Below are 60948 nucleotides of genomic sequence, written 5' to 3'. Positions count from 1 at the left end.
GAAGGGAGAGAGAGGCCGTGGGGGAGAGCATCATGGATGGCACATTCTCCATCACTGGCACGTCCCCTGTGGGGGAAGGGGGAGGCACGGTGCCCTCTCCCCTTGTGTTTGACAAATGTCTGCTTCTCCATCTAGCGATTCCTGAAGTCAGGAGGTGGCTGAAGTGCCAGGGTACCAGGAATCACTCACTGTGTGTCCTGGTCTGGGAAAAGAGCACGGAGGCCTGTGATCCAGCAAGAGGGGGGTCATAGAGCCCCCATTTGTACACCTGAAGATGGTGCAGGCAGATTGCCGGGGGCTGAGGGAGCCAGGTGGGGGCTGACTGCCATATCACAGAGACAGGGGACTGAAAGAACATGTTTACTGAATGTTTCTGCATGCTGGGCACGAGTACTAATTTATTAGCCTATTTGATCCTTGCAGCAGTGCTCTGAGGAGTAATAGTTACATCCCCATTTTACAGATGTGATGACTGGGGTTGTGGGAACTTTCTCTGCTTCAGAGCACGTGGCTGTGGGAAGCCCAGCTCAAGAGCCCATCCTCTGGGGGTGACAGTGTGAGCCCAACTTGGCCAAGGCAGAAACCAGCCCCTGCAGCATTGGACCAGACTGGAAACGGACTCCAGCAGCGAAGCCACCATAGCAGTGACATGGTCAGCAGGACATGGCCGTTTCCCTGGGCTCCCCCAGCTCCCTGCAGCTCTCTCCAAAGCCTCACACGACATCAGAGGGGGACAGAGGATGCTGAACCTGGACAGTACCTGAGACTTTATTTCCTGAGCTGAATGAATACTGTGCTGGGCTGGATTGAGATGGCTAACAGGGACAGAAATAAATGGTCCTGGTTATGGGGACCCGGGACCAGGAATGGACTTTTATTTCAGGGGACAAAGGGAGACTCTCTCTACCCTTCTGTGCCTGGCTAAGTGGTGGATCTGGTTGCAGCTGCCATTGTTCCCAAGTACAGCATGGAGAGGGGTGGAGGCTGGGCTGGGGGAGGTGGCCACGTGCCCTGATGGCCGCGGTGGTGGGAACCCCCAGAACAAGGCCGGGAGCGGCTCTGATTTGAAGGCTGTGGCTGACAGTCCACAGAGCCCCAGCTTGTGCCAAAGTAACCAGAGCTCAGGCTGTCCTCTGCTCCAGCCTCCCTCAGCTCTCCGGTCCCAGGGAGGCCAGAGCTGATAGGAGCTGGGTCCTGCCATGAAGTCATCTGTTTTGGTGCCAGGGAAGGGCTGGGGGGAGCAGGCAGAGGGGCCACAGGGCCCCTGCTCTGTCTGCCTTCCCCAGGCTGGCGCCGCAGGTTGGAAAGCCTGAGTCTTATCTAGGGAGTGCCCGCTGAGGGGAGGCAGTAGTGGGTGGGAATGGGGGCCCTAGGAGGGCAGGGGGCTGCTGCGGAGGGCCTGTGCATTGTCAGCAAATCTGGAAGAGAAAACGAGAATTTAGTGGAAATGTCAGGGATTGGGGCATTTGTAAGTCTCTGCAAAGTTTGTCTAGCTGATATTGGGAATGATTCAATCATGATCTGATGTAAACACTCCTTTGACCACATGCCATTCATTCTACAGAAGAAGGAAAGGACCTGAAGGACATTTCAAACTGCTGAGGTGGGGGAGGGGGTAGGCCAATCCAGCTTTCTAGAGGGGGAGGGGCATCCTGGAGGGATTGTGCTGGAAGTTACCTTCTCCCGCCCAAATTAAGCAACAAAGAATGTTGCAGGGCAAAGTAACAGGGATGACAGAAGCATGAGCTCACTCAGGGTGAGGGCACCCATAGGCGTAAGACTCAACCAACCAAGCATCAAAAAGTCAAGAGCAGGAGAAGGACCATCTGAGCACCAGGGTCCAGGGCCTGGGCCTGGTGAAGGGTGAGCCTCTTAGGGGACAGAAAGGCTGGAGACAAGAGAAGGTGGAGCCTTGGAAAGTGGAAGCAAAGAGGCGCAGAGGAAGACTCACCATGTCAGCCACTGTACCTGATTAGCGGAGCATGAGTGAAACTGAGTCCAGTGTTGGGTAGGGTCTTGGACTGGACTGAAGGCCCATCTTGGCATTCTTGGCCAGACAGAGAAAAATGTCATGCTCTTCCTCAGGCATGGGATATGACGCAAAAGTACTCAGTGAAAGAGTCAGAAACAGAGGGTAGCTGAAAGACAGTAAAAAAGCAGGCCCAGAACACAGAGCCTCACACCCTCTGGTGTGGGCTGAATTCTGTGTCCCCCCAAAATCACATGTTGAAATCCCAACCCCCAAAGGTGATGGTGTTAGAAGGAGTGGCCTTTGGAAGGTGCTTAGTCATGAGGGTGGAACCCCCATGGGGGGCTGGTTAGTGACCTTATAAAAGAGACCCCAGAGAGCTCCTCAGTCCCCTACCATGTGAGGATACAGCAAGAAAGCTGTGAGTTAGAAAGTGGGCTCTCACCAGTCACCCAATCTGCCAGCACCTTGATCTTGAACTTGGCAGCCTCTAGAACTTTGAGCAGTGAATTTCCGCTGTTTTTAAGCCACCCAGTCTGTGGTATCTTGTTAGAGCAGCCTATATGGGCTAAGACATCAAGCTGATACCCTTAACCCTGGGCTGGGCCTGGGACAGCACAGTATCACTAGGATACCAGGCAGGGTGGGGCCCCAGGAGCCAGTTGTGTGCTCTCTGTGGACCGCCCAGATCCCGAGCTGGCTGCTCTGTGTTAGTACGTAGATTGCAGCAGGAGAGGGAGCCCATCTCTGGTATGCACCTGAGCCCACTGCAGAGCCTGGCTTGTTACAGACCAGGAGCATCTGGGGCCGCTGGAGGAGGTGGTGCTACCAGTGCCCAAGTGCCAGATGTCCTGCTAAGGTGTGGGAGGGCAAGGCTTTATGTGAGGCACATGGCAGGGTGGTGCTCTAAGACGTGGCCCTGAAGCTGTCTTCACCTTTGTCAGCTGCTCTTGAGTAGTTGCAGCTGACGTGCTCTTTAAGCACTACCCAGCCAGCTGACGGTGACTATTCTCAAATTAGAGCTTCATCGTTATTTTGAAACACATCTTCAAAAGTCAGAACATCATTCTTTTGGAATGTTTCCTATGGATTCAAAAATCCATTCTCACTGCTACAAACTAGTTGAACAATATATTTGTCAGTGAAAGAAAAGGAAGTATACTGAAGTATAAAGACGGATATGAAAAATATATATTCAGAGGACTTTAAAGATCTTATTAAAATTAGAACTATTATATAAGAAAACACTTATGTACCTTGGAACATGCCTCTTCTCACCTCTTGTCAAACAGAATCTGGGTACAGACCTGGCCTGTGCCATTGATTCTTATTATCAATGAGTAGATTCCACATCTACTGACACACTATGTGCCAGACATGGTGCCAACCACAACTTACGTATGGTCTTTTAAGTGATTATTATTTTCCATATTTTACAGATGAATAACTGAAGTTGGGTGCTTTTTCTGATATCACTCAGCTAGCAGGTGACACTTAGGCCTGAATGGCAAGGAGGCTGCATCTGACTCTGTAATATTTCAGTTCTGTTCTTATAACTGACTCTCCATTACCTTTGCTCCGTTTTCCTGTTTTTCCCCCTAAATTACTTTCTTCCCCTTTCAATACATTTTAATGTACAATTAAAATAAAATCCCTTCACCTCCAATTGATACATCTTAATTTATATTTGCTAATGATTTCCATGTCTTAAATAGAAACTGACTTCCGTTACAAAACTGGAACAAATACTCTCCCCTTCCAGTCCCCCCTTAACTCCCCCCCCCCCGCCAAAAAAAAACAACCCCACAAAAACCCCAAAACCAAACAATGTACAATTTAATTTCTCTGGTTCCTACTGTGTGATGTGAGGTTTATATTGAAGGTAACACTCTTCCAGTTTTTTGTCCCACTCTTCCAAAAGTTGTTGAAAGTTGCCTCCTACAAGTGGAAAAGTGGCGAAAGTGGTCGTCCGGGCTCCGCAAAGACTCTCAGGATGGGAGAAGCGCGGACACCTCTGCCACCCGTCCGAGCTGGAAAAGCAGGTGGGCTGCGTCCCCTGGTGGTGAGAACAGGCTCTACCCGCTTGCCCGGACCTTGGCGGTGGGAGGGGCGGGGGGGGGGGAAGGAGGGGAGAGGAGTGGGAGGGGCGGGGGTGGGTCGTCCTGCCCGTTGTCACTCTCACCTCGGCGGAATAAAGGCTCTTAGGGACTTTTTAGTGATTCGAATCCCTTTTGGACCATCATCAGACTGCATTTAATTTCGATCCTTTTTCTTTCTTGTCCTACACAAGTTAGTATGTATCCATTTTCCCAAACAAGGTTAAAAAGATTAGAAATGTTAAGTGGTGGCCCATCATTTTGACCAGCTCCTTCCCTAAATACACTTGGTGTAGAGCACGAAGCACTGGGGCCGCTTCTCAGACGACCTGGGCCTTTTCTGGGTTCTGGCCTCACTAGGGGCTGTGGTCTTCGGCAAGTCCCTTCCCCTCTCCGGGCCTCCGTGATGATGATTTCTAAGGGCCTTTCCAGAGCCAGGCATCGTTGTGTGCATGTTTTCAGACAAGAGGGGGCTGCCTCGCTGGCCCGTGCGTGGGTTAGACCCGTCAGTGCAAGAGCCTCAACCTGCTCTGCTTCCTCCTCCAACCCACGGTTAGGACACTAATTGCTGTGGTCCCTGGCTCGAATTTTCATGTGAGATATGATTCCCACTTGCCGTGTGGCTGGCTGGAACCACAGCTTTAAGCTGTCTGTGCCCTTGTTTCTGTGAACTGTCATGTTCTGGAAACAGAGCCCTCTGGAAATTGGACAGTATTGCGGAGAAATCACAGCACAGAGGGGGCTCTGCTTTTATTCGACTTCGCTTTTGACCTAATGCTGACTCTATGCCCAGCATCGCGCTGACCATGACGACCTCAAAGGAAAGGAAGTAGCTGGTTGTGAAGTAGGACGCTGAAGAAGACTCTGGGCGGTGGTCAGCGGGTGCTCGAGGTGGACTATTTGAATCGTTGTAAGGCTGCAGAAGGAGCAAGACAGAGTCTGCCACCTGATGGCAGGAAAGAGTACTGCTCCATAAGGGATGCTCTGTGCATCTTCCCCCAAAGAAGCAGGGCAGGAAGGGAAGAGCTGGCTGGCCAGCTGGCTGGCCACCTTACTGGTACAGAGAGCAGGAGGAACTGTTTCATAGTTGTTTTTCCTTTGGTATAGACTGATTTCCTTCAGTCTCCTGATCTAAACTTGGCCTATACGACAGGTCACGATTATTTATTTATTTAATCATAATGAGATGTGATAAACGAATAAGATATGTCCTCCAGGACCCAGTTCAGGGTAATAATTCAGCTGTTCATTGTTTTATTTTTTTATAAAAAATTTTTTTATGTGGGTCATCTTTTAAAGTATTTATTGAATTTTTTACAATATTGCTTCTGTTTTTATGTTTTGCTTTTTGGCCATGAGGCAGGTGGGATTTTAGATCCCTGACCCCCTGCATTGCACTCACCCTCTGCACTGGAAGGTGACATCTTAACCACTGGACCTCCAGGAAAGTCCCTGTTCATTGTTTTAAAAATGAACAATTTAATAGCATTTTGTGGCACTCGTTTTTTTCCCCACACCTCCTCTCATCTTCCCCATATCAAGTTTGCGTGTGTACACATTACAATACACTGAGAAACACAGTGGAAGTTAGGAGACCCAAGCTCTTGTCTGGGCTCCATCATTAACTTAGTGATCATGACTTAGCTATGGTACCAGGGCCATGGAGCTCGATTTTAAAGCAGATAAAGATCATTTCATTACCATCAATGTATTTGTCAACTCAAATGTATTAGAAGTCCTACAAATCAATAAAGAAATGACAAACACCCCAATAAAAGATTGGCCAAAGGTTTGAACAGGCGCTTCATAACTGAGGCTCTACAGGTGGCCAATAATAATGTGAAAGATGCTCAGCATTATGCTTATTAGAGAAATGCAAATTAAATTAGCAATGAAACAGTAGACATCCACCAGAATTGTGAGAATATAAAAGACTGACAATGCTAAGTGTTTGTGAAGATGCCATTGCTGATGGGAGTTAAATTGGCACAGCCGATTTGGAAACTGTCAGTATTCACTAAGAAATTGGTATATAAATACACTGTGGTATCTGCCCAGTAATAAAAAAGCATGAACTACTGTTACATGTAACATAATGGGTGAATTTTATAAACATTGTGTTGAATGAAAGAAGTCAGGCACATAAGACTGCATATGGTATGAGTCCATTTACATGCAATTCAACTGTAGGCAAAATTAATTGATGATCATAGAATTTAGAATAGTGGTTCCCTCTGGTGGGGTTATTGGCTGAGAAGAGGCAAGAGAGAATCTTGTAGGGGTGGTGGAACTATCCTATATCTTGATCTTGGTGTGGTTACATAGGTTGTGTAGTATGTATGCACACATATATATATACATACACGTGTATGTATCTATGTACACACACAGACGTATATATTAATGTGTTCATACGCCCTTCCGTCAAAGCAATTACCATTTTTGTGATTTTTAAAATAACTCAGTAGATAATTTCACCAAAATATATTTTATTAACACAAGGCAATAGTAATTTTTCACTTCACTTTTATGAGAATTGAAGTCATATAAGCTCCATTAAAATGTTTATGGGAATAAGTTTTTATAAAGACAATTTTACTATGATTTTCCTTTAGAATCTAATGATTAATGCAGCATTTTATTTTATTTTTTATTTTTTTAAATATATTTTTAAAATTAAATTAATTTGTTTATTTGCTGCATTGGGTTTCATTGCTGTGCAGGCTTTCTTTAGTTGTGGCAAGTAAGGGCTACTCTTCGTTGCGGTGCATGGGCTTCTCATTGTGGTGGCTTCTCTTGCTGTGGAGCACAGGTTCTAGGCTCGCAGGCTTCAGTAGTTGTGGCACATGGGCTCAGTAATTGTGGCTTGTGGGCTCTAGAGCACAGGCTCAGTAGTTGTGGCGCACGGGCTTAGCTGCTCCTCGGCATGTGGGATCTTCCCGGCCCAGGGATCGAACCCCTGTCCCCTGCATTGGCAGGTGGATTCTTAACCACTGCACCACCTGGGAAACCCTAATGCAGCATTTTAAAATGATAACACAATAAACATTTAGAAAGATGTGGAGAAGTAATCATTTTGTGATTATTGATTTGTTTGCTTTTTTATTTACTTTTGGTTTATCACGTCTAGTATGCTATAAATTCAAAGAGAAGGGCAATCATAGCTTTATTTTGTTTTTTTTGTTTTTTGTTTTTTTCTGCACTGCAGGGCATGTAGGATTAGCCCTCTGCAGTGGAAGTGCAGATTTTGGCATCAGTGTCCAGCAACAGACATTAACTCTGAACATTTTTAAGCTCATGTGGAATGTACTAGAAAGATACTTGGGCCTCATAGAATAGGTTTGGAATATGGCTATAAACAAAGGAGCCCTGAAGGGCTGTGCTGCTGGGTCACAGTCTTGAAATAATCTGCTGTGTGAGGACAAACCAGCTCTCCAAGGGCACCGAAGTAGTGATATTGTTTACTCGAGTCCAGTTCCTGGGGACAGATGTCCGATTTTTGCTAAGCCTAAATCATGGATCTTCTCCATGGCTGCCCTGGGGAGCCAAGACTGGCCGCTTTGGCTTCCCTGAGGGGGTGGCCACTACCTCTAAGTTACAACCATGGAGCCCCAGGTGAATCCATAATGGCCTTTGTGTATGACAGTTCCGTACTCATTCATTTCACATGCAGCCTCCAGCAAGAATGACTCTGAACATTCTAGTCTTATCTAAGCTGCATGGGAGAATATCAAAGAGAGGGTCATGTGTCCCTTCTTTCACTCTTTTCAAGAGAGAGCTGTCCCTTACCCAGGCTGGTGGAATGATGGCCTTAGGAGCCATAAGAAGGGGTAGGGAATTTTAGATTTTTTTTTTTTTGGGGGGGGATGTTGTGGGTCCTTTTGAAATCCGGTGAAAGAAGGTTTGCTTTTCCCCTTCACCTAGTTTTCTCTTTTCATTTTCTGTTTTCATGTTAATTTTATTGTGTGTATAGGACTTTGTGAGCTTTGTACCACTTCTCCCTTTGGTAAGTGGGTGGGCTTAAATGGGCAAATACAGGCAGCCCAACACCGTGGAGCCTCTCTTGTCATAACAGAAAGGGCAAGCTAAAATGCAGATACCCTATGCACCAGTGATGATTTCTGGTTTTTCTGTTTTGTTGAAATGTTGAGGATTAGAGGTGTGAAGAGTCTGAGCAGGTATGTTTCCTTCAGGCCTGTCCTTGGAGAAGGGAAACCCTAAAACTCAGCTTATATACATATATGTGTATATATATACATATATACATATGTATATAATTATAATAATTAGTTTTTCTAAGCAGATGATGACAAGGGTCTTGATGAAGATCTGTGATGCCTGCCCTTGGGCAGGGATGCTGGAGTGGAGGTGAGGAAGGACTGCTGGAACAGCACTGCCCACAGGCAGCTGGAAGTTTTGTGTGGGTATGGATGGCCTATTTCTTCCACCACAGTGGTGGAAGAGCAGCAATGTTTGGTGTGTGGAATCTTAAGGCCATACTGGTCCTGAATCACGAGAGTCACTGAACAGTGTCAAAGATGCAATTTAACAGCCAGGAACCTTATAGCTTGAAGTCATAGGAAGAGTTTTGAGGGACTTGTTATTGGATCTAGCTGGATTCTTGATTCCTCATTGGACTACAATATACAATCAATACAAACTACAATCAAGACACCCAGCTAGAAATTATTAGAGAAATGCAAATTAAAACTAAATGAGGTATCACCTCACACCAGTCAGAATGGCCATCATCAAAATGTCTACAAATAACACACGCTGGAGAGGGTGTGGAGAAAAAAGAACCTGTCTACAAAGTTAGTGGGAATGTAAACTGGTGCAGCCACTATGGAGAACAGTTTGGAGGTTCCTTAAAAAACTAGAAATAGAGCTACCATATGATCCAGCAATCCCACTCCTTGGCATATATCTGGAAAAGATGAAAACTCTAATTAGAAAAGATATACATACCCCAATGTTCATTGCAGCACTATTTACAATAGGCAAGACATGGAAGCAAGCTAAGCGCCCATCAACAGATGAATAAAGGAGATGTGGTGTATATATATATATTACTGAGCCATAAAAAAGAATGAAATAATGCCATTTGCAATAACATGGATGGACCTAGAGATTATCATACTAAGTGAAGTAAATCAGAGAAAGACAAATATCATATGATATCACTTATATGTGGAATCTAAAAAAATGAGACAAACTAATTTATTTACAAAATAGAAACAGACTCAAAGACATAGAAAACAAACTTATGGTTGCCAAAGGGGAAGGGGGGGGGGATAAATCAGGAGTTTTGAATTAACAGATATACACTACTATATATAAAATAGATAACCAACGAGGACCTACTGTATAGCACAGGGAATTATATTCAAGATTTTATAATAATCTATAATGGTAAAGAATCTGAAAAATTTGTGTATACACACACACATACAACTGAATCATACTGCTGTACACCTGAAGCTAACACAACACTGTAAATCAACTATACTTCAATAAAAAAATACATCCAGTTAGATTCCTCTACTTGGTAATTGAGAGGTGGTACACCTTAACAGTGTAGACACTGGATTAAGACTCTTTGGGTTCAAATCCAGTGCTTACTAAAAACTAACTTTTTTTCTTTTTTCTTTTTTTTTTTTTTACAGTTCAAAATTTGCTTTTTATTAGACCTGCTACTTTGCAGACTTTGTACACAGATAATGCAAAAAACAGATAAGTGCAAGTTGCAAAGAACCTTCTGTGCTGACTGACTCTTGGGAATCTTAACATTTGAATATACTTCCTAAGGCCGAAGCGTACAGTAGCAGTGGACTCCAGAGGATACAGGAGCCTACCTAGTTGTAAAACCCCATTATTATCAACAGAGTTACAGCAAAATTATAGCAAAATTATGGCAAAATTTTAGGCTGTTAAATAACTCTTACTAGTTGTGTAACCGTGGAAAAGTTTCTTCATCTGCAAAGTGGGAGAAATAATAGATTTTTTTGGTGAGGATTAAGTGATTGAATACATGTAAACCACTTAAAAGTGGGACTGGCATGTGGTAACCTATTGTTCTTAGGCTCTGTGGCTGTCATATCCTTGGGCCTGTGGTCATGTATTGATCAAATGATTTTTGAATTGGATATAAGAATTAGTGACTGGAGACTGGAGGGTAGAAAATAGAATAGGAATACCTTTTGCCACAATGTCCCTTTAAAGAAACACATCTGGAGTTTTGCCAGTAAATTGGCCAGAATCTGGCGCCCATTTGCTACCCATAGCTCATTAACCATCCTTACACACACATTGGCGGTCCTGTGTTTTAACCATTTGCGTATCCTTTTAATTGGACTCATGAGGTGAGGATCATGGCTCCTGGGCCTGAGGGGGAAGATGTTTCCTCATTTTTCTGCAACAAGACAATACATTGTGACAGAATGCGACCCATTCCCATCCTGCTTTACAGCCGAAGAAACATTTGCCACCGAGCGCAGTGCAAGTACGAACTTCCACGCCGTCATTTCCAAACAAGCCATTCCCTGAAGGAAAACAACGATAAGAACAACAACACACAAACACACACACAAGAGAAAAATCAGTCTTCAAGAGGCTGGGTGAAATCTTAGGGCTGTCCTCTCTTTCCTGGTGAAGGGCTGTACCCTTTCACCTGCTGTTCCATTTCAGTGAGGGCCGCAGAGTGCAACGCTAATCAGAGGGTGTTGAGGCAAACAGGAATTGGGACAGCTGGAAAGTGATCTATGCATGCGCATGTGGTGAAATGGGCTCCCCTCTCTTCAGCTTTGGCAGACTTTTGGGATGTAGCAACAGATGAGCAGGGTAGGGGCTGAACACCACTGACCCAACTCTTGCCCCTAGTTGGCTGATTTATCTGATGCTGGGGTCTCCCTGCTTGGGCTTACACCAATAGGGATTTTCAAGTGCCTCAGACCTTGGAAGATCCTCATTTTCATGATCAGACCTGTACCCACCATCTTACCTGAGGGCAACGAGATCACCAGGAGGAAGAGTAACCCAGAGAGATGGAGCCTCATTGTTGAGGAGGAAACAGAGCTGCAACTTCCTGGGGGTGGCTGTCTGGGAAGCTCCTTTATAGCAGTGGGCAAGGCTGGGTGGGGCTGGGCACTGGCCGCATTCTATCTGGAAGGACGCCCAGGGGAGATAGGCTTCTTCAGGGTTAGAGGAAAAAGAATCCCTGGGCCGTTCTGTGCTCCTTCCTCTTCTACAAATCGTGGGGGAGGAAGGGACTCAGTCAAGGAAGAACAGGACCAGAGACCAGGCACCCCCCCCTGCTCAGGCCTGGCCACTTTCCCTGTAACTTCAAATGCACACTGATGGAAAAATGGCAGGAAAATGTCTACTTGTTTATCCTGTCCCACTGAGAACACAGGGGCTCAGAGAGGTGATGTGATAAAACATAGTCTTAAATTAAGGCCAGAAAGGATGTCAGCAAGAATTTACAGTGTTCCAAGAAACAAAGGGTCTCAAGGTGTCAACTGTTGGCCTGACCAAGAGTTAGGTAGGTGTTTAGACATAGTGGAGAAAGGAAAGCCTTCGCTTCAGGTACAGATTTATTCACCTGTTGGAGTCTCACGCTGTAGAGAATATTTTCCCCAGAAAAGTTCTCTGAGGGGCTTTGTTATCCAAACGGCTGATATAATATGTCGGCTGGAATTTGGGAAACTTGAGGGTTCTGGGAAAGGTTCTCTTTTAGGAGTGGGTGGGTTAGAACCCTCTTCTGGCCCCTGACACGAAGAGCCAGTTCAGTACGACCTTCAGGGTTGGCTACTCTCTGTCAGGAGTGGAGTAGAACGACGCTTCCCCACAGCTACTGGGATGCAGATCTGAGGAAGGGTCATTAGGTCTGCCTCCTTAGGGAGATGGTGGGGAACCGAGAGCTGAGAAGACACAAACTTAGGCTTTATTCTTGCCCCCGAGGCAGGTTTGTACCCGAGTGCCCCACGACTGTCGGATTCTGAGTCTGTAAAGTGGCAACAGAGCATAGTTTTATTGGTTACACTCTGTTTTGCAGTCACAGGCCCTTGGATGAATTGTTTAGCATCTTTGAGCTTCAGCTTCCTCTTTTCTTTCTTTTTTCTTCCTTCCTTTCTTGCTTTCTTTCTTCCTCCCTTTCTCTCTCTCTCCCTTTCTTTCTTCCTTCCTTCCCTCCTTCCTTTCTTTTTCTTTCTCTCTCTCTCCCTCCCTTCCTATTTTACTATTTTAAAAATTGAAGTATAGTTGCTGTACAATATTATGGAAGTTACAAGTGTATGATATAGTGATTCACAAAATTTAAAGGTTATACTCCATTTATAGTTATTATAAAATATTGGCCAGATTCCCTATGTTGTACAATATCCTTGTAGCTTATTTTATACCTAATAGTTTGTACCTCTTAATTACCTACCCTTATATTGCTCCTCCTCTCTCCCTTCTCCCCACTGGTAACCACTAGTTTGTTCTGAATATCTGCTTTTTTTTTTGTTATATTCACTAGTTTGTTGTATTTTTTTAGATTCCACATACAAGTAATATCATATGGTATTTGTCTTCCTCTGTCTGACTTATTTCACTTAGCATAATACCCTCCAAGTTCATGTTACTGCAAATGGCAAAATTTCATTCTTTTTTATGGCTGAGTAGTATTTCATTGTATGTACATATAATCATATCTTCTTTATCCATTCATCTGTTGATGGATACTAACGTTGCTTCTTGGCTATTGTGAATAGTGCTGCTATGAACACTGGGGTGCATGTATCTTTTCTAATTAGTGTTTCTGCTTTTTTTTCAGATAAATCTTTTTCTCTAAAAGTACATTGTAAGAGGGTTTTTTGAGGATGAAATGAGACAAAGCTCACAAAATGTGTTGTGCTCATTCTGGTGTAGATTACCTTCTCCTCTCCTTCTCTTTCTGTTCCTCCTCTTCCTTACTTTTCATTAAATTCCATCACTATAGCTGTGTTTCTTTCTCTTCTATGGACCCTCTCCAAGAGACTTCTTAGCAAAACATCATTGGGAAAATTTTATTCTGGGTTCCAAACAATGCGTATGGTTGAGAGTACGGCTGTAGGATGGGAGTGGGAGAGAGATGGTGGGCTAGTGGACTAGAAGTACGGAGGTCAGTGCTAGATCAGGGCTGAGGATTCCTTTGCAAGTTCCCAGGAAAGGCTCCAGGGAGACCCTGCACTGGGCATGATTCCCGCCCATGGATCCTAAGCCATATCCTGACCATCTGCTACCACAGACGTAGCACAGGCCAGTAGTGACACATTCTTTTAGAGACGGAGAAAACAATGCTCACATTGGTGAATGGGCTTGCATAAAGGAAAGAATCAAGCTGTGGGCTGTGCTGGCATCAAATATTCAGCTGTCTTAATACTCAGAACTCTGTCCTCCATATATTTTAAATTGTTCAATTGTGTATCAGGGAATATGGGAAGTATGAACCTAACATTTTCTAAATTCTTCTGAGTCCCTCCTACATATAATTCTGGAAAAGAAGATCTAATATGTGTCTGGGGACCAGTATGTGTTCAGGACATACCCTTTCCTTTCCACCCACGGATGTCCTGATTAAATCACCGTCCTAACCTTCAAAGGGCAGGATTTTCTCCTAAGTGAGCTAAATGTTCCAGTCTTCTGCTCGAGGTCTTGTTGGGCAAAGCTGCCAGGGAAACACAAATGGCTTCATTCCTTCCCTTTAGTGTTGCTGTGTTGGTGCTTTCCTCCTTTGTCTTAGTTTTCTAGAATTCTCATGCCCTCCTTACTATCATCTCAACCTTCGAGAAGATAACATCCACTACACATCTTACATAACCCTAATGAACTACCCTGTTGAAGGAGAACGCCTCCTTTTCAGCTGCCTCATTCACTAGTCAGACAGCTCCTGAGTGCAATGACTTAAACTCACTTAAACTCCACTTTAAAATTATTTTTTTCTTTCCCATTATGGTTTATTACAGGATATTGAATACAGTTCCCTGTGCTATACAGTAGGACCTTGTTGTTTATCCATTCTATATACAATAGTTTGCATCTGTTAATCCCAAATTCCCAATCTGTCTGTTCTCTATGTCTGTGAATTTGTCTATGAATCTATAAACTCCATTTTTTAGAGCACTTTTAGGTTCACAGCAAAATTGAGTGGAAAGTACAGACAGCTCCCTCCTATTCCCACACACGTACAATCACCCCCATTATTGACAGCCCCCACCAGAGTGGTACATTTGTTACAAACGATGAACCTACATTGACATATATTATCACTCAAAATCTGTAGTTTACACTAAGGTTCACTTGTGTATTCTGTGAGCTTTGACAAATGTATAACATCTGTCCACCAGCGTAGTATCACACAGAATGGTTACACTACCCTAAAAATCCTCTGTGCTCTGCCGTGGTTCTTATTTTTAAACTTTTAACATAAATTACTGATAAGAGATGAAATTTAATACACATAAATAAAAATAAACAAATCACAGCTGTAACTTAGTGACTGAACGTACAGCAAACACTGAGTAACCATCACTCAGATCAAGGAAACAGACATTCTCCAGCACCACAGACGGTCCTGTGCACCACTAACTGACCACAGCCCACTCCCTCCCCCATAAGGGACCCAGTGCTCTGACCTGGACCTTCATTACTTCCTTGTGATTTTGAGTGCACGGTCTGGATGAATATGAAAAAACATTCACCCAGCATCTGCTTCTGCTCCTGGGGGGATGCTGCGGCCAGCATGGAGGCAGTCCGTGTTTCCTGCCCCTGTGCATGGCCTGCAGGCTGGGGTGTCTACAGCAGGGTGAGGGCTGCAGCACCAGCCTGCCAAAGCCCATCGCCAAGCAGTCCGTGCACTCAGACCCAGTTGGAGCCAGATGGTGAGGAGCTGGTTGAGGTCCAGACTGGCATATAGCACTCAGCATTGCTTGCTGCCAGCGTGGATTAGGCCTCACCTGCACTAACTGATTAGATGTGTAATACAGAGGCCTTTCCTGAGCCTGTGGAACTGCTGGCACAAAGCAGCCCCCAGCTGCAGGCTGGGACTGATTTAAGATGACACTGGCGGGGAGTGCTCTCATGCTGGCCACCTGCTGCTTATACTGGTTGGTCAGGTGAGCCTTTCTCTCTTCCTTTCTCTGGGCCACGGTGACACACAGCGGCTTGGAGCCCATGATGCATCTGCTCAGCGACTGTCTGGTTACCTCTTCAGGGGATGAGAAGCAGACAAAGCCAGACCCTTTGCTTCTCCCATCCTCCACCATTCCCTTAGCACTGGTGATTGATCTAAAAGGACTCTTTCCTTAACTTCTTATCATCACTGGTGTCCTCCAAGTTCTGAATGTAGAGGTTCACCCCCTGACAGCGACTAACACGCTCCTGTTTCAGCTGTCAAATTTCTGCTTTAACTGGGTCTGCCGTTCCACTTTCTTCTGTACATGGCTGATGAAAATTACTTTCCCACTGATTTCTTTTGCATTCATCTCTCCAAGGCCTTATTGGCATCTTCATGTTTCTCGTAACTCAAAGCCTTTGGATTTCCCACTGGGATCGCTCATTACCTTGACACTTAGGGTCTCACCCAGCTGGCTGAATAGCTCTTTCAGACTCTCATCATCCCCAAAGTTTTTGATGTAAACATTGGTGAATTCCTTGGCTTTGGCTCCAAGCTTGACTTCCCGCTCTTTTTGAGACTTGAATCTGCCCACAGACACTTGTGGTCACTGAGGGTCATTCTGTTCATCTTCTCGACGGCGTTGTCAGCAGCCTCTTGGGTCGAAGGAATAACCCTTAGAGCCGTTATTATCACACACTACCTTGCAGGACAGAATGTTTCCAAAAGCAGAAAAAGTATCATGAAGTGCCTTGGTATCTATAGATCTGTCCAGGTTCTTGATGAAGACCTTCCCACACCAGATTTTTTCAAAGAGGGATCCCTCTGAGACCCCAGGATACCAATCAGCTTTCCCTTAATCACATCGAAGTTCATGGTCTCCAAGGTTTGCTCAGCCGGCTGCTGCAAGTTGATGCAGGCAGAACCCAGGGAGCTGCAGACACGCACGGACAGTACAGGCCCCGAAGGACTGAACTTTGTTTACAGCATGACCTCAGTGACGTCCGAGTGCAGGTCACCCGCATACAGGAGGGCCATGGGGTGGCCGCTGGCTGCAGCATTCATCTCTCCAGCCCCCCCCCACCCCCAGCCCCGCCAGGAGGATTTCTCAGCCGGACCACACAGGACAAAAGGGGCTCTGCTTGGAGCCCTGGCCTTAAGCTCAGTGAAGCTGGACGTGGCTCTGAGGACCAGACAGAGGAGTCCAGCGCCGGCTCCCACGAGACTGCCGAACCGCAGGCCCTCCCTGGGAGTTTGTAATTTGCAGCTGTCCTGGTCTGAGTCTCCCAATTTCAAACAAAGAAAAAAATTAAAATGGGAACTTCCCTCCAAATGACACAAATTCTTCAAGAGGGAACCTAAGGGTGCCCGTGGCAGCCTCGAGGAACGCATTTCTCTATGAGCACAGGCCTCGGGATGCCGCGGGGTTTAACAGTACAGTAACTGGGGGAAGAGGGAAACCAGATATTTGTCGGTGCCAACTTGGCAAGGGCAATCCGCGGGGCCCAGCCGCCTCGCACGCCAGGACTGTGCAGGGCGACGTGCACGCGTGGGGCGCGGACACGCGGCGGGTGGAGGCGTGGGGCGCGGACACGCGGCGGGTGGAGGCGTGGGGCGCGAACACGCGGTGGGCGGCGCGTGGCGCGGGGACACGTGCTGGGCGGCGCCCGGCGCGCGGACACGCGGTGGGCGTGGGTAAGGGCGGCGGGGGCGTATGAATGGCAGCGCGTGGGTGGCTCACCAGTAGACCTACTGAGAAGGACCAACGGTCGTCCAGGTGCCAGAAGCGTGGAAAAGTGACTTCCCTGTGGGTTCTCCCGGGAAGATTCGTTTCCCACCCTCCCCCTCCCCCACGCCCTTTAAGATTTTAAACCGTTTTTAGGTTTTAAAAAAATCTCCTCTTTTATTTCTTCAGGCTGTTGGGCCCGAAAGCAGCGGAGGCTGAGGCGACGGGGGACGGAGAGAGCGAAGTGTAAGTTATTATCAGTTATTTGGTATTATTGTCGTTTATGGGAGGTTGACCTTCTGTTAGAAATATGTATCGTAGGGTGTTCAACCTACCCAGGACCAAGAGAAGATTTTCAAGACAGGTAAGCATTAAAAACAAACAAAAGGCACAAAACGTAAAGAAGCCATAGAAGTTGCACGAGGTTTGTGCCACTCCAGAGCTTGAGGTCTTTGATGGAAATCGAACCTCATTGGATGGGAAAGCATAAAGAAGACTCACTCTGTACACGGGGTCCATGCTCAGATACTTAAACTTGGCACTCCAAACGGGAATAAATGAGAGAGAATGGTTTCTTTTATGATTCCCACCCAAACATCTCTACCAGTGTAAGTGCAGGCCATGTGGTATAGAGGAAAGAACACAAACCTTGGCTTCTGATAGATTTGGGTTGGCCTCTGGGCTCTACTGCTGATGAATTATGTGATATTGGATGTTACCTACTATGTCTGAATTTTGGGTTCTCTGTAAAATGAAAGTAAATGTACTTCTTTATAAGGCTATTGTGGGAATAACTGGAGATGACAAATATAAAATACAGGGACTGTGGGTTCTTGGTGATCATTAGTTATTTTCTTCCTATTTTTTTATCAGGAAAAGAAAAAAAATGAGTGGAAAGTGACTTGGCCTTACCTGTGTAATATTATAAGTCAAAAGAATTGTGAGGAGAGAGGGATGGGAAAAGAACAGGAGAGACCTTGGCAGGCTGGCACTTCCCTAATGTAGTGTAATTTTTCAATAAGACTTGCAGAACTGGGTTTCTCTGCCAATTTCCTCCCTTCTCCAACACCTCCTTGGCCTCCACTTCCCCAACCCTGATGGAATAACTGAAAATCTGGTTGTTCTCTCAGGCACATAGCTTTTTCATTGGAAAAAATTTAGATGAGAGTCAGGGATGGATGCTCAGAAAATATCTTCCCAGGTGTGTCTTCTGAGGATACTGCTTTGCCAGGGCTCACCAAGGGATTCTGTCCTTTTTTTTTTTTTTTTTTTGATCCTGTCCCTTTTTTAACAACAGAATCATTGTTTCTACAGCCTTGCTTGTTTGATTGTTCTCTTTTGCGATGTACAATCTGCTGTACACCTGCCTTCATGGACTGCATAATGCTTAGTATGTTCATGTTATAATGAATACTTTACCCAGAATCAACTTGGAAGAGATTCTGTTTCCTATAGTGAAAACCCCTGGGACTAAAAAGAAGTCCTCCCGTCTCACTAATCCTGGAAGATACCAGTGGGCACACAGAGCTCCTGTCCCCTGACTTCTGTGGTTAATCTCTGGGGCTTAGGAACCTGGGAGTAGAGAGGGATAGTGCTTGAGGTTCTGACCAGGAGCCCAAGGTTTTACAACAGAGCACAGGATTACAAGGTTTAAAGATGCATTTGCCTAGACCAGCCTCCTCCTGTGGGATCTTTGTCCCCATATCCGGCTCATCTCTAGAGAATCCGAGGAGATGTCAGTCCTGGGGAAGGCCTGAGACCTATTTCCATGGCTCACCTTAACTTACACCCGTCCCCTTAGCTGGAAATACATGTGTCCAAAGGAAGATCAAGTTCAGTGCAAGGAGGTAGCCTCTCATGTTTGATGAAGAGACCTGTTTCAGATCCTAGAACTTCCCAGTAGAAGATGGGGAGATCCTTGTTTCAAGCTGGGGTGGGTAGCTGGGGCTACGGTATGGCCCATCCTGCCATATAGAGCTGATAGGAGAACCCATGGAAGTCAGAGGGTAGGAGTACATTGCTCCCCTCTCCTTGGCAGCTGGGTGACTTCAGATCAGAGGAGCAAAGGGTCTGAGCACAGCAGCTCCTCTGATTATTGGCAAAACTTGACCTAAATCTTGGCTCTTGTGGGGCATGGTCCAGAACCCTCCACGCTTTAACCATGTTCCTCTAATTATGTGCTAGGGCTAGACTTAGAGTGAGGATTAAGATCGTAGTTTCAGTGTTTCTAACACCGTGCAAGCTCTGAGAGAGAACTTCAAACCAAAACCTAAGTCCAAACCCAAGTAGGGAAATCCAGCTGGTTACATATAACAGCTTCTTTGACATGAGGATAATAAAGAAGTCACTCTCTGGAGCTAGAGAAGTTCAGAGAGAAAAGTGGGGTCTGGTTGTCCCAAGTGATGAAGAGACACATCTGCCTGGAAGGGGCTGTGTAATCATGTGAATCATGTGAATCTTGCCTTTAGCAAGATTTGATTATGCTTGGAGTTATAGGACATTCTGTGAGGAGATACTGGCTTGGAACTGGTCCCTGGCCACATGCAGGGAAGAATGTTCTCAGTGCCTTCTTTCAAGATCAGATGCCCTTACGCCACTGGGACTGATGCCCAGAAGTCTCCAGGGCTAGTTTGCCTTCTTTCTTAGCTTCTGCCAGATTGTCTACAGACCATGATTTTTTCCTTTGGGCATTTAAGTCTCTTCCCTGTCCTCAAATTTCTTAGCACAGCAGTAGCAAACTGAGCTGTCCTATCTCCATAGATTTCTAAGAGGGGCTGTGGAGAAAGGCAGTTCTGCAACACTGGTCAGGAACCTGGTGTGTGACAAATATTCAGCCTTACTTGTATCTATGAGCAGATCACCAGCCCACCTTTCCCTCACTCAGACTCATATCTGTAAGAAGTGAGGCACAGACCCAATGTGGGAAAACACTGAAGGGGCAGGATCACTATGGGTGTAGAGGAGAAATCTAGCATGGGGCGTGCAAGTAGAGAGCTCTAGAAAGTAGGAAAAGGGGGAGGTTCAGTTCAGTTCCATTCACTGTGGCTAAAACATTCATAAACTAAACATTAGTTTATGCAGGGTCCTGGGCTGGATTCCAGGGACATAAAGAATAGAGAAGATTCTTGCCCTCACAGTTGCATGGGCCATAGGTTATAATTTTAATATAATGAGGTGAAAGCTGTTACACAGGATTTATATACAGGATGCTGTGGAAATTTGGGGCATGAAACTGAGCTTTGAGGGAAGCAGGGAAGGATTCCCAGAGGAGATGATACTCTGGAGTAGAATCTTTAAGGGTAAGTAGGAATTATCCAGGAAATACAAGAAAGAGGGCTCTAGGAAAAATCAATAGATCCACAGGATCCAGGTCCAGAGGTATAGAAAAGTCTGGTGTGTGCAAGTATGAACACATTTATGTATCACTAGAACATGTGGTTAGGATACAGGTGAGGCTGGAGAGGGAGGCAGAGCCATGTTACAAAGGGCCGTGAGTGAAATTTTATTAATTTATTTAATTTTTTATTGAAATACAGTTGATTTACAGTGTTTCAGGTGTACAGCAAAGTGGTTCAGTTATACATATCTATATATCTATCTATATATCTATTCTTCTTAGATTTTTTTTCTTTATAGGTTATTAGAAGATATTGAATATAGTTCCCTGTGCTGTGCATTAGGTCCTTGTTGTTTATATATAGTAGTGTGTATATGTTAATCCCAAGTTCCCAATCGATCCCTCCCCCCATGAGTGAAATGTTAACAGATGTAGGCTATGTTGTAGAAGCATTACTGAAGGGGGTGTGAGGAAGTCGTAAGGTCTGACTCGTCTTTTGGGTGGACCCATTGTGTGTGGGATGGATGTCAGGGCAACATTAGAGTTGAGGAAGTTAGAAGGTTTTTTATGACTGTTGAGTCAGCTCTTTAGGCAACACCTCTGTTGCCTTATCTGTTATATTGAAACATTGCTCAAGCTGGTAGTGTCCACTGTAGAACTATTAGTAAGAAAGTGATATTGTAAAAGCGAAGCCTATGCAGATGTTGAGGGGAAAGGTAATGTCAGTATGTGAAGAAGAGTGGTCTGACTCAGGGGTACTCATTACACTTGTGTATTTGCCATAATCCAGGGTCTGTCTCTTGATTTTCCACTCTCCCAAAGCATATCCATCTCCCAGGGTCCAGATTCACATAAACCAGGCTCACTAGATTTATTTACGAAACATGTATCATAATATATTGATTTATGATGAGAAACAGTCATCATGAGGTTGAAGTATTCTATGTCAGCTGGAAGCTGGATTGCAGCAAGGGTACTTTGAGGCCTTCATGCACTGCTGGAGGATGGACACGGTTGCAGTATTTTATGATCACGATTACACTGGTGAGGGGTTGGCCAGAGAATAATGCTTTTTATCGATATGGGTTTGAAGTCCCCATGCCTTACATTGGTTTTCCTTGGTTTGTGTCCTAATGCATGCTTCCTAAAGTTGAAATAATGTTAATGTGGAGGATTATCTGGTAGATGGAGTACATGTCCATACCTTATGTCTTATCAAGACAGAAAGGCTCTTCACTGTGTTCAGCAGTTTGGTGCTGTAGGATGCAGGTGGTCTCCTCCTAGGCTAAGCTGGAGAGAATTTGTTAGTGGTGTCAGAGATATCAGGGCATGTAGTGTTCTTAGCCTACTCAATGTGGTAGCCATTTCAGCTTCCTTCTAGGTCTCCTTTATATGAGAGAGAAATACAGTTCTATCTTATTTAAGTCACTTTTATTTCGGGATTTCCCATTATTTACATCATACCAGATCCTAACTGCCACCACAGGCAAATTACATGTTAATAGAAAGCTGGTAAAACTACATGAACATTAGCAAAAAGAGGAGTTGAGGCAAAAAATATAATAGTGTTTATGGGCAAAAAGGCAAAGAATATCACTACATAATGACAAGAAACAGGAAGATATAATAATTCTAAACTTACTGTAGGTACCCACTTTTATGGTATTAAAATACAAAGCTGAAGGAAACAGCCAAGCACAGATCAGAGCCCTGATCTTTGTAAACCAGGAGGGTCTTAGGTATTTCTGCCCAGCAGTGCACATCTAATTTGCGGGCCTCGGTATTTTTGGCTGCTAAGAGATATGAAATTATAAAGCTCATAGTGAATGGACTGCTGAGCTGTATCTAAAGCATGAACATCCCAAGTGGCCCTGTGCTCTGGCTGATTACTAACGAAAAATAGGAGAAAGTACACTGGGGTATACAACCAGCAGCCTTTGCTAGAATTGACGTATTTTTTCAATCTTTTCTAACCCACCTTTCTGTCTTTTTTTTAAAAATAAATTTATTTATTTATTTATTTATTGGCTGCATTGGGTCTTCCTTCGTTGCTGCATGCAGACTTTCTCTAGTTGCGGCAAGCAGGGGCCACTCTTTGTTGTGGTGCATGGGCTTCTCCTTGCAGTGGCTTCTCTTGTTGTGGGCATGGGCTCTAGGTGTTTGGGCTTCAGTAGTTGCAGCACACAGGCTCAGTAGTTGTGGCTCAAGGGCTCCAGAGTGCAGGCTCAGTAGTTGTGACGCACGAGCTTAGTCTCAGCATGTGGGATCTTCCCAGACCAGGGATTGAACCCCTGTCCCCTGCATTGGCAGGCAGATTCTTAACCACTGTGGCACCAGGGAAGTCCCCCTTTCTTTGTCTTTAGGTGTTGTTTTCACTCTTACAAATGGATTATTGCCAGATTAAAAAAAATTCAGTCTTAAAACCTGTATCTTTTAACTGGTAATTATAGTTCATTTATATTTGCTTTAATAACTGACAATTTATTTCTATATTTTTTGTGCTTTTTATTTACCATCTTATTAATTGGCTGATTTATTGATTGATATTTACCTGTATTGATTGTGCTTCCTTTGTTTTGAAAGTTACACATTCTATTTTTATTCTTATAGAGAAGCTCTTTTTTTAAACAATAAACTTGACTAGAAAATGTCTAAAGTTAATCATTATCTTCACCTTCTTCCAATAATACAAAGACTTTGGAATATTTTACTGCAGTAGTTTTCTTCTCACTTTCATGTTGTGTTTGGAATGTTGTAGTGCAGTAGTTTTTGTCACCTTTCATGTTGTATTTAATTTTTTAACTTAACCTTATTTTTATACCTCTAAATTACTTGCTTATATATTTTATTATTTTAATAGTTGTTGCTGATATATATTCTCTGATGTAAATAATTAATTTCCTTATTAATGCTTTTTTATGTTAATTCTTCTCTCTGGGCCTAATTTACTGCTTTATGAAGTGCATCTTTTAGTAATAATTTTAGTGATGATTTTTATTAGTTGCAATATAGTTGATGTGTACACTGTTATGAGTTTCATATGTACAACATAGTGATTCACAATTTTTAAAGGTTATACTCCAATTATAGTTATCATAAAATATTGGCTATATTTCCTGTGTTGTGCAATGTATCCTTGTAGCTTACTTATTTTCCACATGGTAGTTTGTACCTCTTAATCCCCTAAACCTGACTTGCCCCTTTCCCCTTCCTTCTTCCCATGGGTAAATACTTCTTTGTTCTCCATATCTGTGAGTCTGTTTCTTTTTTGTTATGTTCATTAGTTTGTTTTATTTTTTAGATTACACAATATAAGTGATATCATACAGTATTTGTCTTTCACTGCCTAACTTATTTCACTTAGCATAATACGCTCCAGGTCCATCCATGTTGTTGCAAATGGCAAAATCTCATTCTTTTTTATGACTGAGATTGTGTGTGTGTGTGTGTGTGTGTATGTGTGTGTGTTGTGTGTATCTCATATCTTCTTTCTCTGTTTTTAATCTTTGAGGAAACTTCATACTATTTTTGTAGTGGCTGTACCAATTTACATTCCGTCAGTTGTGTATAAGGCTTCCCATTTCTACACATTCTCAACTGCATTTGTTATCTCTTGTCTTTTTGATGATAGCCATCCTGACAGATGTAAAATGGTATTTTGTTGTGCTTTTTATTTGCATTTCCCTATCTTTTCTCCATTCTCCAAGGGTCCATTCTTGGCTGTTTTGTAAAATATTAGTTGATCATATATATGCATGGGTTTATTTCTGGGCTCTTATTTCTGTTCCATTGGTCTTTGTGCCTGTTTTTATGCCAGGACCATACTGTTTTGATTATTATAGGTTTATAATATAGTTTGTAATTAAGACATGTGATGCCTCCAGCTTTGTTCTTCTTTCTCAGCATTGTTTTGGCTATTTGGAATCTTTTTGTGGCTCCATATGAATTTTAGAATTGTTACTTCTATTCTGTAAAAACTGTCATTGGCAATTAGAATATCACCCCTTTTCAACCCTTGATCAATTAATGGATCTGGGCATTAAGTATCAATGATTACTGAAAGCACAAAAAAAGACACAACCAGATATTGTGAGATTTTGATGAAAAGACACAAGAAAACTTGTAATTCTACTAAAGGTATTGAACCTGAGTCTGACCAAGCCTCTGGATCGAGCTGCCAATCTTCAGGAAATATGAGGACAGAGGTACAAGTTAAACCTCACCATGAGTGAGTACGCAGTCAACAAAATCCAGGTAGTGGGTAACTCTGGAGGTCAGGTGTCCTAGGTTATTCAACAGGTAAATTGTAAGAGAGCAGGAGGGAGAACACATAGATAAAAAGAGGCCAAAAGATATACAAAATAAAAAATGATCAAAATGAAATTTTAGTTTTGTAAGAATGCTCAGTTGGTCTGTAGAAATAGAAAGAAATTCAGGGACATGATTACAGTAAAAGTCAAGGGTTGTGGTAACTTGTGGGGGTTATGATTTGGATGGGGGTGTAGAGAGATGTTTCTTGGGTGGCTGCAGAGTTGTGTTTTATCATCTGGGTGGTGTTTACTATAGGGTTAACATTATAATAATTTGTGTAGCTCTGCATTTGTCTTGTGGGTTTTTTGTATATGTGTTATATATTTTACAACAAAAAGTTTTATTTTTTTAAAGAGGGCATTAATGACAAAGCAGTGTAACTTAAGAGATGGGTGGGAATGTGCTAGGAGCCTGTCTGGAAGGATAAGACTTGGCAGGAGAATTGACACTTATTCCTCTGAAGAAGAAAGAAAAGAGGAAAAGTAATATATATTTATAAGTATATGCTTGCTTCTTGAGTGAGTAGGGTAGGAATAAGGTGCAAAGGTAAATGATTTAAAATCCTCTGATGTCTGTTTTTTTCTGAACTGGAAACCAAATCACCTGCTGAGAGTAGGATGGGCTGTGGTGGGCAGTGAAGTCAAATAGCATCTGAAGTGAAAGGAATGACCTAATTTCTAAACTCAGCTTGCTTTCAGGATTGTGTGATGTTCTTTAGTGGCTACCAGAAGCCCGGGAGTAGAAGCAACTCTGTGGCTGGCTTTTCTTCTGTGTAGTGTGATAGAAGGAAAAAAAAACAATTAGTGTCCTAGAAAAAGAATTGTTTGATTCGATGTCATTTGGGTCATAGATATTACCCAGGAGGATGAAAGGATAATGTTTGTCATGGGTTAAATTGTGTTCCTTCAAAGATGTTGAAGTCCTAACCTCTAGTACCTGTGAATGTGATATTCGGAAATAGGGTCTCTGCAGGTGATCGAATTGCAATGAAGTCATTAGGGTGGGCCCTAACCCAATATGACTGTGCCCTTATAAGAGGGCAAAAGTAGACACAGGCACAAACACATATGGAGGGAAGACAATGTGAAGACACAGGGAAAACACCATCTATAAGCAACGAAATGCCAGGGGCTACCAGAAGCTAGGAGAAAGGCTGGGCACAGATCCTTCCTTCACAGGCCTCAGGAGGAAACAACCCTGAAGACAGCTTGATTTCAGACTCCTAGCCTCCAGAACCGTGAGACAATACATTTTTGTCGTTTAAGTCCCCCAGGTTGTAATGCTTTATTTTGGCAGCCCTAGGGAATTAATGCAGTGCCCTAGAAAAAAATTTGGGTTTGGTCCATGTGTTGTTATGTACCTGTGATGTACACGGCCCATGCTCTCATTGAGCTTGTAATCCAGTAGAGGAAGCAAATATTAAATCAAGAAAAACATAGACACACAAATAAAGAATTCTAATATTTTGTATGGTAACAATGAAAAAGGATCCTATGATAAAAATTATCAAGGGAGAATATAATTTGGGTGGGGAGCATTCAGGAAAGTTTATTCTGTGGAAGAGACTGAGAATATCTCTTTAAGTGGATAAATGTTAGGTGAAGATTAGGTGAGGGTGATGCAGATTTCCAGGCTGTGTGAGCAGCATGGGTATAAGCTGTGAGGGGGTCATGTTTGAGAACAATAAAGTCCAGTAGGTAGAATACAGTGAGGGAGGAGGGCTGGGGGAGGCAGGCAGTCGGGTGGGGGGAGGTTCATGTTGTCCATGTAAGCAGTTTCTACTTTAGAGCAGTAGGAAGACAGTGAAAGCCGTTTACATATGGCAAATACATGATCCAGTTTCAGTTTTATAAAGGTCACTTTGATGACTATATGGAGGAGGAATGATAAATACGTAAAAATGACACGGGAGACCAGTTAAGAGGCCATTTACTTAGTGGAACGACAGATGGTGATACTTTGAGCTGCATGGTGGTCATGGAGATGGAGGGGAGTGAGCTATGTGTTGGAGGCGGAATTGGTGAGGCTTGTTGAGCAATTCAGTGTGGGTGGGGTGAGGGAGAGGAGTGTCAGATCATGTCTGGGATTGTTCTGGAAACTGCATGGGGCTGTTAGGAAATGCTCCTTGCCTGTTCCATGTTGTGTGGATTCTCAGCAGATGAATAGCCTTCAGTCACCAAAGACTACTGGGAAACAGCATCCTCCAGAGGAGAACCCAGCGCTTCACTGGAATGGAGAGGTGGAAGGGTGTGCTGGGGAGAAGGTATAAAGTAGAAGGAATTGGGGTTCTGGGGGGCACAGTGGCAAGAGTAGAGTTGGAGGTCAAGGAGGTTGGCTGGAGAAGAGGAGATCAGAGCCAGATGAGGTGAAAGAATGCATTTCTGGCTGTACTTGTTGCTCCAGGCTGGAAAGTGGTTCTCATGTCCCACGCTCTCTTGATCATTTCCCCAAACTCATGTCTTTCACCTTTTCTATACTTATTGATCTTTTTGCTCTGCAGTTCTTTTAGGAGTCTTGCACAGCTCTGTAATCGCAGTCACATCACAGGCTTCCTGAAGCTGGAAAGCATGAGGCCACCAAAGTGATACACATATGTACATTTTCATGAGGTGATACGCACATGGGACAGAGCGATGGAAGAAGTGGTTTCTGTCCTAGCTCTTTCACTCTCTAGTTGGAGGAGCTCTATCTCTACCATCTCTATTTTAAATGTCTTCTTCTGTTGTATGGATCTAACAGTCCCTTAAGTGTACATTTTACAAAGGACGTTTCACAAGACTTGCTTTGTTTGGCCCCACAGCAAGCCTTTGTGATAGGAAGCGCTGATGGTGTACAACCTGTTTTAGAGGGGAGAGAGCTGACATTTGGAGAGGCAAAGCAAGGGCCATATTGAAAGTTCATCAAGCTGAGTCCAGATCTGAACTCGGGTTGTCTGATTCTGGGTTCTGTATTCTTAGATCTGAACTCAGGTTGTCTGATTCTGGGTTCTGTATTCTTTGTATAAGGTCAGACAGAGGTAAAGCTTAAAACACGTTGTAAACTATCAAGCACTCTTGACCTTCAGTCCCTCAAAGCAAGAGCTCTAACATGAATTCTTTGTAGATCCCACATTGTCCAACATGGAAAACTCATGTTGATGGTATTCTAGGGCTTTGCCCTGCTCTTTGGGAAGCTCTGATTTCCCTAAGTAGATTGTGGCCACATTAGAACTGGGATGGATCATATGTTAATTCTTCTCTATGCAGGAGTCATGTAAGTTGTGTTGCTGCCATTTATGATTTGTATTAACTTGAGAAAGTCATTTTTTCCACCTGAGGTTCATGTCCTTTGCTTTTAAAATAGGAGAGTAATATCTACCTGGGGTTTCTTTCTTTCTTTTTTTTTTTTCAGGGTGAGAGCTTGAAAACAACTGTTGAAAACACTGTCTCAGCTAAATAAAGTAGCCTTACAGTTCTCTGCACACTATAGACATTTGTTAAATGGATGTACAGTGAAGATACAAAGAAGCCTACACAGCATCCTACCAGGCCATTAGGGCTGTTCTCACAGTGGGTATGCAGTTTGCAAATGGCACTCAGGAAGTGTATTTTAATGGTGACACATCATGTTCAAAGTCAGACCTTTAGTTTATTTAACTGCTCAATGGAGCAAGCAGATGTTCTCGTTCCTAAAAGGTTCACTAGTCATGCAGCTCCCTATGTCTCGAGAGCTACATATAGAGTGACCCTCCCCTGCTCTCAGCTGTCTCTTTGCTGATTGATTCAGCTATGAGGAGCTTACTCTTGGTCCTTGTGGTCCTTGTCTTACTCTCCTATGTTCCACCAGGTAAAACGGAATCCCCTCTCTGTGGAATTATGAACAGTTAAGGGAAAGAGGGTATGAGGTCCTGCAAGAGTAAGGAGGAAGTTGGACTTGGACGAAGGAAGTTGAAATAGGGAGGGATGTGAGCAGAGATGGATGCTCCAGGCTGTTCCAAGAAATGGAGGTAAATGCTAAGGATACATAGTAGTTTCAAAGAAGAATTTGGTTCTGGATTTTGGTCTGGGGAATCTATGAAGCTTGTGGGGAAAGTTGGACTGATGGTACTGGCGGAGCAAAAGCATGAGACCTTTAGAGGGCAGGTAGGCTTTGGGGGTGGGAGGGGGGGCTGTTCCTTTAGGATTCTTAGAACTTGCACTCCCAAGTCAGTTACCTGGATTATTTTTTCATACCCATTTAGAAACCAAGGCAGATTTGATGCTGAGCAGAATCAATAAACAGAGCAAGTTGTTCACATATATTACCTTAAAGCTTGATGGAATCCTATAGAACATCAGTTTGAGGGGCCAAGATTTATGTCCTCTGGACAGAAACCAGCAACTTGACACTATGGAAAAGAGTCCACTTAAGTCACTGAAGTGGAGATTCTCAGACTTTGCCTGTGATTTGCTAAAGTCTGCAGAATGCTTTTTACGCTTTGCCCCAAAGCTTCATAATCTAAAGGCATCACTTAAGAGCCAGAGGTGAAGTATTCAAAAGGCAGGTGAGGATGGTGTTGAGATTTCTGCTACTGTCCTGGATGGCAGGACCTCTGGACACATGGTGTCTCCACTGGACTCCTTTGTCCCCAGAGAGATGTCCCCGGGCTAATGGGCATGTGAAGGGCAAATTTGCTTGCTGGTGGCCTTTGGTCACACCACACTGATTATTCTCACACCACAAAGGCCCATGGGCCAGCCAGGTGAAGAGACTGATAAGAGTAGGTCATTCAGTAGGGTAACTCAGAGCCACCCTCAACCTCTTAAGCTGCCTGCCTTACCACTCCTCCCTGACCCTTATGCTTCCAGAGGCACCTAGGTCTTAAGGTTAGGAAGAATACCAGCAATTGATTTAGATACATGTTTCAGGTATTTCAAAGCATTTCACACTTGTTATGCCATGGGATGCTTTCAACTACCCTGTGAGTAAGCCCAGGCAGATAGTTAGGCATGGGACCAAAAGTCAATAGAATGTTGTTGGGAGGACAGGCCTAGAACCATGGGCTTCTGTGATTCTGTGTCAGTGATCTTTCCTTCTTCAAGCCAACGCTTGATAATCTCAGACTACCTTGCTGCTATCCTGGACCCTGCAAGTCTTCTGGCATGGGGCCTCAACAGGTTCCTGGGTCTACTTTAAGGTCTAAATGTTTCTTCCATAGCAAATAGTCCCAGGCAAATCTGCTGGGCCTGGTTACCTGTACATAGTTGTTTAGTGATTAATGTGAGTCAGGACCATGGGAACTAATGAGTCGTAATAGCATCTCTGGAAAGTAACTGAAGAGCAACTTAAAAAGGGGCACCCAGCCATAATATGATTGGGGTCTTTGGATCCTGTCCAGTTTACCATTAGAAAGTTATAAAGTGTAGCCTTCAATCTAATTTATCCATAGCTTTGTGACCCTGCAAGCACTGTGCATTTACTTTTGTTTTTGTTGGCAGTTAGAAGTGGACCGAATGCATACATAAGACATTTCTTTAATACATGCTGGCGAATGAAAGGTATTTGCAAGAGATCATGTGGAAGTGGTGAAATATTTCATATTTTCTGTGAAATGTCACTTCTGTGCTGCATTGACAAAAAGTATTTGCCTGTAATTGTTGGGAAATAGTTGTATCTGAGGCTCTTACTGTCTTCCTCTGGGGACCTTCTCAGATGTACCATCCCATTAAAACGATGGCTTTAGCCTCTCAGTGTTTCTGTGTTGGCTGTGTTTCTCCTTATTTAGAGGTGTTCATTGTCTCTCTCATGGAAATAATCTTGTACAATCAGAAAAGTGTAAAAATCATAAGTGAACCTTTTAATGAATTTCACAAATTTAGCACATCTATGAACCTGAACCTGGATAAAGAAAAGAATGTTATAGTATCCCACTCACTACTCCACAAAAGACAATCTGTAGCTCGACTTCTAATAGCATGAGTCCTGCCGCCTGTTTTTGAGCTTTGTATAAATGGAATCATACAGTAGGTACTCTTTTGTATCTGACTTCTTCTGATCTACATTATTTTGATGACATTTATTCTTATTGTTTGATGTAACTAAGTTATTCTCCATATAATATAATATTACATTGAAGAATAGGCCAGAATGTATTAGAAAATTCTAACGTAGCTGGTCATTTGTGTAGTTTTCAGGTTTTGGCTCTTTTAAGTAGTGCTGTGGTGAACATTCTTGTATGTGTTTTTTAAAGGCTTCTATGCAAGCATTTCTGTGGGTATATACTCAAGAATGAAATTCCCCATCATAGGCTATGTACATATTCAGTTTTAGTAGATATTGCCAAATTGTTTTCCCGATTGGTTGTACCAATTTACACTCCCCACAGTGTCTTGTTGCTTTACATCATTTTATACAACTACTATTTTGTGCCCTTTTCCCCCCCAATCTGGGAGGTATATAGTAACAGTATATGCATTTCACTGATGGCTAATGAAGCTGAACCCCTTTTTACTTATTGGCCATTTAGATATCCTTTTTTTGTGATGTACTGTTCAAGACTTTTACCTGTTTTTCTATTGAATTGTCTAACTTTTTCTACTTGGGAACCTCCTAAAGAATACTCATTATTTGACATTTGCAATAATAAAGTAAACTTCGTATTGAAAATATTGTCATTTAACTAGGGAGTATATTATAGTTTACAGGGCACGGTTACAGAAATTTTGTACTGTGTAGTATGGCTAGGCCATCAAAATGTTTTAGTTCTTAAGTATTTTTAAATTTCATTAACCTAAGCAAGATAAATCACTCAAGTTGATGTTGCTTCAACTCCCTTCTTTTTTGAATAGGTTTTAGGAAGAATTAAGTCAGTGAGAGAGAAGCAGTGCTTCCAACGTGACGGGGAGAGGAAGAATAGATTTGCCCCTGATGGACAGGCTCCTGGGAGGGAACACTATCAAAGTTCGAAGCTGTAAACAAACACTGCTGTGGTGGGTGAAGTACCCATCCTGTGCAGATTACATCCTAAGACTGAGGTAGAACTAGATTCCTTTGGCTTGTCTAAGAAAAGGACAAAGGTGATTATATGCACAGCCAAGTCATCTTTCAGTGTTGTTAACATTCCTTCTGTCAGCTATTCATCTTGAGAGTGTCCTGCTCAGATGGGGAGAATAAGTAGCACAGGCGCTTCCTTGCTTATCTACTACAACCAATAAACGGGGCCCTTTCCTCTGCTCCTCCTTCTCCTCCCTCTCCTTCCCCTTGCCCTTCTCCTCCTCCTCCTTTTAGTGTTCTCTGTTGTTTGCTAATTTTATCCATGTGTATTTGTGGAATAGGCTAGACTTCGTTTTTCTAACTTAACAGCCATCTGTGATACATGAGTTTCCTCAGGCCTCTGAATAGTGATGGAGTTAAAATTGTACTGGGTTGTGCTTCCTCATCTTGTCTACCGCACGTCACTCCTTTACTGCTGAGAGACCTTGAATGTGTCCATAAAAATTCTTTCATGCTTTTCTTGTTGGGGTGTCTGCTGCTGGAAATTTGACCGGAAGGTGGGATCTTCCCTTTGTAGCTGCCACTGTGCTGTTGCTGTCCTATTCATACTGGTGTCTCTCAGTATTTTGGGGGCAAAAGAAAGGGCTGCCACATTCCCTGTAGGCTTCACTGAGCCCACCGTGTGCTATGATCCGTATTGAGTTGGGGTAAATACTCCTGTATTTTTCATCACCTAAGCATAAAATCAATGCTGCTCATGGTCTCAGGTCTCACAGAGTCCCTTTTTTATAGCATAATTAAAAAAAATTTATTTTTACTAAAAACCCCCCAGTTCACTCATTTCTCCCACCTTCCCTACCCCCAACCTCTTGCAACCCGCAATCTGTTCTCTGTATCCATGAGCTTCTTTTTTTTTTTAAGATTGCACGTATAAGAGAGATTATATGTCTTTCTCTGTCTGAGTTATTTCACTTAGCATAATGCCCTTGAGGTCCATCCATGTTGTCAAATGACAAAGTTTTGTTCTTTCTTATGCCCGACTAATATTTCACTGTATGTATGTAATACATTTTCTTTATCCATTCTTCCATTGATGGATACTTAGGTTGTTTCCATAGCTTGGCTGTTGTAAAGAATGCTGCAGTAAACATGGGGGTGTATATATATTTTTGCATTAGTGCTTTTGTTTTCTTCTGGTAAGTACTCAAAAGTGGAATTGCTAGATCATGTGGTAGTTTTATTTGTATTTTTTTGAGGAATCTCTATACCGTTTTCTATAGTGGTTGTGCCAAGTTACATTCCCACCAACACTGCACAAAGGCTCCCTTTTCTCCACATCCTTGCCAGCACTTGTTATTTCTTGTCTTTTTGATAAGTCATTCTAATAGGTGTGAAGTGATATCTCATTGTGGTTTTGATTTGCATTTACCTGATGATTAATGATGTTGAGGATCTTTTTATGTAGCTGTAGGCCATCTGTATGTCTTCCTTGCAGAAATGTCAGATATTCTGCTCATTTTAAAATTGGATTGTTTCCTTTTTACTTTTAAATTGTATGAGTTCTTTATATATTTTGGATATTAGCCCCTATCAGGTATAATTTGCAATTATTTTCTCCTTTTCTGTATGTAACCTTTTTATTTTGTTGATGGTTTCCTTTGCTGTGTAAAAGGTTTTTAGTTTGATTGGTCCCACTTGTTTATTTTTGCTTTTGCTTTTGGTGTCAGATTAAGAAACTCATGGCCAAGGGCTTATTGCCTATGTTTATTTCGAAGAGTTTTATGGTTTCAAGTCTTACATTAAAGTCTTTAATCTGTTTTGAGTTAATTTTTATGTATGGGGTAAGATAATGGTCAAGTTTCATTCTTTTTTATGTGGCTGTCCATTTTTCCCAACACCATTTACTGAAGAGATGGGTCCTTTCCCCATTGTATATTCTTGGCTCCGTTGTTGTAAGTTAACTGGCCTTATATGCATGAGTTTGTTTTTGGGCTATTCTGTTCCATTGATCTGTGTATCTGTTTATATGCCAATAAAATAACATAATCTTTTCGTTACTATAGCTTTGTAATATAGTTTAAAATCAAGGAACTCAATGCTTCCAGCTTTGTTCTTTTTTTCTCAAGATTGCTATTTAGGGTCTTTTGTGGTTCCATACATATTTTATAATTGCTTATTCTATTTCATTGAAAAATGCCATTGGAATTTTGATAGGGATTGTATTGATTATGAATGTTGCTTTGGGTAGTATGGACATTTCAACAATATTAATTCTTGTAATCCATGAGCACAGAATATATATCCATTTATTTAAGTGTCTTCTTAAGTTTCTTTCATCAGTGTCTTGTAGTTTTCATTATGTAGGTCTTTTACCTCCTTGGTGAAATTTATTCCTAGGTATTTTATTTTATTTTTTGATGCAGTTGTAAATGGGATTTTAAAAATTAATTAATTAATTAGGCTTCATCAGGTCTTCGTTGCTGTGCGTGGGCTTTCTCTAGTTGTGGGGACTGTTTTTTAAATTTCTCTTATAATTCATTATCAGTGTAAAGAAACACAACAGATTTTTGTGTATTGATTTTGTACCTTGCAGCTTTACTGAATTTATTTATTAGTTTTAATAGGTTTTTAAATTTTAAATTTTAATTTTATTTGTTTAACTTTTTATTTTGTATTGGAGTATAGCTGATTAACAATGTTGTGTTAGTTTCAGATGTATAGCAAAGTGATTCAGTTATACATATACATGTATCTATCCTTCAAATTCTTTTCCCATTTCGGTTGTTACATAATATTGAGCAGAGTTCCCTGTGCTGTACATTAGGTCCTTGTTGGTTATCCATTTTGAACATAGCAGTGTGTATGTGTCAATCTCTAACTCCTTTGATGGACTCTTTGGAGTTTTCTGTATGTAATATTTATATTATACTGTCTGCAAATAGTGGCAGTTTTACTTCTTCCTTTCCAATTTGGATGCCTTTTGTTTCTTTTTCTTGCATAATTACTCTGGCTAGTATTTCCAATATTATGTTGAATAAAAGTGGCAAGGGTGGACATCTTTGTCTTTTTTCTGATCTTAGAGGAACAGCTTTCAGCTTTTTACCGTTGACTGTGTTAGTTGTGGACTTGTCATAATGACCTTTAGTATGTTGAGGTATGTTCCCTCTGTACCCAGTTTACTGAGAGTTTTTTATCATAATTGGATGTTGAATTTTGTCAAATTCTTTTTCTGCATGTACTGAAATGATCATATGATTCCCTTTTGAAAACATCATTTACTGCTATTTCCTGAAATTTCTTTCCACACAAACCTCAGGCAGATATTAATGTTGCCTGAAAGGAAAAGAGATACCATTCTGTTGAGTCTACATTGCTCTCTCCTTCCAAGAATCTTTGGAAAATTTTTTTCCCTTTTTGTCCCTTTCCCCACATACAACTGAACTTTTGCTGGTAGATTAAGGCCAATATCAGCCCTCCAGCTCTGCACAAAGAACTTATTTCTATCGATGTAAAAAATATATCTACCAACCCATCTAACTTTTTGGTGCATTTCAAATAAGTTACAAACATCAGTACACTTATCTTTAAGAATTCAGAATATCATTAATTAGAGTTCAATCATTTCTTTTTACATTAAAAATTTTATATACCATGTAATGCACATATCTTAAGTGTACCATTCAAAGAGCTTTGACAAATGCATACACCTGTAATCTGAACCTTATCAAGGTGACATGTACATCACTCCAGAAAGTTCCTTCATGCCCTTTTCCAGTTGATATCTGCCACTAAGTTTCTATTTTCTGAGCAGCAACTGTTGTTATGTTTTATATTAACCATAGGTTAGGTTAGCTTATTCTAGAACTTCATATGTATGGTGTCATTTCTGTGTGTACTGTATTGTGTATGGATTTTCCCTCCCTGAGGTTATCTTTTTAGATTCTTCCATGATGCTGCTTGTATCTATAGTCCATTCCTTTTTATTGCTGAGTGGTATTTTGTTGTGTGACTTTACTGTGTTTTTCAATGCATTGTCTTCCTGATGCACATCTGGGCTGTTTCCAATTTTGGCTATTGTGATTAAGCTACAATGAACATTCATGTACAAATCTTTTTGTTAAGATAAACTTTTATTTTTCTTGGGTAAATTCTTATGAGTGGAATTTCTCAGTCATAGTTTAGTCAGGTTTAGTTTTCTTTCTAAACAAACTTTATTAATGTATAATTCACATTACAAAATGCTATAAAATTCACCTATTTATTTATTTATTTATTTATTTATTTATTTTCAAGCTCTTTATTGGAAAATAATTGCTTTACACGTTGTGCCAGTTTTTGCTGTACAACAAAGTATATCGGCTGTATTTATACATATATCCTCATATCCTCACCTTCCCACAAGTCCCTCCCACCCTCCCTATCCCAACCCTCTAAATCATCACCCATCATCGAGTTGATCTCCCTGTGTTATGCAGCAGCTTCCCACTAGCTATCTATTTTACATTTGGTAGTGTATATGTGTCAGTGTTACTCTCTCACTTCATCCCGGCTTCCCCTTCAGCCCCCACCCCCCGGGTCCTCAAGTCCGTTCTCTACATCTGCATCTTTATTCTTGCCCTGTCACTGGGTTCATTTGTAGCATTTTTTTTTGATTCCGTATATATGAGTTAGTATATGATATTTGTTTTTCTCTTTCTGGCTTACTTCGCTCTGTGTGACAGACTCTAGGTCCATCCACCTCATTACAAATAACTTAGTTTCATTCCTTTTTACGGTTAATATTCCATTGTATATATGTGCCACATCTTCTTTATCCATTCATCTCTTGATGAATGGATAAAGCATTTAGGTTGCTTCCATGTCCTGGCTATTGTAAATAGTGCTGCAATGAACATTGTGGTACATGTTCCTTTTTGGATTATGGTTTTCTTAGGGTATATGTCCAGTAGTGGAATTGCTGGGTCATATGTTAGTTCTTTTTTTTTTCTTTGAGAAATTTTATTGAGATACAATTGACATACAATAAACTGCATATATTTAAAGTGTACAATTTGATATTTTTTTCTTATTAGTAACATATATATGGCAATCCCAATCTCCGAATTCATCCCACTAACCCTCCCTACTTTCCCCACTTGGTGTCCATATGTTTGTTCTCTACATCTGTGTCTCTATTTCTGCCCTGCAAACTGGTTGATTTTTACCATTTTTCTATATTCCGCATATTTGTGTTAATATACAATATTTGTTTTTCTCTTTCTGACTCACTTCACTCTGTATGACAGTCTCTGGGTCCATCCATGTCTCTACAAATGTCCCAATTTCGTTCCTTTTTACAGCTGAGTAGTATTCCATTGTATATATGTACCACATCTTCTTTATCCATTCATCTGTTGATGGACATTTAGGTTGCTTCCATGTGCTGGCTATTGTACATAGTGCTGCAATGAACATTGGAGTGCATGTGTCTTTTTGGATTATGGTTTTCTCTGAGTATATGCCCAGTAGTGGGATTGCTAGGTCATATGGTAACTCTATTTTTAGTTTTGCAAGGAACCTCCATACTGTTCTCCATAGTGGCTGTATCAATTTACATTCCCACCAACAGTGCAAGAGTGTTCCCTTTTCTCCACACCCTCTCCAGCATTTACTGTTTGTCGATTTTCTGATGATGCCCATTCTAACCGGTGTGAGGCGATACCTCACTGTAGTTTTGATTTGCATTTCTCTAATAATTAGTGATGTTGAGCAGCTTCTCATGTGCCTCTTGGCCATCGTATGTCTTCTTTGGAGAAATACCTATTTAGGTCTTCTGCCCATTTTTTGACTGGGTTGTTTGTTTTTTTAATATTGAGCTGTGTGAACTGTTTACATATTTTGGAAATTAATCCTTTGTTGATTCGTTTGCAAATATTTTCTCCCGTTCTGAGGGTTGTCTTTTTGTCTTGCTTATCATTTTCTTTGCTGTGCAGAAGCTTTGAAGATTCATTAGGTCCCATATATTTATTTTTGTTTTTATTTCCATTACTCTGGGAGGTGGGTCAAATATCTTGCTGTGATTTATGTCAAAGAGTATTCTTCCTATATTTTCCTCTAGGAGTTTTATAGTGTCTGGCATTACATTTAGGTCTTTAATCCATTTTGAGTTTATTTTTGTGTATGGTGTTAGGGATTGTTCTCATTTCATTCTTTTCCATGTAGCTGTCCAGTTTTGCCAGCACCACTTATTGAAGAGGCTGTCTTTTCTCCATTGTATATCCTTGCCTCCTTTGTCATTGATTAGTTGACCGTAGTTTAATCTCTGGGCTTTCTATCCTGTTCCACTGATCTATATTTCTGTTTTTTGTGCCAATACCATATCGTCTTGATTACTGTAGCTTTGTAATATAGTCTGAAGTCAGGGTGTCTGATTCCTCCAGCTCCATTTTTTTCCCTCAAGATTGCTTTTGTGTCTCCATACAAATTTTAGGATTTTTTGTTTTAGTTCTGTAAAAAAATGCCATTGGTAATTTGATAGGGATTGCATTGAATCTGTAGATTGCTTTGGGTAGTATAGTCATTTTCACAGTGTTGATTCTTCCAATCCAAGAACATGGTATATCTCTCCATCTGTTTGTGTCGTCTTTGACTTCTTTCATTCTTATAGTTTTCTGAGTGCAGGTCTTTTACCTCCTTACTTAGGTTTATTCCTAGGTGTTTTATTTTTGTTGCAGTGGTGAATGGGATTGTTTCCTTAATTTCTCTTTCTGATCTTTCATTGTTAGTGTATAGAAAGGCAGGAGATTTCCGTGTATTAATTTTGTATCCTGCAACTTTACCAAATTCATTGATTAGTTGAAGTAGTTTTCTGGTGGCATCTTTCGGATTTCCTATGTATAGTATCATGTCATCTGTGAACAGTGACAGTTTTACTTCTTCTTTTCCAATTTGGATTCCTTTTATTTCCTTTTCTTCTCTGATTGCTGTGGCAAGGACTTCCAAAACTGTGTTGAATAGTAGTGGGGAGAGTGGATATCCTTGTCTTGTTCCTGATCTTAGAGGGAATGCTTTCAGTTTTTCCCCATTGAGAATAATGTTGGCTGTTGGTTTGTCTTATATGGCTTTTATCATGTTGAGGTAATTTCCTTGTTTGCCCACCTTCTGGAGAGTTTTTATCATAAATGGGTGTTGAATTTTGTCAGAAGCTTGTTCTGCATCTATTGAGATGATCATGTGATTTTTATCCTTCAATTTATTAATATGGTGTATCACATTGATTGATTTGCGTATATTGAAGAATCCTTGCATTCTGGGGTAGATCCCACTTGATCCTGGTGTATGATCCTTTTAATAATGTATTGTTGGATTCTGTTTGCTAGTATTTTGTTGAAGATTTTTGCATCTAAATTCATCAGTGATATTGGTCTGTAATTTTCTTTTTCTGTAGTATCTTTGTCTGGTTTTGGTATCAGGGTGATGGTGGCCTCATAGAATGAGTTTGGGAGTGTTCCTTCCCCTGCAATGTTTTGGAATAGTTTGAGAAAGATGGATGTTAGCTCTTCTCTAAATGTTTGATAAAATTCACCTGTGAAGCCATCTGGCCCTGGGCTTTTGTTTGTTGGAAGATTTTTAATCACAGTTTCAATTTCATTACTTGTGATTGGTCTGTTCATATTTTCTATTTCTTTCTGATTCAGTCTTGGAAGGTTATACCTTTCTAAGAATCTGTCCATTTCACCCAGGTTGTCCATTTTACTGGCATATAGTTGCTTGTAGTAATCTCTTATGATGCTTTTTATTTCTGCAGTTTCCATTGTAACTTCTCCTGTTTCATTTCTAATTTTATTGATTTCAGTCCTCACCCTCTTTTTCTTGATGAGTCTTGCTAGACGTTTATCAATTTTATTTATCTTCTCAAAGAACCAGCTTTTAGTTTTATTGATTTTTGCTACTGTTTTCTTTGTTTCTATTTCATTTATTTGTGCTCTGATCTTTATGATATCTCTCCTTCTACTAACTTTGGGTTTTGTTTGCTCTTCTTTCTCTAGTCTCTTTAGGTGTGAGGTTAGATTATTTATTTGGGATTTTTCTTGTTGCTTGAGGTAGGACTGTATTGCTATAAACTTCCCTCTTAGAACTGCTTTTGCTGCATCCCATAGGTTTTGGATTACTGTGTTTTCATTGTCATTTGTCTCTAGGTATTTTTTGATTTCCTCTTTGATTTCTTCAGTGATCAGTTGGTTATTTAGTAGTGTATTTTTTAGCTTCCATTTGTTTGTGTTTTTTTGCAATTTTTTTCCTGTAATTGATTTCTAACCTCATAGCATTATGGTTGGAAAAGATGCTTGATATGATTTCAGTTTTCTTAAATTTATCAAGGCTTGATTTGTGACCCAGAATATGATCTATCCTGGAGAATGTTCCATGTGCACTTGAGAGGAAAGTGTAATCTGTTGTTTTTGGATGTAATGTTCTATAGATATCTATTAAATCTAACTGGTTTATTGTGTCATTTAAAGCTTGTGTTTCCTTATTAATTTTTTGTTTGGATAATCTGTCCATTGGTGTAAGTGGGATGTTAAAGTCCCCCACTATGATTGTGTTACTGTCAATTTCCTCTTTTATAGTCATTAGCATTTGCCTTATGTGTTGAGGTGCTCCTGTATTGGGTGCATATATATTTATAATTGTTATCTCCTCTTCTTGGATTGATCCCTTGATCATCGTGTAGTGTCCTTTCTTGTCTCTTGCCACATCATTTATTTTAAAGTCTATTGTATCTGATATGAGTATTGCTACTCCAGCTTTCTTTTGATTTTCATTTGCATGGAATATCTTTTTCCATCCCCTCACTTTCAGTCTGTATGTGTCCCTAGGTGTGAAGTGGCTCTCTTGTAGACAGCATATATGTGGGTCTTGTTTTTGTATCCATTCAGCCAGTCTGTGTCTTCTGGTTGATGCATTTAGTCCATTTACATTCAAGGTAATTATTGATATGTATGTTCCTATTACCATTTTCTTAATTGTTTTTGTTTTTGTAGGTCCTTTTCTTCTCTTATGTTTCCCGCTTGGAGAAGTTCCTTTAGCATTTGTTGTAGGGCTGGTTTGGTGGTGCTGAATTCTCTTAGCTGTTGCTTGTCTGTAAAGCTTTGGATTTCTCCATCGAATCTGAATGAGATCCTTGCTGGGTAGAGTATTCTTGGTTGTAGGTTCTTCCCTTTCATCACTTTTAATATATCGTGCCACTCCCTTCTGGCTTGCAGAGTTTCTGCTGAGAGATCAGCTGTTAACCTTATGGGAGTTCCCTTTTATGTTATTTGTCATTTTTCCCTTGTTGCTTTTAATACTTTTTCTTTGTCTTTAATTTTTGTCAGTTTGACTACTATGTGTCTTGGTGTGTTTCTCCTTGGATTTATCCTGCCTGGGACTCTCTGTGCTTCCTGGACTTGTGCTTCCTTTCCCATGTTAGGAAAGTTTTCAATTATAATCTCTTCCAGTATTTTCTTGGGTCCTTTCTCTCTCTCTTCTCCTTCTGGGATCCCTATAATGTGAATGTTGGTGTGTTTAATGATGTCCCAGTGATCTCTTAGGCTGTCTTCATTTCTTTTCATTCTTCTTTCTTTATTCTTTTCTGCATCAGTGATTTTTACCATTCTGTCTTCCAGGTCACTTATTCATTCTTCTGCCTCAGTTATTCTGCTATTGATTCCTTCTAGTGTATTTTTCATTTCCATTATTGTATTGGTTATCTCTGTTTGTTTGTTCTTTAATTCTTCTAGGTCTATGTTAAACTTTTCTTGCATCTTTTCGATCTTTGCATCCAGTCTTTTTTCAAAGTCCTGGATCATCTTCACTATAATTATTCTGAATTCTTTTTCTGGAAGGTTGCCTATCTCCACTTCATTTAGTTGTTTTTCTGGTGTTTTATCTTGTTCCTTCATCTGGTACAAAGTCTTTTCCCTTTTCATTTTCTGTGTCTTTCTCTGGCTGTGGTTTTCAGTTCCACAGAATGAAATACTGCTTATACTGCTTGATACTGCTGTCTGCTCTCTTGTGCTAAAAGCCAAACTCACTGAAACAGACAACAGAGCAGTGGTGGACAGGGGCTGAGGAATGGGTTTACGGGGAGATGTTGGCCAAAACTTACAAACTTCCAGTTATAATATGAATAAGTTTTGGGGATCTAATGTACCCCATGGTGACAACAGCTGACAATACTGTATTATACGGTTGAAAGTTTCCAAGAGAGTAGACCTTAAATGCTCTAACTATGCATACACAAAAAAATGGTAATTATGTGAGTGATCGACGTCAGCTAACCGTACTGTGTAATTATTTTGCAGTACATATGTGTATCAAGCCATTACATTGTATATGGAATTGCTGGATCATATGGTAGTAATATTTTTAATTTTTCAAAGAAGCTTCATACTGTTTTCCATAGTGGCTGTACCAATTTTCCTTCCCATCAGCAGTGCACAAGGTTTTTATTTTCTACACATCCTTGTCAACACTTAGCTCTTGTCTTTTTTGTAATAGCCATTGTAACAGGTATGAGGTGATATATCATTGTAATTTTGATTTGCATTTCCCTAGTGATTAGTGATGTTGAGCATCTTCTTATGTACCTGTTGGCCATTTGTATGTCTTCTTTGGGAAAATGTTTATTCAGGGCCTCTGCCCATTTAAAAATCAGATTATTATTCTTCTTATTAATTTTTACTGTTGAGTTCTGTGGGTTCTTATATATTTTGAATATTAACCACTTATCAGATACATGATTTGCAAATATTTTCTTCCATTAAGTAGATTGCCTTTTCATATTGTTGGTGGTTTCCTTTGCTGTGCAGGAGGTTTTAATTTTATGTGGTTTCATTTTTTTTATTTTTGCTCTTGTTGCTTGATGTTATATCAGAAAAATCATTGCCAAGACCAATGTCAAGGAACTTTCCCTCTATGTCTTCTAGGAGTTTTATTTCCTACATTTACATTTGTAATCCATTTTGAGTTAATTTTTTTGTGATTGTTGTAAAGTAGGGGTCCAGTGTCATTATTTTTTTTTGTAATTATCTAGTTTTCCCAGCACCGTTTATTGAAGAGGCCATTTTCTCTATTCAGTATTATTGGCTCCTTTGTCAAATATTAATTGACCATAAATGTGAGGGTTTATTTCTGGGCTCTAGATTCTGTTCAGTTACTTTGTGTTTATTTTTATGTAAGTATCATACTCTTTTGATTACTATAGCTGTGTAGTATAGTTTTAAATCAGGAGGTTTGATGCCTCCAGCTCTGTTCTTTCTCCAGATTGCTTTGACTATTTTGGGTCTTTTGTGATTCCATACAAATTTTAGAATCACTGTTTTTTTATTTATGTGAAAAATGCCTTTGGAATTTTGTTAGGGAATAAATTAAATATATAGTTGACTTTGGGTAGTATGGACATTTTAACAGCATTAGTTCTGCCTAACCATAAACATGGGATATCTTTCCATTTATTTATGTCATATTCAGTTTCTCCTCAAAGTCTTACAGCTTTCAGTGTTCAGATCTTTTATGTCCCTGGTTAAATTTGTTCTTGTGTATTTTATTGTTTGTGATGGTATTGTAAATTTGTTTATTTTTTCAGATATTTTATTGTTAGTGTACAGAAACACTGCTTTCTGCTTTCTGTATGTTGATTTGAACTTTAGTGAATACTTTTTATTAGTTTTAACCATTTTTGGTGGAGTCTTTAGAATTTTCTGTGGATAAGCTCATGTCATCTGCAGACATACAGTTTTACTTTTTCCTTTCTGATTTGGATGACTTTTGTTTATTTTTCTTGCCTGAGTTGGATAGGGCTTTCAGTACTATGTGAAATTGGAGGGGTGATATGGGGCACACTTTTCTTATTTTATCTTAGAGGGAAAGCTTTCAGTCTTTCACCATTGAGTATAATGTTAGCTGTGGGTTTGTCCTGTATTGCCTTTATTATGTTGAAGTACATGCCTTCTATACCAATTTGTTGAGAGATTTTATTTTTTATCATGAAAAGATGTTGTATTTTGTCAAATGCCTTTTCTGCACCTATTGAAATGATTATATGAGTTTTACCATTTGTTCTGTTAATGTGGTGTACCACATTTATCAACTTGATATGTTGAACCATCCCTGCATCCCAGGGACAAATTCCACTTGATCATAGTGTATGATCCTTATTGTGCTGTTGAATTTGGTTTGCTCACATTTTATTGAGAACTTTTACATCTATGTAATCAGGGATATTGTTTTATAGTTTTATTTTCTTGTAGTGTCCTTATGTGACTTTGGTAACAGGGTAATGTTGGTCTCATAAGATGAGTTTGGGAGGGTTCTATCCTCTTTTGTTTTCTGGGGGACATTGAAAAGAGTTGGCATTAAGTTATTTTTAAAGGTTTGGTAAAATTCACTAGTGATACCATCTGGTCCTGGGCTTTTCTTAGTTGGGAGGTTTTGAATACTGATTTAATCTCCGAACCTGTTATGAGTCTGTTCAGATTTTCTATTTTTTCATGTGTCACTCTCAATAAGTTGTTTGTTCCTGGAAATTTATCCATTTTGCTTAGGTTGTCCAATATGTTGACATATAATTGTTCATAGTAGTTTCTTATGATCTTTTGTATTTCTGTGGTATCAGTTGGTAATATCTCCTCTTTCATTTCTGATTTTATTTCGTTATTCTCTTTTTTTCTTAGTCTAGTGAACTCTTTGTCAGTTTTATCTTTTGAAGAGAACAACCCTTAGTTTCCTTCCTCTTTTCTATTGTTTACATGGTTTCTGTTTCTTCTGCTTTGATATTTGTTATTTCTTTTCCTTGTGCTAACTTTAAGCTTGGTTTCTTCCTTTTAATAATTACTGAAAGTGTAATGTGTGTTTATGTGAGATTTTTTTCTTAAATATAGACATCTATTGCCAAACTTTCCTCTTAGAACTTCTTTTACAGTATCTCATAGGGTTTAGTATGTTTTGTCTCCTTTTCATTTTTTAAAAATTATTACTTGATAACTCTTTTGACTTATCTTTGAACCATTGGTTGTTCAGAAGTGTGTTTTTAAATTTCCACATATTATAAAATTTACATCTTTTCTTCTATTATTGAATCCTAGTTTTATAACATCGTGGTCCAATGTCATGTACCAAGGGACCTAGTAGGAGCCTCACCCAGCTGTGCATCAGGTAATAGGTAGGCAGATCTTGTTATGGGCTGTGGAATAAGCAGGAATCTGTGAATCATCTTTAGCCCTTAATGGCTGTGGTCTGAGAGCACCAGTAGAATGCTGACTTGGCCAGACACCCATTGATGAGAGCCTTGTATAAGTCCAGGTTTTACAGAAGAGAAGTTCTAGCACTCTGATGGAGCTAAAAAAGAAAAAAAAAACTTGAATGCATTGGAGTGGGTAAGAGGAACTTTACCAGTATTGCTTCTCTCCACAGGTGACATAGCTGAGAGCTATAGGGGCCTGGGGAATCTTTCCCATGGGGGGAAGGGAGAGCAGTCAGTGAGTGTCCAGCTTTCCCATCTGCCTCCCAGGGTGATAAAGTGAGACATCCACGAATAGGGGGAGGGTAGAGACCAGGAAAGAGGGAGATAGGATATCAGAGTGAATTTAAGTGACATGGTTCTTGCAGACTGTGTTCTGGATTTCAGCAGGGAGCCTATCCATAAGTCACTGAGACTACCTCACCTGAGGATCCCTCACCCTGACCTGCAGGCTACCCCCCTGACCTTCCCTCCCCCAATTCCCGGAGTGCCAAACCCACATTTTTCCCCAGTGTGTGACTGGCTCCTTGTGTGCATTTCTGAAGGTGGTGGTGATAGTGAGTTCATGTAGTCAGGGAGTGTGCACAAAAAGAAACCAAAGTCTACAGGCAAGGGAGAAATCACAGTCTTAAGCTAAAACACTACTGTATTCAGCCTGGTGCATTGTCAAGTTGAGTGAAGACATATAAGCTTAAGGATTCTGCCACAAGAGGGTGCATGAGGTATGGAGCAGGTATATGCAGACAAGATCAGAGAAAGCCCCAGACATAAGCAAGACCAACAAAAAGTGTCTCCCATCTGAAGGCAGTAATGATTAGAGGAGGATGCTACTACTTGTGATGTGAAATCAGCAACACAAAAACTCCAAGGAACATGAAGAGGGAAGAAAAAAATATATCACAAAAAATCACAGTAATTCTCCATTAGTTGAACCCAGAACAAAGAGATCAGCAATTTACCTGATAAAGAATTCAAAATAGCTGTTTTAGGAAATTCATGAGCTACAAGAAAAAACAGAAAGAGAATTCAGTGAAATCAGGAAAATAATAAAAGGAAAAATTTAGCAGAGAGATAGAAATCATAAAAAACCCAAACAGAAATTCTGAAGCTGAATAATTAAATGCATAAAATAACAAATGAAAAGAGAGTATCAACAGCAGAATAGATCAAAGAGAAGATAGAATCAGTGAATTAGAGGATTGGATCTTTGAAATGACCCAGTCAGAGGTGAACTACAAGAAAAGAATGAAAGAGAACAAACAAAGCCTACATGATCTATGGAATACCATCAAAAGAATGAACATTGGAATCATTACATTTCAGAAGGAGAAAAGAGGGAGAAGGAACAGAAAGTTTATTTAAAGATGTAATAGCCAAGACATTCCCAATCCTGGGAGAGACATAATATACAAGTTCATGAGGCTAATATATAACCCCAATTCAATTCAATTCAAAATTTCAATTTCAATTTCAATTCAAAATGATCTACAAGACACATTATAATGAAACTGACAAGAATCAAAGACAAACAGAGAATCCTAAAAGCAGCAATAGGAAAAAATTGTAGTAAACAAAAGAACACCCATTTGCTAACAGTGGATTTCTAGGGAGAAGCTTTATAGGTCAGGAGAAAGTGGTATGATATATTTCAAGTGTTGAAAGATAAAAATTGCCAGCCAAACTTACTCTTTCCAGCAAAGTTATCCATCAGAAATAGAAATAAAAACTTTCTCAGAAAAACTAGACCTGTTTTACAAGACATACTGAGGGTGTACTTCAAACAGAAATGAAACGATGTTAATTACTTACGTGAAAACATACAAAAAATATACAACACACAAGTAAAGGTAAATATACAGCCAGATTTAGAAAACTCTAATTCTGTAATATGATGCTGTGTTAACCACTTTAGTATAAAGGTTCAAGGAAAGTTGTATTAAAAATAACTACAGCTACTATAATTTTCATGACTATACAGTGTAAAAAAAGGTAAATTGTGACATCACAAACATAAAAGAGGGTGAGTAAAAGGGTAGAGTGTTTGTATGTGATCAAAATTAAGATACTATATTTGTAAAATGGACTGTTAGATTTATGTTTTATGTAAATCTCATGGTAACCACAAAGCAAAAACCTCTAGTAGATTCACAAAAGATAAAGAGAAGGGAATCAAAGCCCACCACAGAAAATCACCAATTCAGAAAGTGGGCAGCAAGAGATGAAAAAAAGAACAATGGAACTACAGACAGCCAGAAAGCTATTAGTAAGATGGCATTATTAAGTCCTTATATATCAATAATTATATGAAAATAGATTGGATCTCCAATCAAAACAACAGAGTGACTGAATGGATAAAAAGAAAATCAAGACCAAACCATATGTCAAATTCAAGACACTCACTTCAGCTTTAGTGACATACATAGGCTCAAAGAGACAGTATGGAAAAGGATGTCCATTGAAGTGGAAACCAAAAGAAATCAGAGGTGGCTATACTTATATTTGACAAAATAGACTTTAAGCCAAAAAAGAGTAATGAGACAAAGATGATAATTATATAATGATAAAGCAGTCAGTCAAGAAGATTTACAATTGTAAATGTATATGCACACAACAGTGGAGTGCCTGATTATGTTAAGCAAATGCTAACAGATATGAAGAGAGAAATAGACAACAATACAATAATAATAGGGGACTTTAATACCCGACTTACATCAGTGAATAAATCAGTCAGACAGAAAATCAATAAGGAAACATTGACCTCAAACAGCACATTACACAAGATGAACTTAACAGATATACAGAACATTCCATCCAAAAGCAATAGAAAGCACATTCTTATCAAGTACACATAGAACATTCTCCAGGAGAGATCTTATGTTAGGTCATAAAACCAAGTCATAATAAATTTAAGAGGATTAAAATCATATCAAGCCTCTTCTGACCACAGTGATATGAAACTAGAAATTGACAAACCTTTAGCTAAACTTACCAAGAAAAAAGAGGGAGGACTCAAATAAATAAAATCAGAATTGAAAGAGGAGCTATTAGAACTGATACCACAGAAATCAAAGGATCATAAGAGACTGCTATAAACAATTATACATCAATAAGTTGGACAACCTAGAAGAAATGGATACATTTCTAGAAAGATACAACCTTCCAAGACTGAATCAGAAAGAAATAGAGAATCTGAACTGAATTATTACTAGTAATGAAATTGAATCAGTAATCAAAAACTTCCCAACAAACAAAAGTCCGGGACCAGATAGCTTCACAGGTGAGTTCTTCCAAATATTTGAAGAAGAGCAATCCTCTGTCTGACTTATTTCACTAAGCATTATACTCTCTAGGTCCATCCACCTTGTGCCATTCCAAATGGCAGAATTTTTATTCTTTTTTAATGGCTGAGTAATATTCCATTGAATATATATACACCACATCTTCTTTACTCATTCATGTGTTGGTGAACTTTTAGGTTGCTTCTGTGCCTTGGCTGTTGTAAATAGTGCTGCCATGAGCATTTGGGTGAATGTATCTGTTCAAATTAGTGTTTTCGTTTTCTTCAGATCTATACCCAGCAATGGAATTGCTGGATCATATGGTCATTTTATTTTTAGTTTTTTGAGGAACCTCCAAACTGCTTTCTATAGTGACTGCACCAATTTATTCTATGTTATCACTTATATGTGGAATCTAAAAAATAAAATGAATGTATATAGCAAAATGGAAACAGACTCAGATATAGGAAACAAACTAGTGATTGCTGGTGGAGAGAGGGAAGAGGGGAGAGGTGACAGAGAAGTATGTGATTAAAAGACACAAAATACTATGTATAAAATAGCTAAGCAACAAGGATGTAATGTACAGCACAGGGAAATATAGCTATTATTTTGTAATAACTTTAAATGGAGTATAGTCTATAAGAATACTGAATCACTATGTTGTACACCTGAAACTAATATTGTAAATCAATTATACTTTACTTAAAAAGCAGTCTTCTTCCCCCGCTCCCCGCAAAGAGTTAATACCTATCCTTCTCAAACTATTCCAAAAAATTGGAAAGGAAGGAAAGTCTTGAAGCTTATTCCACGAGGCCAGCATTACACTGATACTAAAACTGGACAAAGACACTACACAATAAAAAAAAATTACAGGTAACTGTTCTTGATTAACATAGATGCAAGGATCCTCAAAAAATATTAGCAAACAAAATTGAACAATACATTAAAAGGACCATACGATCAAGTGGAATTTATTCCAGGGATGCCAAGTCATAATGTCCATCTGCACCAAGCTGTAGAACAAGGAGCATGTGATTGAGGCCCTCTGCATGGCCAAGTTCAAGTTCCCTGGCCTCCAGAAGATTCATTTCTCCAAGAAGTGGGGATTTGCTAAGTTTAATGCAGATGAATTTGAAAACATGGTGGCAGAAGAGTGGCTCATCCCGGCTGACTGTGGGGTCAAATACATCCTTAATTGTGGCCCCCTGGACAAATGGTGGGCCCTGCACTCATGACAGCCTTGGCTCTGTCCCCTCCTTACTCATGCCCACCAATAAATCCTACTTTCCTGTCAAAAAGAAGAAAAAAAAAAAAGAAAAGAAAAAAGAAAAAATGCTCAACATCATTAATAATCAGAGAAATACAAATCAAGCTACAGTGAGATATCACCTCACACCTGTCAGAAAGCTATTATTGTAAAGATAAGGAATAACAAGTGTTAGTGAGGATGTGGGAAAAAAGGAACCCTCATGTACTGTTGGGGGGAATGTCAATTGGTGCAGCTAGTATGGAAAACAGAATAAAGTTTCCTCAAAATATTAAAATTGAACTACCATGTGATCCCCAAATTCCACTCCTGGATATTTATCTGAAGAAAGTGAGAACACTAATTGAAAACGTATGTACATCCCTGTGTTCATTTCAGCATTATTTACAATTGCCAAGATATGGAAACAAGCAAAGAATCCATTGATAAATGAATGAATAAAGAAGATGTGGTATCAGTATATAATGGAATATTGCTCAGCCATAAAAAAGAATGAAATGTTGTCATTTGCATCAACCTGGATGGACCTAAAGGAATTATGCTTAGTGAAATGTCATGCAGAGAAAGATGAATACTGTATGATTTCACTTATTTGTGGAATCTAAAAAATAACAAAACAGAAACACATTCAAAGATACAGAGAACAAACTGTTGTTTGCCAGAGAGGAAGGGGAAAGGGGGGTTGGACAAAATAGTGAAGGGGATTAAGAGATACAAATTTCCAGTTATAAAATAAGTCCTGAGGATGCAGTATATAGAAAAGGGAATATAGTCAATAATATTGTAATAACGTTGTATGGTGACAGGTGGTAACTAGACTTATGTGATCATCTTATATATAAAATTATCAAATTATTATGTTGTACACCTGAAACTAATATAGCATTGTATGCCAATTATACCTCAATTAAAAAAAAAGAACAGAAACAACAGAAATCTCAAATACACTCACTTTACATCTTAAGTAACTAGAAAAGAAAAACAAAGCCCAGAGATAGCAAGAGGAAGGAAATAACAAAGGTGAGAGTGGAAATAAATGAAATAAAGACTCAAAAACAATAGAAAAGGTCAATGAAACTGAGTGATTTTTTTTTTGAAAGGATAAAATTGTCAAACCTTTAGGTAGCTAACTAAGAAAAAAAGACTAAATAAAATTAGAAATGAAAAGGAGACATTAATACCACAGAAATACATAAGATTATGAGACCAGTATAAACAATTATGTGCCAGAAATAGAGACATAGACATTGAGAACAGACAGATGGATACTGGGGGGGTGGGGTAAGGGGGGTGAGATGAATTGGGAGATTGGGATTGACATATATACACTACTATGTATAAAATAGATAACTAATGAGGACATACTATACATAGTACAGGGGATTCAATGCTCTGTGGTGACCTAAATGGGAAGGAAATCCAAAAGAAAGGGGACATATGTATACATGTGGCTGATTTACCTTGCTGTACAGCAGAAACTGACACAACATTGTAAAGCAAGTATACTGCAATAAAAATTAAAGAATAAAAGTAAACAATTATATGCCAACAAATTGGATAACCTAGAAGAACTGAGTAAGTTTGTAGAAACATACACTCTTCCAGGACTGAATCATGAAGAATATAAACTCTGAACAAATCAGTAACAAGTAAGGAGGTTGAATCTGTAATCAAAAAGTTTTCAACAAAGAAAAGTCCAGGGCCAGATGGTTCCACTGGTGAATTCTACCAAATATTTAAAGAAGAATTAATACCAGTCCTTCTCAAACTCTTCCGAAAAATTGAAAACGAGGGAACACTCCCAAACTCATCTTAGGAGGCCAGCATTACCCTGACGTCCAAATCAGATAAGTACACTACAAGAAAAGAAAACTATAGACCAATAACCCTATGAATATAGATGCAAAATTCTCAATAGACTATTTGAAACTGAATTCTACAACCCGATAAAAGGATCATATACCATGATCAAGTAGGATTTATTTCTGGGATGCAAGAATGGATCAACATACCCAAATAATAAATGTGATCCACCAAATTAATAGAGTGAAAGATGAATGTCATATGGTCATCTCAATAGAGACAGAAAAAGAACTTGACAAAATACGACATCTTTTCATGATAAATACCCTTAATAAATTGGAAGGAGTATACCTCAACATGATAAAGGCCATATACAACAAATTCACAGCTAACTTCATACTCAAGTTGCCTAAGTAGTTGGACTTGCTTTTCATACTTCAAGGAAGTTTAGACGTGTAGCTAATTTGGAAAAGAAAATGAACTCCTCTTTGGAGTAAAGCAAATAATTCACATTTCTTGACTCAGAAGAGCATGTTTTTGCAAATGGAAGCAAATATACAAATGAATGAGGTTTTCCAATATTTAAGCAAGCTAAGAAGATTTGAAATACAAATCCTGATTTATAAAAGTGTTCCAGAAAAAGCTTCAGAAAACCCAAATCCTGCTCTTTATGGGATTCCATTCTAATTGAGCAAGCCATACATGATTATTTTTATGTTATAGCTGATTACAGGACAAGCTCACACCATACATTCATCCTTGCATCCTGTGAGGTATGAGAAGGGAAGGGGTTGAGGATGTCTCTGTCTCCCTGGCTTCTGGTCACAGTAAGCTAGTGGGGAAGAGAGTCACTTAGAACACTAGAGAAAGCAGTGGATTTTGTTGCTCTACCCTATCTTGACTCTGGATAAACTGAGCAAAAAGAGAAGGCAGGGTTAAAACCTATCTCTATTGCTCTTGCTGTGATCTCTGAATCTTTAAAAAGTCAGTTCTAGTTGACCAGCTCCTTGGCTAATCTACAGGAATCAATTCCATTGTTTAAGCCAGTTTTAAGTAAAAAAAATGACTTTCCCTAAAGAGAGAGGTTTTTTTGCCTTTGAGGTGCCTCAGAATCGCTAATACAGTTATTGACACCCCAGGTATCACCTTTAGACAATGCAGTTTTTGCCACTGGATGAGTGGGATGTCAGGGAGCAATACCCAGAAAGAATTTTGGAGGAAGTTTGCTCTATATCATGACAAAACTCTTCCATGTTTTGTTGCTTTACTGAGAGATTTGGTAAGTACATTATTTAAAGAAGGATTTGGATCTTAGAATTCAGTTTCTTTTGGATGTATCAATGTACAGAGATTGATCCGAGCCAATTTTTATTCAGGTTCCATATTTAAAGCAGCCTATACATTTCAAAATGATCACCATGATAAACCTAGATACCATTTGTCACCATAGAAAGTTATTACGTAATTATTGACTATATTCCCCACATTGTACATTTCATACCCGTGACTCATTTGTTTAGTAACTGGCAGTTGGCACTTAATCTCCCTCACCTATTACTATTCTTCCCCACCTCCTCCCCTCTGGCAACTACCTGTTTGTTCTCTGAATCTCTGACTCTGTTTTGTTATGTTTGTTCATTTTTTTTGTTTTTTTTTTTTATTTATTTAAAAAAATTTATTTCGCTGCACTGGGTCTTAGTTGTGGCATGTGGGATCTTCATTGCAGCATGCAGAATCTTTAGTTGTGGCATGTGGGCTCTTAGTTGTGGCACGGGGGATCTAGTTCCATGACCAGGGATCAAACTGGAGCCCCGTGCATTGGGAGCGTGGAATCTTAACCAGTGAAGCACCATGGAAATCCGCTGCTTTGTTTTTTAGATTACACATATAAATGAAATCCTATGGTGTTTGTCTTTGTCTGATAATCACTTTGCATAACACCCTCTAAGTTCATCCATGTTGTCACAAATGGAAAGATTTCATTCTTTTTTATGGCTCAGCAGTATTCCCTTGTATTTATATATGGCATCAAGAGGGTGCTCATGTAATATATACACTTTGTGTCAAAAGAATAAAGTAGTTTGCAGCTACCATTGTTAAGAAGAGAGTTCATTTCCTGACAGGGTTTATGGAATAGTAAGGCAGAGGCAGTGTAGTGTTGGCTTATCCATCTTATGCAGTGGGAAGTTTCTGGATGTGGTGGCAAGTTCTGAGCCTTCACCAGATTGCAGAGAGTTTCTGATTCTTCCAGCAGGGGCAGCTCAGGTTCTCTCTCTTGCTTCTCTAATGGGTCTCTAACAGTGTCCACTAATCCAGCTGAAAAGAGAGACTCTTCAGATAGTCAGCAGGCTGGGTTATTTTCAAGTTGCAGTTTATCTCTTTGTATAGAGAATGTACATCTTAAGTGAAAGAGTAAAATGCGAAGCAAGCCTTAGGATACCTGGGATATTATGAGGACATTTCCAGAAGATCCAGTGCTCTTCATATAAGGATCCCCCTGCCTCCTTCATAGTCTGATAGTTTTCCTGGTCCCGTCTGGATGCCTTCCTTACTCTGGATACTTCACCATGGTTACCACTCCAAGCCATCTCTAATCCCATTCCACCTTATCCTCTACGCCCTACTGACTCCACAGGAGAGTTTGGGCCACTAAGAGGATTTTTAGGATCTTCTGTATGTTTAGTATCTTCCTTCCTAAAGACACCAACACTGGATTTTATCAAAGGTTTGAACAATGTCTGGGAAGGTGGAACCCCCCTACAACCCCTCATTTCCTTCTCAGCTACTGTTCTCCTTTCATCTTTTCTCAGTTGCAGTGAGTGGCTGGAAAGGCAGTGCTGCCATTTCAGGCCAGGACTTAGGCATTGTTTTCTCGGCTCTGCGCCAGATCAGCAATTGGCTATTTGCAGCCAGAGCCCTACCCTTTAAGAATCCCGAGAGAGTCCAAGCTGTGTGGAGCTCTGACGCTGAAGAAAATTGCTCCACATGCAGAATCTAGCCCCCTCCACCACAGCACCCCTTCTCCTGAGCAGCATGTGCAGAACTCACTCCGGCATCTGTTTACAGGTTGGTGGTGTGGAGCGGTTAAGCAGATGCTCAGCAGCATCACTGTAATTATTAGAACAACCATCACCCCAACAGAAGTTGCTGGGTTTGCCTGTCATACTTTTTTTTTCCTTTTTCTTTTTTCTCCTTCTCCCTCTCCTCATCTCCCCTCCCCTCCCCCTCCTCCTTTTCCTTCTTCTTTTTTTTTGGCATGTAGGATCTTAGTTCCCCAACCAGGGATCAAACACGCTCCCCCTGCAACAGAAGGGCGGAGTCTTAACCACTGGACCGCCAAGGAAGTCCCTACCTGTCATACTTTTGTAAGGTTGGCTGGTAAAGAAAACAATGAATTCGAATGGATTTAGACAGTGTATTACTTATATACACAGCAAAGCAAGACCAGCAGGTGTGTTAGCTCCTAGTCCCACAGGATGGCATCCCACCAGAGTGGCCAGATGATGGGTAACAGAGTAGGTGAGCCAATCAGCTGCTGAGAAGCCAACTCTAAACCATGGCCAAGTGGTGTGATAGCTGAACCCTAAGGGGGCTGAGGTGGAAAGTTGCAGGATTTCATTCTCTGAAACTGGGCTGGTGGATGAGAACCTGCTTTGTGGCAGCCCATCGTAACATGGCTTTTATCCTCGTGTTTCAAGAACTGCAGGGTCAGACTCGGTCAAGACTCATGCCAGCCTGTGGTGAGGTCTTGCCCACGTGATTCATGTGAGAGAGATACAAGGTCATCAGGGGGCCAGGACAGATCTGTTCCTCTATAGATGGGAGGTTCAAAGAAAAGGTGAATAGGGAACTGAAGGGATGGTAGGGTAAAGCCTAGGTGTAAAAAGATGTTTCTGTAATTTGAAGCCTCTGTAAGTAATATAGACAACTTTTCTATGAGTAAAGAGAAAAACAGGCATTGAGGAGAGCATGAATATATCACTTTGAGGTGAGAAAATATATTCTAAGTTGTTTTCATGAGAACCTTAGCTGTCTTTAGGAAGGCTGCAGCTCAGCTTTTCAAATCTAAGATCATAAGATTCTGATGTTCTGATGGCTTATAAAAAGTGCTAAAAACCAAAAGCTGTGGACACATCACAGTGTCACAGTTTAGTTTAAATTCTCTGGCTGTATGACAGCTAGGGACATGGCAGGGACTTTCAAGTTAGTTGGTATTTATTGGCTTCTCATGTCAGGGCTCAGGGTTTCCTCTGATACAGCACTCCAGCTGAAACGTACAGTAGGCAACTAACATTTCACTTTCGTAGCACTCAAGTCTGCAGATACCATTTTTATAACATCTCTTGTGTAATTCTGATGATAGTGGATTCAAGCCTGGAAAGAAAATGAATGGAAAGATAATTCGCCATAGGCCTTTCTGGACTATAGAATGACCGGTCCTTCCATTTTTGTCAAAGTGGATTCCAAGAGACTTGGTCATGGTGATTGATGCTATAACTTGAAAAAAAATTAAATAGTTCTGTGGATTGAATTGTGTCTTCCCCAGATTCACATATTGAAACCATAGTCCGCAATGTGACTGTACTTAGAAATAGGGCCTTTTGAGGTAAAGTTAAATGAGGTTATAAGAGTAGGGGCCTAATCCAATAGGAGTAGTGGCCTTATTGGTGGAAAACACAGAAGATGGCTGTCTTCAAGCTAGGAAGATAGCTTGCATCAGAAGCTGAATTGGTCTTCAGTTGATCTTGGACTTTCCAGCCTCTAGAACTATGAGAAAATAAATTCTGTTTAAGCCGTGCCATCTGTGATATTTTGTTATGGCAGTCTGCACTGACTAAGACAATTAATAACTTGGAACTTTGCCCAAAGTGGTCAGATAATAAACTGTATATAGTTGTTACCTATGCATGTAGTCATTAACTCATTATTTAATTATTTATTCATTCCCAAACCAGTTTTTATAAATCCAGGTACTGTTTAGGTACAAATTTGAGTATGAATCTCAAAGAATTTTCAGTCTTAGAAAAAAAGGAGGCATAAAATACCTATGGAAGAGAAGAAAACATGACAAGTCCAGTGAAATATATGCAACATGGAGTGGTGTTGTGGGTTCAGAGGAGGATGAAATCAGTTCTGTGGATAGGATGTTTTATTGGAGCCCAAAGCATTTGAGCTGGGCTTACAGTTTTATGTACCTGTAACTGCATAGAATCATCAGAATATGAATGTTTATTTATTTTCTTATGTAAAAGAGTGTTAAAAGGAAAAGACTGCTAAAATGTGGCTATCTGTAGAAATTTTGAATCATGTACCCTATCTATCATGCCCTGGAGAATAATTGCCCTATAGGAAAAAAGAAGGGGGTCAGGGTTACTTAGCCAGCAAGATGGACACCTAAGAAGATGAAATGTAATGATCTATATGTCAAATATGTATTGGTCTCCATAAAGAAACAAGTGTACCATATAGAAATGGTACACTTCGGGAATGTACAAGGCACTGAAGGGAATACTGTAGACTCTATGCAGTTGTTGACTGTCTAGAGACCATGAATTCACTGCCATCAACCATAGGGGAATTGGTCCCATCAACAGCTTCTAGAGGCCTGTTTTCTATAGATTCTTAAATCCAGCCTGTTGAGTCACATGATCTGAACATCTGGTTCATCTACCTGGAGAATACTTAAGAGAGGATGAGAAATTAAGTAGGACCCTTCAACATATGGATATGAACTGATTCAATAACACTGAATGAAGAGAATGTTAAATATGAGATTTCCAAAGTCAGTAACCGATATGGTTAAGCTAGAGTATGGTGCCAGCCAGTGTTCTCCCTCATATCTCTCTAGCTGCTACCTCATCTAATCACATATTCCTTGTATCACATAAAGCCCGTCAATTTTCTTGGATTGATGGCAGTTCCTAACCTGTTTCCCCATGTACCTAAGGAATCTACAAATAAATTAACTGTGAGTAATTTGAGTATATTAGAAAGCTTAACAAATTGTTATTACTACTTACTGGTATTGACTATTATACCTAGAAATGTTCCTAAATAGAGATAAAACAATGGTGGCAAAACAGGATGGAGTATTACTGATGAAAGTATAATGGTAGCTCTCATAAGTCAGGTATATACATATTATGTATAGGCATATTCTATACATTATCCTATTTAATCCTTACAAGACTCTGAAGTTAGTATTATTATTATTTCCATTTTGTGAATGAAGAAACTGTGTTTCAGAGAAGTTCAGACCTTTGCCTAAAGCTGCACAGCTGACAATTTGGAGAGCCAAGATTCAAGCTCAGGCCTTGCTGACATCAAAGCTGGTTGATGTTTTTTTCTACTTCAGAAATTAAAGGGTTTATGATGGGAGGACATTCATAAGTTTGCTTAGTGCAGTTGCTCTTCTAGACAAAGCATCCCCCCAGGAAGTTTCCCATTTTACCTGCCAGCGCTGTATCCCAAAAGAAGAGAAACACAAACACAATGAAGAGAGGCTTCATGGCTGGGAGCTTTCTTGTTGGGGAGGCTGGTGGCTGGGTCTGATGCAGGCTGTGAGAGAGCAGGGAGGGAAAACAGCACACCATTCATCACAGACCTCTCAGGTCTGGGGTATGACCTGCTCCAGGTGGATATGCTACACTGACCTCCCCTGAGGCAGTTGAGTTGACAATTCTTATATGAGGACAAAATGGTCAGCCTTTTCCTGTTTGACAGATTTTCCTATTGGCAAAGGCACTGCTCCCCCACCTGGAAAACCTAGGTTTTCTAAAAGTACTAACAGAGACCTGAGAACTATATGCTGCTTCTTATTTAAAAAAGTAAAATTAATTGTTTGGCTTTTATCTTACAACAAAAATTAAATGCAAGTTTAGAAAGTTCATAAAATATTAAAAATGACAAGGAAAGTTACACTTGAACCAACCCCCCCACCCCCAGAGACAACCCGTGTGTTTCTCAAAAAAAGTTTTATTTATGCCTAGTTTTTTGTTTAATATTTTATCTTGCATAGTTATAAACTTGATATATTCATGTTTATGTGTTCTGCTTTTGTAACATGATGGATGCCATAGTATTTTCTGTATCATTATAAACCCTTCATAAAATTTAGAAAGCTGCATGACATTTTACCAAGGCCATTTTAAAATAATTGTCACTATTTTAAAAAACATCTTTATTGAGATAGAAATGACAAAACTGCGAATATTAAAGTGTACAGTTTGATAAGTTTTGACACATACGTACTTGAATGTGAACTGATATGTTCATATTCAAGATAATGAACATATCAGTTTCTCCCAACCATTCTTCATGACTTTTTTCCTCCCCAGCTTTATTGAGGTATAATTAATAAAGAAAAATTGCATATTTAAGGAGTAAAATGTGATGATTTTTAAGTACATACACGTTGCAAAATGATTACCACAATCAAGTCAATTAACACATCTCTCACCTCAGATAATTACCATTTTGTGTGTACTAATGATTTATATTCTGTCCCCATATAAGGAAGACATAGATTTAATAAAATATTTTTGAAAATACTTAATTTTATAAGGATTTGATTTTTTGAAAAGTAGGGCAGCAGAACATGAGAAATGCTTCACTGGTGATCTTAGAATAGAGGGAATGGGAGAGTGAAATACCCAGTAAAGAACCAGGCAGAGGTATTAGGATGGATTAGGAAGTACAGTGGATGCCTTCCCTTAGAATGGCAAAGTTTCTGCAGAGAGAATCATGTTCTTGAATGGTAAATAAGGCTAAATTGGAATAAGAAACTGCTGGACTGTTTATAGGAAAGTCCTTCTGGAAATGCTCAGATGACATAGAATAGTCTTCAGATTTTCCCTAAAGAAAGTTAGCTTTGGAGGCAAAAGGTGCACCATTGCCATTTTCTGTGCCAGAATACCCACAGCTAACTCCCTCAAGGGTCATGTAACAGGAAGGAGTCTCTTCTCTTGGTAACATACATTGGAGAGTAGTAGCATAGCTGGATGCCTGTGCTACTCTAGACCACAACTAGAAGCGAGTGATGGGTAGTGCACTGGGCGCCCCAAGTGGGAGCACTGAGAGATTTCTTTGAGTCTAAGAGAGGTATTGAACTGGGCATGTAAAATCTGCCAGCTTGGCAGCTTTTTTCCAGATTATACTCAAGGAGTAAGAACAGAAAAATGTAGAACAACAGATTTTTTTTTTAAATTCTTTGAAGGCCTCATCTTTCTTCACATGATCTTCCTGGCCAAGAGGCAGAGAAATTTATTTAAACTTACATGAGGAATCTATGCTCATTCTGTGGCAGAATTCATATATTTGAATGATCTTTATCTTAAAATTTCTAATTTTTTTCCTACAAAGTTATAATAATCATAGTCACTTAAATTTTTATCTTTATTGTTATACATATAATTTCCATTTAGTATAACATGAAAACAACAAAGATATACAAAAAATATTAATAATATTAATAATTGTCTCTTCACCTGTGATCCAGTCCCTGTGAGGTACCAACTTTTTTGATGTGTTTGCCAGCAATTTGTTGAGTATCCTTTTGTTACTTTTCCATTCTCTTTTCTATATATATATATAAAATATATATATATCACATATATGTGATTTATTATGTCCAGTAGTAAAATCATACTCTGTAATTTGCTACTTTTAACTTAATAATTTATCATGGACATCTTTTCAGGACAATTAAAATATATCTAACTTATTCTTTTAAATAGATGAATAATTTTAATGGTATAGATGTGCCGATCATTGTCTGATTACAGTTTCTAGATTTTTTTCCATTATAGACAGCGTTGCAATAGACTTTCTTGCACATGATATTTTTAGTGTACTGTGTTCTTATTCCTATGAGACAGATTCTTAAGTGGAGTTGCTCTATAATAAGACGTGCATTTTAGATTTTATTAGTTATTGTTGGATTATATCTAAAGAGATTTTAGCAATTTATAGTCTCACTAATGAGGTTTGAGAGTACCTATTTCTCTGTAGGTCCACTTGCACTGGATAATATCCTTTAAGAAAAATCTTGCCAAATTAAGAATTTAAAAAAAGTTGTGTGATGGGATTGGTGTTTCTATGATTGCCTAGTGACATTATATATTTTTTGGGTAATGCTTATTGGCTATTTGTATGTCTTTTATTGCTGAATTGGTTCTTCATATCTTTTACCCATTTTTATACTGGAATGGCTTTCTATTCTTAATTTTTTGTGACTTTTATCAAATAGAGTTTTAACTTTTAATGTAGTCATGTCTGTCAACAATACCCTTTAAGACATCTGGGTTTTTTTTTCTATTTTAGGACATCCCACTTCAATTTGAAGTCTGAATTACAAAATATTTTCCTTTATTTTCTTCTAGTGTTTGTGTATTTCTACGTTGTTTTGTTTTATAAAATAAAAAAAAATATAGAAAAGTAAAAAGCTAAGAAATGGCTTTTTTAAAAAAAAGTCATTGCAGGTATAGCTAAAGCTTCACTTTTTCATGCCTTTTTCTTCCTACCTTCCTTGGAGATTACTATCATTCTAAAGTTGATATGAATCATTATTGTGCCATTTTTGCCCTTCTATTTTTGGTGACAAAATTGTCCTAACTCCTTTTTTAATGTTTCAAAGAGTACCTAATTAGATCAAACCATTGATAAGGTTATGGAAAACTGAAAGAGGTATCTTTTAAAGACTGGAATTCTCCCAAAGGACACATTTTGTTATATTCACTTAGTGGTATATTTGACCATATTTCCATGTAGAGCTTACATTGGGGTCAGTTGCTGCTTAAGAACTTTACACATAACTT

At 39.9% G+C, this 60948-nt stretch overlaps 2 protein-coding genes and 1 pseudogene across 2 annotated transcripts; all 3 read right to left on the bottom strand.

The window, feature by feature from the left end:
* Positions 1-10434: 10434 nt before the first annotated feature.
* DEFB136 (defensin beta 136) lies at positions 10435-11120 on the bottom strand. The gene is made up of 2 exons (XM_057719993.1): positions 11066-11120; positions 10435-10607 (listed from the first exon to the last, which is right to left on the bottom strand). The coding sequence occupies exons 1-2, from the start codon at positions 11118-11120 to the stop codon at positions 10435-10437; spliced, it is 228 nt and encodes a 75-aa protein (XP_057575976.1).
* A 3502-nt stretch (positions 11121-14622) lies between these two features.
* LOC130844340 (polyadenylate-binding protein 4-like) lies at positions 14623-16264 on the bottom strand (annotated as a pseudogene).
* A 39100-nt stretch (positions 16265-55364) lies between these two features.
* DEFB134 (defensin beta 134) lies at positions 55365-57642 on the bottom strand. Its single transcript, XM_057721010.1, has 2 exons — positions 57585-57642; positions 55365-55507 (listed from the first exon to the last, which is right to left on the bottom strand). Exons 1-2 carry the CDS (start codon positions 57640-57642, stop codon positions 55365-55367), a joined length of 201 nt encoding a protein of 66 aa, XP_057576993.1.
* Positions 57643-60948: the final 3306 nt, after the last annotated feature.

Source organism: Hippopotamus amphibius, chromosome 2 (genome assembly GCF_030028045.1).
Source record: "Hippopotamus amphibius kiboko isolate mHipAmp2 chromosome 2, mHipAmp2.hap2, whole genome shotgun sequence".
Classification (NCBI taxonomy): domain Eukaryota; kingdom Metazoa; phylum Chordata; class Mammalia; order Artiodactyla; family Hippopotamidae; genus Hippopotamus; species Hippopotamus amphibius.
This window is presented reverse-complemented; position numbering and strand designations above follow the sequence as displayed.

Bases quoted from the DNA above. Each gene is read 5' to 3' on its own strand.
- DEFB134 (XM_057721010.1), bottom strand. From the start codon at position 57,642: ATGAAGCCTCTCTTCATTGTGTTTGTGTTTCTCTTCTTTTGGGATACA. The intron at 55,508-57,584 runs GTAAAATGGGAA...TTTTCTTTCCAG, and splicing joins TTGGGATACAGCGCTGGCAG to GCTTGAATCCACTATCATCA.
- DEFB136 (XM_057719993.1), bottom strand. From the start codon at position 11,120: ATGAGGCTCCATCTCTCTGGGTTACTCTTCCTCCTGGTGATCTCGTTG. The intron at 10,608-11,065 runs GTAAGATGGTGG...GTTTTCCTTCAG, and splicing joins GGTGATCTCGTTGCCCTCAG to GGAATGGCTTGTTTGGAAAT.